This window comes from Antennarius striatus, chromosome 7 (assembly GCF_040054535.1).
Source record: "Antennarius striatus isolate MH-2024 chromosome 7, ASM4005453v1, whole genome shotgun sequence".
In the NCBI taxonomy this organism is placed as follows: Eukaryota; Metazoa; Chordata; class Actinopteri; order Lophiiformes; family Antennariidae; genus Antennarius; species Antennarius striatus.
Genome location: NC_090782.1, coordinates 24,039,127 through 24,090,337, shown reverse-complemented (window position 1 = coordinate 24,090,337; position 51,211 = coordinate 24,039,127). Strand labels below are relative to the sequence as shown.

The window sequence follows — 51,211 nt, the reverse complement described above, 5'->3', positions numbered from 1 at the left end:
ACCACAGGTTACTTATGAAGTTGATGTTTCCTGTATTGCACATATTTTCTGAATAAAACTGAATATATTCTCATTCAATGTGTTAATCCTTGCTTGCTATATCGTAGTCATATATCATGGGAAATTGATTTATGATTATTGATCCTTGCAGGGTTCAATAAAGCAATAAGAGATATATATTACATGTTCATGCATGTCTATGTAATATAAATATATATACAGAGGTTGTGTCTAAAGGAAAAAGCCAGAGGTAATGCAGTATTCCTCAGAACCTTTGCCCATGCCCCAAAAAATCCATTTCAACATCACACCTTTGTTCTGTGTTTATGGATAAGACTATCTACTTCCTATGGGGAATTCTAAAGAGTCTAGTATAGATTTAAAACCAACGCAGAAACTATCATTCAAAATCTCTTAGTACTACAACCTCGTCTTTGGTCACAGCCAAAATTGAATAAAAGTTCAGAAAATTCTATCAGAAAAGAAGAATATGGTCCAGGAGGACAATGTACAATTATAAATTCAATAGAATCAATTTGAGGAACATAGCACATTCATGCTAAGACTCTCAAAAGTGATGTAGCTGGATGCAGGTTTAGGGTTAACTGCTAAATTAGAGCTGGAGATAGCAAACCTGGCTGCTTAAGGATGAGTATGTTGGTCTTAACGAAGCCTCTCCTCCCAGCCATATCAACACTCGTGTAGCATGTGATAGTGGACGAGGTGGTAGTTTGGCAGCTTTGGATGACAAAGACCTAATGTTTACAAAACCACATTTAATTCTCCTGTCTTGACTTTGTCTGAGGACACACTCAATGCGAATTACTGTAATTTACTGTAGTTAATAGAGATAATTTTTCTAGATTTTGATAGTATTTCATCTCTGCAGGTCCGAGGGACAGACACAGTCCTTTATGGGATATGCTTTAGTTAAACTAGAGTTATCTCTGGCCTGGGACAGCATGTAAGACTGACGCTACATTAGTCTTGAGGACCTCAGAATTCCTCAGGCGTACCAGGCAGAGCTAAACATGAGACATTTGGATCAGGTAAAGACAGGGTAGAAGCCATAGTTAGCAGGCTAACAGGTTATTGCTAACAGGTTATTGAGTCTGCCCTGGCTATTACAGATGAACAACTTCACATACCACAACAACTGTTATCGATAAAACATTAACAGGTAATGAAATGTTTTTTCTCTATTTGCACAGAATTCAAAGAAGGTTGTTTTGATAAAGAAAGCTATGGAAGAACATTTCAAAGTGTTAAAGCAAAATTAGTAAGAATGTTGTTTTTTGATCTTCATGTCACCAAATGTTTGTGATGAATTGTCATGGTTCTGTATTTGTGTCTCGCTGTTGCTCTGCAGTAGTGTTTATAGGAGGTGGGGCCGAACCTGTCGACAGAGCCTCATCTCCACACCTGTGCCTCATCTCCACACCTGTGCCTCATCTCCGCACCTGTGCCCCATCAGGTGGATTAGCCTGAGGCTTTTTAAGCCGGGTTATGTGCTGGAATATTCCTTCGGCAATGCACATGTTCCTTTCGAGCGAACTTCTGTTTCTTGTGCCTCTAGTTTCCTGTAGTGATGTTCATTACATTTCTCCAGTTTTGAGTATGTCATTTAATGGGCAGACATTGTCAAAATACATTTTTGATATTATCAGGAATGACATTGGTGGAAATCATGTAACTTTGGGAAAAGTAATACAACAATATTGCCAGATTGAGGAAGTTGTTATTTATGAAGCTTCATCTCCTTCAAGACACTGGTCACCATTTTACGAAGAAAGGCAGAGAAGTTAAATATTGGTTAAGACACCAAACTGCCCAAGCAGAATATAGTGGGATGTCAAGGTGATGCACCTGAACAAGTTTAAACGTGTTGACAACACATAAGAATCAAACATGTCCACCCTTTTAAAACAAAGTTCTCAAAGGTGGAAGATGAAATGTCTCACGTATGTGTCATCACATCACATTCGCCTAGAAACATTCAATAGTGATGTTGTTTTCCAGCAGGGTCCTCATGTCCAGCATCGCGTCCTCCACGGCTCGCAGCAGATTCGCTGCTTTATTGTTTGTGCAGGTCTTGGAACCGTGTAAGTGACTGTGCAGCACTTTGGAAACCTTGTGTTTATTTAAATTGTGCTATAGAAATAAAGTGGATTGGATTGGATCATCCCGGAGCTCCTAGTAGAGAAACTTTTTCATCTGGGTCTCTCCACCCGAATCACCAGCTGCTCCCTGTCCAGTCTGATCACCACCATTTTGACCTGTTGCCCTTCAGCTGGCACTACAGGCCACACAAAACCCAGACCACCAGATTCAGGGATAGCTTCTTCACCAAAACCACAATAAACAGCAAAACAAAAACTTTAAAAAAAACTTCCCACCAGTGCAATCAACTTTCTTTTCTTACATGCAATATCTCTGTATACAATATCGCTCTTTTAATGTGATGTCCATTTATGTGCAAGTTTTATGTGTGCCGACAGACCGCATTTCATCAGGCTAAAGGACACCACATCTGATACTGTGGTCAGCTGCATCGCTGCTCCACAGGGGACTGTCTTGTCCCCAATCCTCTGCTCCCTGTACACGGCGGACTTCTGCTACAACTCAGAACTGTGTCACATCCAGAAGTACGCAGATGACACAGCCATCGTGGGATGTATCAGGGACAATGAGGAGCAGGAGTATAGATGCTTGGTGAGGGACTTTGTTGACTGGTGTCACAGCAACAGTCTGCAGCTCAACACCTCCAAAACTAAAGCGCTAGTCATTGACTTTAGGAGGGACAGACCCCAACCTAGACCAGTTCTGGTAGGAACAGAGGAGGTGGAGGTTGTGCAGACATGTAAATATCTTGGGCTGTGGCTGGACAACAAGCTGGACTGGACCAGCAACATGAGGCAGCTGTACAAGAAAGCACAGAGCAGGAAGTACTTTCTGAGGAGGCTTAGGGGATTCAACGTCTGCAGGAAGCTCCTGTGGATGTTCTATCAGTCTGTGGTCGCCAGCGTCCTGTCGTTCGCTATGGTGTGTTGGGGAGGAAGCGTGACCAAGGCAGATCTCTCCAGGATGGACAAGATGATGCAGGCGGGCCAGCTCAGTGGTCGGGATGAAGCTGGACCCTCTGGCAACGGTGGAAGAGAAGAGAACCTTGGACAAACTGCTGGACATCATGGACAACGTCAGCCACCCTCTGCACACCGTTACCAACAACCAGAGAAGCCTGACAAGCCTGAGCAGCCAGAGGCTGAACCCCCCCAACATGCAGGACAAACAGACTGAAGAACTCCTTCATCCCCCTGAGCCATTAAACTGCTCAACTCCTCTGTGGGGGAGTTGAAGAAGAAGAAAGTCCACACGAGAGCTGAGGGACGACGCAAACAATACAGCAAAAACAATACAAACTCTATAGACATTTCATACTTACCCATACTTAACCAGGCTTGTTTAGTTGTTATTTCTATGCCTATTTATGATTTTATATTTATATATTCTTGATGGGTTATTTATTACTCTTTTTATTTGGTGTTGTACTACTTTCTATGTGCTGGTGCTTTCTGTGTGCTTTTTCTGTGTTTTGTGTACTTACTGTGCGACGGAGAAAGTAATTTCCCTGACGGAACCTCCTTAAGGGATAAATAAAGTTATACTCTACTCTACTCTACAAGACTGCTGACCAGGTGGCACTGAGGAGATCGCATCTCAGGTGGTCAAACCAAACCATGTCTTGCCCCAATGTGATCCGTGGTCCTCAAAATCTTTGTGTCAGGGCTAGAACACGACTGACAAGGGGAACCCAAAAGCATGACAGAGTAGTGGGCAAGTAAAGTAGAACTGGTTTAGTAATACAGGCAGGGGTCAGGTACTGGGTAATCATTCCAACAAACCAAACACCAGACGAACAGGCAGAGTCCAAAAAAACCAGACGAGGTCATACACAGGAAGGCAATCCAAAAACCAGGCAGACAAAGAGGGGTCGACGAAAGGCAGGGTCCGGGAAACGGGCTGGCTCAATAACAGGAATCAGGATAACAGGCAGGAATCAACAGCATTCGATACTGTTGATCATAATAATCTTCTACGGAGATTGGAAGGAGACGTGAGGATTAAAGACTCAGCATTAGACTGGTTTAGATCATATCTATCCGACCAATTTCAGTTTGTCCATATAAATAGTAAATCTTCAGATCGAGGGACTGTCACCTGTGGAGTAGCTCAAGGACCTGTTCTGGGGTCAGTTCTGTTTCATTAATATATTTTACCATTGGGAAATATAAGAATTCATAACATTAAATTTCACTGCTATGCAGAGGATACGAAATTATACTTATCAATTAATACAAATGAATCCGACATACTAATTAAATTAGAGACCTGCCTTACGGATATTAAATCCTGGGTGCTTCAAATTTTCTTAATGTTTAACAGTAACAGAACTGAAGTTATTATTATTGGGCTCAAGCATCTTAGAGATGATTTTTCTAACATTATAATTCACTTAGATAACATTGCTCCTTCCTCTGCTAATGATGTCAGGAACTTGGGAGTGATTCTTGATCAAGATCTGTCCTTTGACTCTCATATTAAGTCTGTGTCTCGGACAGCCTTCTTTCATTTACGAAACTTTGGTTAGGTTTGAAATTCCTTATCCTTTAAAGACAGAAAAAAAATCACAATTTCTTATCCTTATGCCTATGTTACTTCTAGATTGAATTACTGCAATATCTTATTGTCGGGCTGTTTAAGGTCCTCCATTAGGACTCTTCAATTAGCTCAAAATGCACAGATGCCCACATACTGACTCGAACTGGGAGGAGAGAGCACATCTCTCCTGTCCTAGTACTGTATCCTTACAATGGCTTCAGATTAAATCTAGTATAAAATTCAAAATCCTCATGATCACGTATAAAGCTCTTCACTGTAAGCCTCTGTCTTACAGTGAAGATCTCATTGAAGAGTATCACCCTCCCAGGACTTTTGGATTTGAGGATGCGGGATTTTTTTTTTCTGAAATGGATTCCCTGCTCCATTTTGGAAACATTCGTCCCAACAAGAGTAGATGAAGTCCATCTTTGGTTCTGAAACCTGATCTGGTTCACCACCATCTCCCCGTTTCAAACACGACTCCTACTTCCAACCGCTGATGAATCAAAGACCACATCAGGCCAGCAAAGAACCTCATGGAGAAGGCCAAGCTTGTTCGTGTTGGCAGGAGTTGTGTTCACATGTCTCCGTCAAGACGTGTTGACCCGGACTTCAGCCGGTGCTGCTGACAGACTGGTTCTGTTGGTACCAGGAGGCTCAGAGTGTTGGTGATAGCAGCATGTTGACTCATTCCTGGTCGCAGAGGTGACGTCTTCTGAGCAGGACGTCCTCCGGGGGACGCTCACTGTGACCGCCGGCTCATAATTAGCTTCTTGCTGGGTGGCTGGAGCGACGCCCCCCTGAGACTGTTGCTCGGCACAGAGGAGGCAACTCCTGACACGTTATCATTAGACCATTGTTACATCAGCTCTCACTCGGAAAAAACAACGGTCTGTAGGGGAGAGGAAACGAGACGCCGATCAGAATCAAAGCCACTCTTCCTGAAGGAGGCGTGGTCACGTTAGCAGACACGCTTCAGTTCAGCGCTGTTTTGAAAATGGCAACAACATAAAAAACTTGTCAACCTCGTAGTCATGTCCCGTCCCCCCCCCACTGGTTGTGTCAACAATTACTCACAATTCATTCTTTTTGAGATGTTAATTTTTGGTTTTTGTTTATCTAGATTCATTTCAGGAACTGAGATCGACTTCAGGACAAGTTAAAAGTTAATTTAACGAGAAAGCCAACGGCATGCTGGGTAAACTAGCTTGAATTGCTATGTGTGTTGGGCTATAATCAGCTATCATCAAATGTTCATGGAGGTGAGGGAGAATAACTTCATTTCATTGTATCCTTTTCTGGAAAGAAGTGTGTTCATTCTCATGGAGATAGAGACCCTTCAGTCCAATGAATGGGCTGCTGGGAGTGTTAGGTGACTGTGAAGCAGGCTTGGCCTTTCTTTCTTAAATGTGGACCATGAAGCAGTGCAGGAGCCCAGACCGGGGGGTATTTGATCTTGTATGGGGCACAAAGCAGGCTAGTGGTCAATGTGTTTGTGTGTGTTTATCTACAAGATCTGGATGTCAACATGAATAGAAGATAGTTCTGCACCAAGTTGGATTCATCCCAAGAACTTTGGCAAATAAAACAATGTGAACATAGCAGGAAATGTCAGACATTTAAATACAATGTAAGAACAGAAAACCACCAGAAGGGTCGAAGTAACAAATAATATTTACTGAGTAGTGAAAGAAATTGAGGAAGATACTCAAACTGGAGAAATATTAAAATGAACCTCTAGAAACTAGAGACACAAGAAACAGTCGAGCAGCTAGAGAACAAGATACTCGCACGCAGCTCGAGGAACCTTCCAGGACCAGAGAGGAGTCTCAACTTAGTTCTGCTGAGGAGAAGAGGGGAAGAGACAGGATCAGGAGAAGAACCGTGACATGATATTTCTAAATAATAGTTTATCAATATAACACTGTAAGGTACTTGTTAATAATGAATAGTTTATCAGTTATTTTTATTCTTTCATTCAATCATTCATTCATTCATCTTCAATACCTGCTTCTTCCGCTGTCGCGAGTCACGGTCTTGCTGGAGCCGATCTCAGTGTGCTTATTTGTACCTTTCAAATCAAAATAATTGATCTATCGCTCCATCCACCCACTTTTTTCTAAAGCTAGACTTGAACCTTCAAGTCTACGTCGAGGGCACGCTGCTTCTCCGCCAGTTTCTCTATAGACAAAAGGCAAGTGTCGGAGAGGGGTACCCTCTGAGTTGGCAAACCGGCGCACCCGGAGAAAACCAAACCAGAATTTATGGCATCACAGGTTAAACGTTCAGGTTAGGGTTAGTGCATTCTGAACTTGTTGGTAATAGATGCCAAATGCCATCGAAATGAACAACCATTTTTAAATGACAATTGTGATCTCATACCGTCGACAAAATGCATTCTTTATCCAACGTAAAAATCTTTTCGTTTTACTCAACCTTTCTTCATTTTTAGTTTGCATTACTTCAAGAGCTGCTTCCATCAGACTTTCAAAATATTTTCTCTGTTGCTCTTGCATCTCATTTCCACATGAACTTGGTACGCCAACAGCTAGCTCTGTCACCTTCTGTCTTGTGGATTCAGAAAGTGTTCCTTTTAATAAACATTCCCACTCTTCCAGTGTCAAACTGTCAATTAATGAAATGAGATGTTCAATAGGTACACCTGCTAACTCTGTTGGTGGTGACAGTTTTGTCATCCAGCCGTTTGATATTTTTTCAATGCGGTGATAAAGATGGTTTGACCACCAATTTATCAGAGAAAAGAAAGACAAGACCTTTTTATGAATCATGGGACAATAATGTTCATCATCATCAGCATTCTTGCGTGCCTTCAATATGTTCTTTTTTGGTTTGACTTTGATTGAAAAAACTCTTCGGGCATTTTCATCATCAGTGTATTTAACTTTGATGAATAAAGGTTGGTAAAACATTTGATCTTTTGTCCTCAATTTCCATGCTTTGACGATGCAATCAAGTAAGAAGGATTGTGTCCTCAACCTGATTTCTCTCAGGTTTTTTTTAATTAGTGATTCTGCAATTATGTGTGAAACCTGTTTAATCTCATTCATGATTTCAAATTCTAGCAAAAGCAAGCTTTCCTCTGACAAGTCATTGGCAATGAAGGCCAGGATGCCCTGCAGCTCACGGATGAGACGTTTCAGTATGGCATTAGATATTAAATCTGTCTGGTTGTCGCCTTTTACTAATCTGAGGTACATATGTTCCCTTTCCAATAATTTGCAGTGAGGTGTGTGCGTGCGATCTTTGTGGGAGGTGTGTTCCATCATTAGCTCCAACATTTTGATTCCATGATTGACTAATGAGTTAATGTTGCAGCAATTAAAAAATTGTGGTCTATCATGGCAGTTGATATATCGGTCAAGTTCTACAATGATCAAGTCTGACCACTTTCTTATGTGATCATGCCAGCGGGCCTTTTTCCGAACGCATAGAGCTTCACAAAAACTACGAATGTGTGTGACAGCCAGAGTCTCCAGAATACCCTCAATAGACACGGATTTATCATTGTTGTCGAGTGCGTCCCTCAAAACTATGGCTGGAATCACCAGCATATCCAAAAGCAGCTCAGCTAATTTCATTTTTGTGGCATGATCTGGCTTTCCTATTTTAATCATTTCCCACTGTTCGTACGTTACCCAGTCCAAAAATGATGCAATCATGGGGATGAAATTGTCAACTTTGACCTCTAATGGTACTTCTACGGCTTTCTTCATCAGGGCGACCACCACCCTTTCACAGTAACTTTCAAGGTCAATTGTCTCACACCACCAATTTATCAGGGAAGAGAAAACCCAAAATTTCATGTCCTCATCTTCACCAGGCCCTTGATCTGATGGTTTCACTACTTCATATTGTAAAACATGGTTTTGTTTGTTTGGCCACAGTTTCTTACAGTCATTTAATTGAGTGGTTTCAGCGTGAAATTTGAAAAGCACAGGCCAGGTCAGCTGTCCCTTTGCTCGATGGTTCCACGCTTTGGCTATACATTGCATGAATAATGATTTTATCAACCTGTTGAGTTCCTCGACATCTTTTGTACCGACTGCTGCATAAATTTCATCTGAAATATTAGCTAGCTGTTCAAAGACTTCAGCTTCAAAGCGATGTGGAAATTTCAACGTGTACGTCACAATGGAAGCTAAAAGGTCTCTCAGAACCCCAATAAGTTCTTGTTGTGAATGCAGATTTCTGGGATCACCTACCTCAAGAAAGTGACTTTCACGTAAGAACTTCGTTGTTAGTTGTGCATGGCATCTGCGGTTGTTGGGTATGGTCTGGAAAACTTTAATGGCTTCCATAACGAGATTGTTCACTTGCAGGGATGACACAACATTTGTCTTTCTCTTATTCGTATACATACTGACAAACACATCTGTTACATTGGTCACCTTGTCCAGCATGTGTGTGATGACAGCATGTCGGGACAGTCCCAGGGCTCTGCAGACACTCTGTTGGAGTCTGTCGCAGTGAATCTGGTGAATTTGTGTTATAGACAAAGCATTATCTCTGCGGTTGAGGTGTTTGATCATGGCAGTTGCCTGGGTTGACACGATGTTTAGAAGCACCTCTGCCAACTGAGTTTTTGTGGCATTATCAGGTTTTCCTGCTTTTAGCAACATCCACTGTCTAGTTGTCATCCATGCCAAGAAATAGAAGATGCTTTCAATGACAATTTGGTCATACACCTCGTCCAGCTCCTCATCAGAGGTCTTGTCAGAAGTTTCCTCAGAGTTCTCTCTGGAGTCACTGTCAGAATTGTCTTTGGAATCACTGTCAGAGGCCTTGTTGTATACCTCAACTGGCGCCTCGACTGGCACCTCCACTAACGTGGAGGTGCTAGATAGTGCCTCAGCTAGCACCTCCACCGGCACCTCCACTGGCACCTGTTCAGAGGTGTTGCTGTGTTCTTCATTCAGTTCCATCATTTGGTTGGGACAAAATTCTGTTATATTTGGAAACCTGATATATGATTTCAAAAAACATGTGATCAAAGAACATGTGATCAAAGGACACAAAATCAAAAAAACATGTGACAGACATGTACATATATAATATGCATCCCTATAATTCTATGTATCTATATCTATTGATCAATACGTATTGTATGACTGGTCATACTGCACCTACAATCAAAGGACACGAGATCACGGCTTTGATCTAATGTAATTCACACTGGTCCTTCTAGTACTAATAAACTGAATAATCACAACTCCTGACTTGAATCCAAATAAAAACAACTTTTCTGCTTTGATCCTGACTTTTCCCTTGGTGTAAAATAGTATACAGTATTTGCTTATTTGAGCTTCAAGATGAGAGGCTTCGCTACATCGCGGATTTTTAAAATTATGTATTATATATTTTCCTCGATGGGATGTAAGTTTCATCTCATTAGGGACAAGGGAGAAAGTGAGAGGTGAGGAACAAGTGTCTCCTATGAGCTGTAGTCACGTGAGATCGTATGCGCATTCTATTGGCTGACAGCATCCGTCTGCACTGCGTTGCGAGACTCACGGTTCCTCCTGCAAGTTTGCAAACATGTTTTAAACAGTCTCTAAGAGTGTGGGAAAAAGGTAACACAGATAGAAGGTGGTTTAATATCAGTATTGGGAGGGTTCATAAACATTTAAATTATACGTAGATAATGAAATAAAAATGTAGTTGCTATATCACGGATTTTCGTTTTTGTGAGTGGTCCTGGAACTCATTAAACGCGAGTAACGAGGGATTACTGTAAATAACCTTTGGTCAGATCTCCCACTGTAAGTGATAAGTGTTGCACAGTAAGCCCCTGGACGAAAAATCATGATGATGGACAAATTCAATATCCAACATGGCAGTCAGAGACTGTAACATCCCACGACCTACTCTTACGTACTTTCAGGGTAGGTCAGGGTACCCTGAAAGTAGTACCTCACTAGTGCACAGCTTTGACCTTTCAGGGTCAGTCAAAGCTATGCACTAGCTTTGACCATAGATCAAAGCTAGTGCTTTGCGCACTGCTCGCAGTGTCAGCAGTACGCAATTGCGCACTGCTCGCACAGTGTCAGCGGACAAGAAATTCTATGCTGTGCATAAATTAAAAATTCGAGATACAAGAATGTTTTGTATGTATTACTGTTGTGTGTTGGTGCCTTGAGTTGTTCTGTGTGTGTGTGTGTGTGTGTGTGTGTGTGTGTGTGTGTGTGTGTGTGTGTGTGTGTGTGAGTTGTGTGTGTGAATTCTAACTCAGTGAGTGACAGGTGTCCACGTGAAAAAGAAGGTAAAATTTAAGTCAGATTTGTGCATATTGCTGAGACATTTATTTTTTACTTGTGGATATTAATCGTTAAATGCTGTTACTACTAGATAATTTTGGGTAGTAGAAATGCTAATAAGAAAAAGGAGTAATTATATAGTTTACAAAGAGTTACAGACATTTACACTGTATCACAAGCAACAGCACACGTCATTGTGCAAAATTTTAATGTTTTAATGTGAACAAATATTATGTCTGAAAGCTGTATATGTGCAATTTCTTACAGAAAAGGACCCTAAGTCAGGCCACAACTGGACCTCACTGGCCAAGGCAGCACTCTTCCCATGGCCTAAGCGGGACCCTCACATATAGCACACTACACATCTTGTGGATAACAAGATTTCTTTTTCATTTCAAGTGGGCCAAAACACTTATATTAAAAGTAAACAAATGCAAATGCTGCTGTAATTTGATTATTTTAATAAACCATGTATCTTTCTATGATCCAAGGTTTTGAACAAGTGTGATGCTGGTGTGAGGCCACAGCGTGCACATCTGATGTTACTCACAGTGGTCCTCAGTGCGCTCAGGAAGCTTGTGTTTGCCCAGACACATGAATTATTAGAGGGAACATTGAGTGTGTGTTTGTCTATCCTTCATGTGGCTCTGTGGTGCACTGGTGTCCTGCCTGGAGTATACCCTGCCTCAGGCCCCAAGTCTGCTGGAAGAGGCTCCATCACTCATTTCCCACCTTATGAATGTTCCATTGACATATAGTTTGGCACTGAAGGAGATCTTGGGGCAAATGTTCTGAAATTTTGTGAAGGAACATCCGGACCACCCTGGAAATACTGTCTTTCTGCAGTACTTACCTCCAACATGATCTGGAGGGCATCAAGATCCTTTGTGGATACCTGGAGAGGTGTTTGTTGACCATTGATCGGCTGCAGGAGTTGAAGAAACATCTGTGATCTGTAGTCAGGAACATTGTCCTGATCTGGAGCTGAAGGACCATACAGACTTTCAACCATGACAACATTCTCAAGGTATACAAGTTTTAAAAAGTCACATTGGATTTTGGTTTGTTTTTGAAACCAATATTACAATACAATGATCCTTCGTTGCTTGCGGTTCAATTCAGTACATAAAATTTAATTTTTAAAAAATTTAAATAAGTAGATAACTACTTGAACTGTTGTCTCATCAGTTTGTTCTGGACAATTAAAAATCCAAGCCAAAGGTTTGATGTAAAAGTTTATTGGCTTTGTGCTGCAGACAGAGGGAACAAAGAAGCAGGTGGAGTTTGATGTTCAATGATAAAAAGACGTTTTTTTAATAAAGGCTGCAAAAATAAAGAAAAAAAATTAAGAACATAATTCATTATTATTCATCATGGATCTGAAGTGACAAACATCGCAACTCTCTATCCCGGAACTGTGATCCACCACTGTCGCCGAACCAACCAACCAACCAATGTAGTAACCAGAGTTTAATAATAACGCCAGAGTCAAACAGAAAATGAAATCATCCAACTTTTTGTGTTGCATTGTTTGGTGCTGGAAGTGACCTTACTTTTCTTGTTGGATATCATAAGCTAGTGGTCCTTTAATAGCAAAGCCAACATAGAAAGAAACTTTTTCTGTACTATAACCACTTCTTATCCCACCAATGAGAGCTGGGCGTACAGGAATCTTCAGTCCTCCATAGTTGGCAAACACATCTCCTTGCTCAATGGTTCCATTGACTCGTTGGAGGCACTTCATTATTTCTTTCTCTTTAAATATATGACCATTCCTCCAGTTCTGTGCCAAGGTGTTTCGGGGAATATCTGTAAAATTTTCATCTAGCTGTGGTTTAGAAATGAGCCTCTTCAATCCATTTCCTTTCCCCAAATAGAAATGGGCAACAGCATTCCTGTTTGGAAATAAAGCCAAGCGCTGCCGTGATGACTTCTGGATCGAGTTGATGTATGTTCTGATATCTGTGTTCTCCTGAGAAGGACTGGGCCAAAATAACAGCAGAGCCAGGTAGTATGGATCTGGGAAGGGATACCAGCGTCCAACATCGTCAAGGGTTCTCTGGAGCAGTGCGGAGAGTTGGCTGTGACTCTTCACTAACTTGGATTTGGGATTGAAAAGATAAAGAATGATATTTGATAAAATATAATTGGTGGTATCTCTTGTCTTTTGTTTTTTGTCAACAAATTGCTGTTGTTGTTGCAAAAATGCATAGCAGGTAGTGATCCACTCAATGTCTTTGGTGTTGGGTTTATCCAAGTACTGAAGTATCCCTGCAAACCGGTTGGCTTGTTTCTCCTCCAGTAGCAATCTCCTCTCTTCAATATCAATCTGCACATTGAGACGGGGATTATTTTGTCGTTCTCTTTTCATTTCCTCTGACTTGGAGCAAAACAGGACAACATACTCCCGAAAGAGAGTGGAAACGGTGGACCGGTTCTTTGAATCGTACTCTGAACTGTTGCGTTTTATGAATGTGAAGTAAGATTCGAGACGTTCAAACATTTCTGAAGCTTCACTTTTCAGAGTGTGCAGAAAACTTTCTTGCTCTCTGATGATCTCCTCCAGCCTGTTGTTGATCTCATTGTCCTCCTTGAAGACACTAGTGATCGGCAGTGCCTTCTGCAGAAATGTCTGCAAGTACATCTTCTTCACTGGATCACTTTTGTCAAAGAATGGCAGTCTTCCCAACATGTCGAAAACCAGGAAGATTATCTCCAGTACGCCCACATATCCCTTCACATTGTACGACCTTCTGGGTTGGTCATCCAACTCATCCTCAGAACCTTTGACTTCAGGTTCATCCTCGGCATTTGCAAGCTCTTGTGCCGCTTTGAACGTTGTGATAGCATTGGCTGCTAAATGAATGTTTTTGTTGAAGTCCTCTGGATTTTGCGACTTCAGCTGCTTTTCCTTTTGATTGTTGGCTTTTAGGTTGGTTTTGTGAATCTGACCAATGGTGTCAAACGTGTATGGATTCTCAACAATTTTCTTGGCCTTTTCGGCCCATCTCAAGGCCTCTGGGAAGTCCTTTACTTTGATGCACAAATATCTGGCCAGTGCCTGAGGAATGGAGGCACTCTTCACAAACCTAGATGATGCTTTCGCAAAGATATCTTGGACAGTTTGTCTTCCTTGCTGGTTGTGGATTTTGTCAATCAGAGGTGAAAACGGTTCTCTATCATTACCCCCTTGTTTGAGCTGCCTTTCTATCAACATTTGTTGAACTGAGAACATAAAGTTGTCTTTGACTACTCCCTCACTAAAGAAGAGATCACATAGAAGAATCTCCATTGTGATTTCACTTACTTTCAAACTGAAGCTCTGATCTAACTCTTCCAGACAGGCAGATGCAATGGCCTGATGAAGGACTCGTATTATTTTGCAGACTCCCCATTTTTCTCCAATGTCAATGATGAGAAAGTCGGAGAATGGCTTCATTCTGTCCATGACACTCTCATCCTGCCAGCGAATTACTTTTATCCCCAGGAAGTCTTCACAGAGGGAAAGAGAGATTTCAGATTTTGCCTCGTAGGTTTTTAGCAAGGCTAAAAATGCAAACAGCTGATCCTTCTTGCAACTGAAATCAAAGTTCTCCAATGTGTTACGAGCTAGGTCAACCACATATTTCTGGTCAAAATTGCTTTTCAGGAACATGAAGCTGTAAAAGTTTTCTGGTTTTTCATGTGTTTCTTTGAGCTCTTTTAGTTTCTTTTCAAACTCCATCTGCTCCTCTTTTGTCAGGGAGGCAGTGATGTACTGACTCTGCACCGGGCCCTGCTTCTTGTACAGCTCTTTGGGGCTTTGGGAACGGACACAGTTAAGGATGACCACTTTGCAGGTTGGGGCGTCGCTCGTGCTCACATTTAAGCTATCCAGCTCAGATTTGTAAATGCAGTTTACAAGATCGTTAATACTGTCACTTTCCTTGGAATCATCAACTAACAGGAAAACCGGAGATGGCTTCTCACTTTCGAGTTGCATCAGTTTTCTGATCTGAATGGCCACTTCTATTTTGGGCAGTGTGTTATCAATCAGCACGGCACACCTGACCTCCTGACGGAGATCCCACATCACATGCATCGCTAAGGTGGTTCCACCACAACCTGGATTGTGGAACAGATTGATCACATCACACACATTGCTGGGATCCTTCAGCTGAGCCCTGACCATTTTCTTCAAGCTCTCAAACTTGTACCGTTTCACAAATGGCTTTTTCCTGTCTTTTTCACAGAAGTAGAAGTTCCACCACTTGACTTTGCCTCCTTTGTAGAACTCCTCTTCCACTTTGATTCTGAGGTCGTGAAACTCAGAGCTGTTTTCGTCGTAAATATTTTCGCATTGGTTCAGGCACAGGATGTCCAGAGCCATCATGAAGTCCACGTCTTTCTGGGTTAGGACAACCGCACTGGAACCAGAGGATGGTAGCAGCCTCCTAGATGGCTGACCAAACGGATCCAGTGCTGTTATGGTACCACTGATCTCACTCAGGTTTAGCTCATATATGGAAAACTTATCAATATCGTAGAGACACTTATCCTGAATAAGCTCCCTCCACTTCAAATATGTGTCCTGAGACTCACATATGTTGATGACACTCTCCTCTTCAATGTGTTTGATGAAACACTTATAGGTGTCAAAGAAGGGGTCCTTCTCAGTGTCCACAGGGGACAGAAGGAGGAAGATGATGAGAATTCTTCCATGGCGAAACACCTCGGGGTTGCAAATGAACCCCACCAACTGTTCTACATGTCTGCAGGACTTCCTCAACCAGTCCTTGTAGTCCAGCTCCTTGCTGGAGTCATCATCAAAGTTCCGTCTGCCATTGCAGAAGACCCAACTGGTCTGCTTGAAGAGGTTCAGGTTCCCAATTACTGTGTCCGTCTGTCCTTGATATTGTGATGGCGCATGCAAATTAGCCAGCCTGGACTGTGTGTATGAATGACAGAGTCCACCAGGACATTCAGAGTCAGGGTTGAAGTCCAGCACGCAGAACAGTTTCATCTTCATCAAAAACTGGAGGTGCTGAATTTGTTCTGGAGCACTCTTGTTTACCACAACAACAAACCTGTCGTAATTGTCCAGCGAGTTCCCACCACATGTTAGTAAATTTCTCAGCTTGTCTCCTTGGTTAGCTTCTCTCTTCAGAACTGCCTTGGAGAAGTTATGCGCCTGTTGACCTGAGAGAATAACAGAACAAATGCATTCAACGAATCAATTTTTTGAACTTTTCACGTACAACTTTAGAAAACAATTCTCCCACTTTCAGATTTTCACTTCTATTCTCTGTCTGCATGTAGGCCTAGATGTGTCCCTGACATTGCATTGTCCTCCCTATTTTGAATCCTCTCCCTCTCAATCCACTCATTCCTGTCACCTGTGTTTGCTACAGCCACCAGCTTCCCATCTCCAATCAGGCTCCACCTACTAAAGCTCTGCTCAGACCTGAGTTCATGTCCAAATTGTACTCCTCAAGAGTCTTAGATTTCTGTGTGTTTTGTTTGTTTCCTGGATTTTGTCTGTTTGTGTGTTTGTACATACAATACTGTCCAAACACTATCAAAGTCTTTCTTATAAGAGTATGACTTGATTCTCTAAATACTGACATCTTTTCTTGTATCATCATCACAGTGGCGTAACGACTCTTTTCTTTCCTCTCAATAAAAAAAATTGATTCTCAGAAAATTCTGAATTTTTTTTTTGAGTATGCCTCCATGCTATGCAGGACACCGGAGGCGTAGCATGGAGGTAGCATGTCGTGGCATGTCCATTTTGTTGTCCAAAGAACGGACGTTGGCCAAGAAGAGTGAGGGGATCGATGGTTTTTTGGCTTTTAGCTGAGTTAGCCAGCCAGCCCTCTTTCCTCTCTTCTGCCTCCGGGCACATCGCTTCCTCTTGCTGGTCCGTCCTTGGACCAAGCCGTGCTGTTCCTGTGTTCTGAGTAACCCCAGTCTGCCGAGAGTAGCTCTCACCGTAGATGTACCATTTTATAGCCATAATAACAAAATACGTACAAATCACCAATTTTAGCCTCAGTAGGTAAAGGGTTACGACTTCTCTTACCTTGGCTCTTCTCCATCTGAAGAACCAGATCCAGCTGATTGATTTCCTTGAGAATATGTTTGGTGACGTTGAACGCCCCCTCACTGCCATAGCGCTCAGTCATCAGTGCAGCGGTGTCCATTGTGTCCTTGTCCTCCAGGCTGCTCAGAGAAAAGGGTTTGTGCTTGGAGTCTCTGTACAACCTCAGCTGGAAGTGAAATCTCTTTAGGTCTTCTTTTCGAAGGTCTTCCAGGATGTCATGGATTTCTGCTGTGGTCCTGGATTTGTGTGCCTGGTCTACATTCTCCTGTGAACCAGAGGTATATATTAATGGAAACTTTGCACAAAAATTACAAAACCAGTGTTTTCAGAATGTTGAAGCCTCTTTGGAACATTTGTTTTAAACATCCTCACCACAACACTTTCTGTCTTTTTGGCCCCCCAGGTCTTTGGCTGCTGGTTTTCTGTCCCTGCAGTCTTCTGGAATGTCTGCTGAATCTTTTCACACTCCTTTTCCACAGTTTTTCCAGCTTTTCTCTCTAACTGGTCACATGTTTCTTGTTTGGTGGCAGCGGCCTGAGACGGACCCAGGTCTGTTGTGGTAGGGTTTGGAGCTGGTCTTTGGTCTGGGTTTGGTTTCAGTGTCACTTCTGGTTTTGTTTTCAAGTTACGGAGCTCTGCTAGAATCTTTGTGGCTGGACCGCTTTTCACCTCCAGGTCCCTAAAGTCCTGTTTGCTGAAGTGAACCAAACAGTCTCCGGACACATCCTCCCTCTGGAGCCGGTCTGCATACGGACCATATACGTTCACGTGCTGTACCAGCCACTGGAACACCTGCTCCTTGGTCCAGTTTTCCACATACGCTGGGACATCCTGTTTATGTTGAGACTCCTTATTCATGCTCTGCAGATAAGACATGATTTTGACTGCAGGACCGTGTTTTATTCCCAAATCCAATATATCTTCCTTTGTATAATAAACCAAATTGTCTCCAGACACCTCCTCTTCATAAAACACATCAGCACAACTTTTATGAACTTTGACCTTTGTCACAAGCCAGAGGTGCACATCCTTCATGGTCCATTTTTTAAGAGGAGGATCCTGATCCATTGTTGAACGTCTCATTTTAGATCAGCTATGAATGAACGAGATGACCATAGGTTCAAATAGAATATGAGCAAAATAAGGATGTTAAACAGTTTTATCGACCAAAAAAAAATCACTTAAAGTCCAAGCACTAGAACAGTTATAAAGGAATAGTCTGTAGATTAGAAGAGTACAATCTTTTTGCATGAAGAAAGTCATAATCTCAGAGTAATCTTAATCTTGTAAGAATATAATGATAGTATTTAAACAGTAGCTTTATTAGAAAAGGCACCGCATTATGAGACAGACTTGGATTAAAAGGATTTATATTTATATAACAATCCATCACTTTTGCTGGAGGGGGCGGAGGGATATGTCTACGTTACTGCGAGTGGAGGAGGCGGAGGGATATGTAACATGAGCTGGCAGCGGAGCAGAGAGCGGGACAGGAAGCAGCCTTGATTAGCAGCTCGGCTAAGGAAGTCGAGCTAGCGCTGCGTTCCGCAGCGGGATTAACGGTAAAAGTTGCGTTACGTGGCGTGGCGTTACGGGCGGATGACCGACGCTTCATCGGATCCGCTGCGGTGTTGTCCGGAAAGCCGAAACAGACAAATTAAAACGTCGCAACGGCGGCTAATCGTCACTGCTAACACCGGAAGTAGGTACGCGTCCGCAGCTTCCCGTCGGAATGTTTCTGGAGGTATCGCGGCAGGAACTCACCGTCACTCCTGCACCACGTCCCCGCTGTGGCCCGTTATCTACCGGGACCCGTGTCCGGTACCTACGCGGGACCCCGTCGGACCTCCGGTGCACACCGATCGGTGGGCGCGTCAGAGTCGGGTGGGAGTCGGTTGTGGGTGGAATATGAGCCCGACGTCTTTGGACGGAGCTGAGTCAGTGTTACGTTCGGAAAGCGAAACCGAAAGTCGCTCCGTCCGGTTGTTATCTCGGTCTGTTTACATGTCTGTTTATCAGTCTGTTTACATGTGTGTTTACATGTCTGTTTATCAGTCTGTTTACATGTCTGTTCACATGTCTGTTTACATGTCTGTTTACCAGTTCCATGTTGTGATCTGAACCAGCTGGTTGTGCTTCTAGTGATGTTAATCAAAAATATGGAATCACAGGTTCCAAGAATAAACAAATCAATTTTTTGTTGCGTTTCATACCATTTTTTCTTTGATGATTTTAATAATGCGTGTTTAAAATATTCCGTTTTGTCACAGTCCCAATAAAATAGACCAACATATAAAAGGTACAACTGATAGATGTACAATTAATAGATCTACAACTAAAAGATTTACAGCTGATAGATCTAAAATTAATAGATTTAAAACTAATAGATCTGCAGCTGATAGATTGGTCCTAACAGGAAACAGCTTCAGAGGACGTCACCATTCATCCTCTCCAAACAACAAGCAGGAGCAGCCGATCTCCTCGTCTCCTGGTTTCTCCTCACTGGACTCCAGCTGGTGAAGGAGAAGCGACCGTAGGCCCACATCTTCCTGTCAGGTAACCTAAAGGGCCTTGTGGCGTCAGGAGATGAAAACAGACTGCAGTATGGACCTTGGACAGGTGTTATCTCTAGCTAATGTTTAACAGAAGGCTAGGGCTCCATGCGGCTTCTCCTTGATGTTGTCACCTGACCACCTCACCTGATCTCCTGACTAAATGTAACTCACAACTCGCTAGAAGAAGACAGGAAGAAGCTTTATGTGTTGCAAAACAATTGTACAATGAAATAACAAGGTCAATTTGAAGTCCTGTGGTCTCAAACGTAACACAATAATCCATCAATAATCAATAGTTGATTTAACACCTGATGAAAGATTTCTGTGACAATCACACCTGCCAGAGCTGGATTCTACACTCAGAGCAGCAGATCATTAAAATAGGATTTGTTGCCAGTGGCCATCATGATTGGTTGAGGAAATGATCAGTGGGCCGGAGCTGGCGCTGAACAGATGACCCGGTGCTCTGTGTGGGCGGAGCAGTTTGTGGAGATCCACCTTCTGGGGTGTTCAACCAGCACGCAGTCCAAGTCCACCTCAGACGCATCGCCCAGCAGTCCCGACCTCTCTGACTGACGGTCGAACGACGTCCAATGGCCCCAATGTCCAGCCGCACCTGAAGAAGAGTTAGAGACTAGGACACTGGGTGGGAGGTTCTGACAACCAGGAGCCAAGAACAAGGTTCAGGTCTGACCAGTTCAGATCCTGTCTGGTTCAGGTCTGATTGGTTTAGGTCTAACTGGTTCAAGTCTGGTTTAGGCCTAAGTGGTTCAGGGCTGACTGGTTCAGGTCCTGTCTAGTTCAGGTCTGACTGGTTGAGATCTAACTGGTTCAGGTCTGACTGGTTCAGGTCCCATTTAGTTCAGGTCTAACAGGTTGAGGTCCAACTAGCTCAGATCTAACTAGTTCAGGTCTGCTGGTTCAGGTACCGTCTGGTTCAAATCTAACTAGTTGAGGTCTAACTGGTTCAGGTATAACTGGTTCAGGTCTGACTGATTCAGGTTCACTCACCAATCCAAAACGGTTTCCTCCCTGCAAACTTCCAGAGCCAGGCGGTGTCTCTTCTGGAGGGGGCGGTGGTCAGGCTGCTGTTGAACCTGGCACACAGGATTGTAAATGAAACAATTGATTGGACTCCAGCCTGCAGCAAGACCAGTGGGTTCGTTTATGTTCTTCTTGATTTACCTGGACCTGGATGAATGACAACCTCCACAAACAGGCTTCATCATCTCATCATCATGATCATAAAGTTCTCAAGGATCATGAGGCTTGCCAAAGATTCACTACCGGGTGTTACTTACAGCAGTGAGCAGGTTCTGTCAGCGCTGGCCCAGCTGGCCAATGAGGAGCTGATGAGGTAACAGTGTCTCCGGTAGTGGGTCCACCCATCAGGACAGGAGCCACTGACGGACCCCCCGATCTGAGGAAACAAAACACACTTTTTCACCGTGAACCATCCATCAGTGTCTTCACAGTCATGTCAGTTCCTACCTTTTGCTGGTGCAGTTCTGGGAGGAATCCTGGTTCTGGATGATCCATCTGAGGAGGCTCCCCGAGCCGGAGAGGAGTCAGACTGTGGAACTGAAGGAGGGGTCCCATTAATCACCTGTGTTCCTCATTTTAACTAGAATGAAAATTTTAAAGTTCAAAATCAAACAACAAGACCACCACCTGTGCTGTGTTGTTGCTGCTGTGATACAAAACACTTTGTGTACAGCTCGTTTCAGATGCTAAAACTGTTTTAGCTGCTAATTTTTCAAAAGAAGTTCGGACAGAGGTGACTATGTTTAAGCTAAGGCTAGTAAAAATGCTAAGCTAAGATCATGAAGACTGAAGAGGGACTTTTTCAAACAGCTACTCATGTAACAAATGACATGAGGCTCCCTAATGTATTAATATTAGCTAATTTTAGCTGGTGCACTGGCTACAAACTTGCTAACGTTAACTCTAACTCTGTATCGTTGGAGATAATTTGATACATATCCACAGTGCTGGACCAGGTGTGTCCTCAGGTGAGACGTGCACATGTTAGTGACAGTGTTTGACCAGGTGTATCCTCAGGTGATCCAAACTGATGTGGTTGTTGTGTCCGCAGCTGTAAACATGTAGCATGTTAGCAGTGAGTCTCACCGTCCAGACCTGCTCCTCAGACCTCCTCTGATGGACCTGAACCAGCAGAGACACAAACAGTCAAACATCTGTAGAAGAAGTACTGCTAGTAACATGTTTAAATAAAGATTTAGTCCCTTTAATGTTTGTTTTGGGTTAATGTCTCTTTCTGGAAGTCACCTTTCCTTGTCCATGTCTGACTCCCAGTCCGGTGCTCCCAGCGGACACTGCACCTGCTCCCGGTACCTTCCTGAAGTGTATTTGTCTGGAACTGGGGGCTGCCTGGTCCTGCAGGTCCCCATCCCTGTAGTCCTGGTAGGGCCGGCGATTTGGTACGTCACCTCTGGGAGGGTGAGGCTGGTTCTCCCACACAAGCTCTGCCTCGATGTCGATGATGGGGTCCTCCTCCTCCATTGTGGGAGGGTCAGGGAGGTGAGGAGGAGGAGATGGGAGTCCTTTCTCACCTTCCTCAACCCTCAGGTCATCTGGATCGCACCGTCCTGGAGGGCAGCAGAGATAGACGTTAAGTGATGTCATCATGATGACGTCACTTTACTGGGATCAGTCTCATGCTAAATGAAGTACCCACACCTGATTTGTTACCCTGTAAAGCCCCTCCTACATTTGTAATCATCCAGACAGAACTTCTCATCCACGGACTGAACCTGCATTACCTCAGCTTACCTGTAGGGCTAAGTCCTTCTGCACCCCTCTATTGCTGTGACCCAACAAGGACTGACCCCCTACACCCAGAGGTTCATTCTACCGGACCTGAATCAGGAGTTAGACATCAGGTCTCTGCAGGTCAGAAGTCTTTACCTCCTCTGGGGTCGATGATCTCCACACTTGCAGAGGTCCTCTGTCCCAGGACAGCGTTCCTCGGGTTTTTCAGGACAACAGTGAAGGCCTCATGATTCTCCTCCAGACCATCGTCTATCAGGTAGATGTTCCAGGTTTTCAAATCGACCCCTAAACAGAAGCCAGACAAACAGAAAGTAGTATATCATCGGAATACTACTTGCCAAGGGGCAGTACCTTCCAACTTTCATGGGATAGTTCTGAAACCTGGACAACTCACCTGGGTCAAACTGGATCAGAGCAGCTGTGCTGTGGGTGAAATCTTTTCCGGGTTTGGCCGATCCCTCCTCCACCTGCACAAACAAGGACATGAAGGAGACGCCGAGCAGAGATTTGCAAATGTCTGGAGTCCGGGTCACAGCGGTACCTGGATTGCAACATACGCTGGGTCAACACTCCTCCCGATACGTTGAATCTGGATCTGAAGCATTCCTGAAGTCTCACAGGTTCTGTAGCAGGTTGCTGACAACTCGACCCGAGACCAGGACAGCTCCAGTCTGCAGGAGACACTCTGCTAAGACCTTCATGTACCAAACACTAGTGTACCAGCATGTTCCCTGAGTGTGAAAACCCCCCTTTTCCCGGGATCAGCGCCACAGAACTAGGAAGGACTGTGAGTCTGAGGAGAACCTTTTTGCTTCTTCTTCTGTGGTTCTCTCCAGCACCAACAACCTAATAACCCAAAAACCTACCAGTCTGACAAAAGAATAACCAACAATCCAGTAACCCAATAACTCAACAACCCAACAACCCAATAGCTCAACAATCCAATAACGTAATAATATACCCAAGACAGTGTGCCCTTGTTCTTTGCGGTCAGTACATTCCAGGAACCACACACGAATGAGGAATCCGCAACCGAGATCACGATCCATTTGTCTTATTATTTTCAGTAATTGAAACATTTATGAACCCTCCCAATACATATTAAATCTCCTTCTATCTGTATTACCTTTTCCCACACTCTGATAGATTGTTTGAAGCACTTTTGTGTCTCACGAAAGCCTGAACTTAACGGAACAGAGCACACTTCCAGATGCCGTCAGCCAATAGAATGCGCGCACGGAATCACATGACTGCCTACTAAAAATCTGCAATTAGATGGAGTCGCAATCGTTGATGCGCGAGGGCGCACTGTAGTGTAAATTTCCCAGTTTGGGATCACTAAATATCTTAATAACTCAATAACTCAACAAACCAATAACCCAACAACCGTGTAACCTCAAAACCCAATAACCCAACAACCTGATAACCAACAACCCAACTACCCAAATTATTAGTATCATTATTGGACCATTACTGGACAGAGGCCAACATAGTTTTGGTGAAACAGAATGTATGACGTGAATGAAACTAATGTTGGTCGCATTAGAGCTGGTCTGACTGAACCAGGTTCTCTTTAATGGATCCACAATTCTGGTCCCTTTTATAGTTCCATCTACAAACCTACATCTCAGGCTGAGCTGCGTTTCCTGCCAGGTCAAAGAGACGGAACTGGAAGCTGTCACTTGTCACCTCCACATCAGCCGGGAGGACAAACACCACGGCGCGCCGGCCCACATCCTGCTGGGTGAACCGACCCTTGATGTACGCCGCTGGTGGGAGGAAAGCAGTTTCAGGCCATCACAACTGTGGCATTCTGGAGCTTTTGTGCACCTGCCAGGTGACTCACCCGTCAGAGAGTTCTCCAGGTAGCCGAAGTGTGGCGGTCTTGTGATGGAGAACTCCAGCTTGTCTGCAGGACTGTCCCGGTCGGAGGCTTGGAGGTGTGTGGAGGTGATGAAAATGCCATAGCGTCCACCACCCAGATCCACCACGGTGCTTGGACTCCTCTTCGTGGTTAGACTGGGCGGGGTCCGATCAACCCGGTCCACCTGAGCACAGGAGGTTGTTACTTTGTGGTTGTCAAAAGTTCCCGATCTGTGGTGCAACGCCTTGTGAGAGATCCTGTCTCCAAAGTCTCCACAAGTGGAGCAGCAGCTGTTCGTGGGGTTCCGTCAACTACTGACTCAGACAAGGACAGCTTCCTCACCAGATCCCACAGGCGTAGTTCTGGCTTACACCACTAGATGTCCTCCCTGTCATGTGTAAGACTCAGCAAAGGCTGTGAGGAAGAGGTTTCTCCTCATCACTGCTAAAGCAATATACAGTATAATCAATATATCAACAGTGATGTTGAAGCAAACATCACTGAAATGGACATACTTGGTTCTGGACTTATATCATTGTTTCTATGATCAGTTCTCTGAACAACGCTGACCACAAATGGGTTGTCTGTTGATGTAAGAACCTCAGGGTCTGTGAATGGATCAGAACATTTTACACTGGATCTGGAAAGAGAGGATCATCCGGACCTGACATCAGTACCAATCCCAGACCCGATCATCCAGACCCAACATTGGTACCAACCGAAGACCTGAACACCTGGACATGACGGTGGTCACATCTGAGGCTGATGGTCTAGATGCGGGTCTGGATCCTAACGTTTTTGTTGGAAGACAAAATACCCGCTTTGTGTTTGTTCTGATTCTAGTGGGTTTAGAAAGGGAGATGGAACCAGCATGCCTCAAAAGTTCTGTGTATTGGGATCACACACTGGACTCAGTCCAGCAGTGCTAGCGGCCCAGCTACCTGCATGTGCTTCAGTACATCACTGATAAATGGACCCCAGTCCACCGACTCTGGTGCAGCCGGGACTTGACTCACACATTCCTGCCACCCTTCTTCCTCTACGTGTTTCTGACAGCTTGAGCTAATAAAAGCTAATTATACTAACAAGTTCCCGAGGAGCTGAAGTCTCCTGCTAGCACTGCAGGTATTGTTAGCATGTCTTTTTTTTTCACTCTGGACTCCTCCCCAGACCACGTGTCTGGGGGGGAGTCCAGAGAATTTTTACAAGTGTACTCAGCACAAAGCCACCTATCAACCGAGTCTGTCTGAACTTCCTTAGCAGCACACTAATTAGCGGTGATGCTAGATGTTTAGTCAGTGCTTCCACTCTGTCCATCTCAGTCAAAAAAGTGTGGCCCCACCCCAGGCTGGGCAGTGTCTGCTCACCTGTATGTTGAAAAGAGCAGGCTCCTCCCTCAACTGCCCAAACTCCAGGTATCCTCTGTTGCTCCCGTCGGTCGGCAGGAAGTAGAATCCATCGATCTCTGCCGGGCTGCCCGGGTTGTGATGGTAAGCCAGGTTCTGCTGGTCCACATCAGTCTGGGTGAAGGTCAGGGGCGGAGTCAGCGGGGCTCCTCCCAGCAGCAGGTTACCGTAACGCGGCGGCTGTGTGATGATGTAGCTCAGGTTGGAGGCAGCAGTATCGGGATCGGTGAGCTTCAGCTGGTTGGCAGTGATGGTTTCCATGGCGCCGTCCTGCAGACGGAGGCCCGTGTTGTGGAGTGTTGGCGGGATGCGGTCGACGTGCTCGATGATGAAGTGGAGTGTCCCGCTGCGGGACGAGTCGCCATTCGTGACCACAAAACTGTAAGACCAAACGACACGCAAACCGCTAGAGTGTGCTTTCTCAATTTCCCTTTAGGGGTCAAATCAGTATATAAAATTTAAAAATGAATAAATAATTAAAATGTAATAACAAATAATAATAGTGAAAAATAATTTTTTTAAAAATAAGAGCAACAATAATAATAATAATAACAATTTTGTTGATTATAAAATATTGGCATCGTGGTCAGTCATCAAGCACATAGTGTAACAAAAAATCACTGTATGTGTGTGTGTGTGTGTGTGTGTGTGTGTGTGTGTGTGTGTGTGTGTGAGAGGCCCGGGGCAGTTTGTCAGCTCAGAGGCAGATTGTTTTGGCAGAGCGCTGAGAGAATACCACACACACACACACACACACACACACACACACACACACACACACACACACAGGTCCTGGTGTAACATCTGGCTCCCACGTTGGCCATATTTGCCCAGGGACGGTCATCTGTGGTCGGTTCTCTGGCCGCCGCCGTGCCAGTGTGTTGTTATTCTCCTGATCGCAGCCATTCATCATCTGCTGTCACACACACACACACGCACGCACACACACACACACACACACACACACACACACACACACACACACACACCAAACCCTGGGAAATGAAGATCTGACCCTGACTCTGTCCTCATCTGGAGACTTGGTGGCGGTCGATGTGACGTCACCATGACAACCGTGGGATGCTCTGACCGTCTTTTTTTTCTCATTGATTGTTTGTTTTCATTAATTGTTTGATTTCATTGATTGTAGTTTGTTTTTCATTGATTGTTTGTGTAACCCGGGGCGACGCTGTGGTTCTGACCTGAGGGCGTCGACCTCCTCCCGGTGGCTGTTGTCGTGAGTGTAACACACTCGCTGTGCCGTTACGTCCAGCTGCGTGAAGCTGGCCAGAGGGACTCCGGGCCGATGGATGGCGTGGACAAGTCCGTTCCGCGGCGGAGCCGACACGGTGAAGACCAGGTCCTCCGGACGGCCAGCCGAGTCGGACGCCAGCAGGACGTCTGTGTTCAGGACGACCCGCTGGCCTTCTGTCAGACGCACCGCCTGGCTCAGCAGCACCAGGTCCCCTGCAGGGTCAGTGTGTGTGTGTGTGTGTGTGTGTGAGTGTGTGTGTGTGAGTGTGAGTGTGTGTGTGTGTGAGTGTTTGTGTGAGGGTGGTGGTGTGGGGGGATACAGAGAGATGGAGCAGTTTTAGCTGCTGATTTGCACATTTTTTCAGAAGAGATGTTCAAATCTTTGATGGGTCGTGAGTTCAGGTCACCCAAGGTCAAAGCTGATTAGCCTGATGAAAGTAATAAACATGATTGAACCAAAAAACACAAAATAATTAACATAATACGTGATATTAACAAAAACAAAAGTCGTAATACACAAAAATGTAATAAAGCTGATAAGCATAATAAATGTTTTTAAAAAAATCCTAACAAAAGGTAATAAACATGATAAATTTAATAAATGTAATAAATACAACAAATCTAATAATCATAATAAACCCAATAAACATAATTGAACTATTGTGATAAAAATAATGAACATAATAAATGATTAATAAACAAAAAACACGTAATTGTAATAAACATAAAAAATGTAAGAATCCTAATAAATCTAATAAACGTAATAATTGTAAAAAAAATTGAAAATTTAGTGAATCTAATGAACTTAATAAATATAGTAAATGCGAAAAATGTAATATACCCAATTAACATAACGTAAAACTATTTAGTGCGTGACCTGGTGCAGTGTTTGGCGTAGGAATACACTGGTTCCCACACTCCCCAGGTGGTTAGCGTCCCGTTAGCAACACCCGTGACCCCCAGTAATGGTTAGCACCTGAACCTAAAAGCATGTCGAGCTTAAACAAGCGTTTAAGTTCTGACAACTGACACCAAAGGGTCTTTGGGGCCCCGACGGAGCCGCTCCACAGCTGCCCCGCCTCCCCGCTTTAATTATTCATCTGAGGAGGCTCGCGCCTCACCTCCTCCTCCTGGATCAGAGGGCTCAGCGCCAGGAGGGCCGAGGAGCGTGTTCACCCGACTGGCAACGGCAGAGGGGGGGGGGTGGGCGCTCAATAATACATGACCTCGACCGGCCCCCGGAGGAGCAGCAAGGAGGAGGAGCAGTGAGGAGGAAGAGGAGCAAGGAGGAGGAGTGCCAAGGACCTTCTGAACTTCTGTTTGTTTTCTGATGGTTTGGGGTTTTTCTGAGGTGATGAAGATGAGGATGAACCTGGAGATGAAGGGTTAACTGATATATAGCAAATGTTAGCAACATCGTGTTTATAAAAGGCCAGGGTGCTAGCTTATGTTAGCGATCAACTCATTTCAGCAAAATCGGTTCTGCAAATAAGAAACAGCGCCACCGCCTGCCTGCTGTCGTTATAACGACGGGGATCGAGCACTGAGGTACTTCCTGTGACCAGTGCACCTCCTTTAGCATGATGCTAAGGAGGTGCAGAGACATGCTGAGGCTAAGCTAATGCTAAGCTATTATGCAGACAGTGACAAATTCCAGTTTCATGGACCAATGACGTCAGCGTGTCATGATGACATCATCGGCCGATGACACGATGACGTCATCGGCTGATTACATGATGATGTCATCGGCTCATTGACGAGGACGTGGGGACCTGATTGACCTCTGACCTTTGTGAAGACTGTGGATGGAAATGAAGAAGCTCTGAGGCGGGGTCTCGTTGTCGAGGTCGCTCAGGGTGAAACGGAAGCTGTCGTGACCTTTGAACTTGCCGGCGCCCACGCCGGCGGGGGAGTGGGCGTACCAGAGCCGGTTCATCTCCACGTCATCCTGAGTGAAGTTCTGACCGGCCGTTAACCCCGTCCATCCCGAGTCCGTCTGCAGACCGTGTCAGAACAGAAGACGACCGGTGAGACCGATCCCAGCGGGAGGTCAGAGGTTGTGACCTTCCTCGCCCGTCCTCACCTTCATCAGCAGGCGGCCGAAGCGCGGCTCAGCATCCAGGAAGTAGTACACCTGGTCTGGGGGGGAGTCCAGGTCCTCGGCTTCCAGGACCATGCTGGAGATCATCCGGCGCCCCCCAGAATCCACCTCCAGCCCAGCGTTCCTGAAACACCAACGAAGAAGAAACAATGAACCGGAGGCTCCGCCCAACACACGAGTCAGCAGTTTGTTCCTGGACCAGAACTCCTCCTCTGAACCGACGTCTACCTCGAAGTTCTTCTCCTGCAGACGCTTGAACACAGCAGGAAGTTGAAGGTTTGTCTAGAGGGGCGGGGGTTGGGGGGTTTTGGGGGGGTTGGAACATCACAAACCGTCTGGCTGCTTCTTCACTCGTAACTAAAATCCACGCCGCGTCCGTCTTGCAGGACGCCGTCTGCCAGGTGTGTGTTACTTCTGCCTGGGCGGGCTTTACAGCACCGGCCCGGCCCGTGCCAACCCACCCTCACCCTCCCTCGGTGGGTCGTGGGGACACATGGGTGAGGAGTGGAGGGGGGGGGGGATCAGGGGACGGCATGGGAGAGCCAGTCAAACGAAAACGTTAGGGGGGTGGGGGGTAAGGCATATTCCCTCCGTCAACACTCAGTCAAGCAAAGTGATGCGCCACATGTTACACTTTACCCCCCCAGCAGCATCCCAGCCCCCCCACCCCCCCAAGCCCCGCCCTCCTGTCTCATGTCATCGTCCTAATTCGCATCTAAGGAAGAACGCAAAAGTTTAAAACACCTGAAGAAGAGACTAACACCTCCTTCTGTGTGTGTGTGTGTGTGTGTGTGTGTGTGTGTGTGTGTGTGTGTGTGCGTGTGTGCGTGTGTGTGTGTGTGTGTGTGTGTGTGTGTGTGTGTGTGTGCGTGTGTGTGTGTACTTGAGCAGTCGTGGGGCCTCGTCGTTGACCGCCGTCACGGTGACCTGAGCCGTCCCCTGGACTGTGTGGACGCCATCTGTCAGCTGCAGCGCCACGGCGTCCTTCAGGGTTTCCGTGTCATCATGCATGTACATGATCTTCAGACCTGGGGGGGGCGCGGCGGGTTGGGGGGGGGGCGCAGAGGAGCAAGAGGGGATGAAGATGTCCGTCATTTCTTGAGCTGTTATTTACAGTAAACATGAAGATTGTCATGGAAACAGGATGTTTACAAACAAAAATGTCTGCAGACAAATAAACTGTCTGCAAAACCCTAGGTGGAGGGGGCGGAGCTAGAACAGGATCACTGGGGGTCGCCAAGGCAACAAACAGAGGTCGTGGTGAGGTTGTCAATAGTGACATTCTGGTCTTCTTCATCAACGGATCTCCAGACGTCTCACCCTGGTGGAGCTCCTGCAGGGTGAAGGAGGTGACGAGGAGGCTCCTCCCCCCATGGAGGGCCCCGCCCACCTCCCTGTAGCGGCTCACGTCGGTTCCGTAGACGCCGCTGATGAGGCTGCCGTGAGCTGGCGGCATCACCACGGTGAAGGTCAGAACGTCCTCGGGAACATCCAGGTCGAAGCCGTTCAGCATGGAGGGAGTCAGCTCCCTGACCCCGCCCTCCCTCACCTGGAGGAGGAGGAAGAGGAGGCGGTCAGAGTGACGCCAACAACCCGCTGGTAGAGGAGAAAGAGACGCTCTGATGGACTCACGGTGAAGTTGGCGAGCAGTAGCGACGGCTGCTCGTCATTGGTTGGATTGATGATGATGTAGATGGGGACAGGGGCGGACCGATGGACCCCATCACTGACACTGATTAACAGCTGGTCGACAGTTGGCTCCACCCCTTTACTCTCTGATTGGACGTAGTTGACGAAACCAGACATCAGGTGGGGGAGAGTGAAGGATTCTGGGAACAAACAAAAGAAAGCCCAGGTTACACACATATACACACACACATACACACACACACACACATTAAAACGCACACACACACACACACACACACACACACACACACCGACACGGACTCCTGCGTTGCTCTTCTCAGAGCCGGGAGTGGGCAGGGTGTTCTCCAGGAAGCCGTATTGAGGGGGCGTGTCCAGGTGGAAGGTCAGCTGATTGGGGGGGCTGTCAGGGTCTGAGGCTCCTAAGACCCGCCCACACAGGCAGGAGGAGGAGCCTTCATCAACAACCAGCATGGATTCACCTGGACAGGTAAGCAGAGTTCACCTCAGAGACATTAGCCTGGTTAGCCTGGGCAACACACACACAAACAAAACTACCCACAGTGCATTGTGTAACAACAAGAATGAAGTTCACAATGACTTCAGTCCAACAGACCAGCAGGAAAACCCTAAATAACTAAACTAGTCTCTTCTTCAGGTGTTTAAACTAGTCTCTTCTTCAGGTGTTTAAACTAGTCTCTTCTTCAGGTGTTTTAAACTAGTCTCTTCTTCAGGTGTTTAAACTAGTCTCTTCTTCAGGTGTTTTAAACTAGTCTCTTCTTCAGGTGTTTTAAACTAGTCTCTTCTTCAGGTGTTTTAAACTAGTCTCTTCTTCAGGTGTTTAAACTAGTCTCTTCTTCAGGTGTTTTAAACTAGTCTCTTCTTCAGGTGTTTTAAACTAGTCTCTTTAGGAAGAAGACGTCTCACCCAGAGTGACGACAGGCGCTCGATTGTTCACGGGAACAATGGTGATGTTGAGGTCGTACACAGGAAGTGTGCCGTGCAGCGGTACAGGAGGGGGCGGGGCATCACCATGACAACAGTCACTGTTGCCTCCGGCCTCGCCGTCAGAGATGATGAGGGTAATGGTGTCAAACGCCGCCTCAGGTCCGACCTCTCCTCCTACAAACAACAGAAGGCAGAAATGGGATTGATTTGTTTGCTCGACCGGTCACGTGACCTCGTCCCTTCCCATGAGGTCTTGCGACCTGTGTGGACATAGTAGACTTGTCCCTGCAGCAGGTCCTGCTGGGAGAACTTGTCCACCATCTGTCCTGCTCTCTGCAGCTCCCCTAGAACTGGACTCCGGGCCAGCATGTAGGTGAGCCTGGAGTCGTCGCTGTCTCGGTCCGTGGCTGACAGGAAGTCCACCGTCACCTGGACCCGCCCCTCCTCCTGACAGCTTAGCTCCGCCCGAAGACCCCCGCCCAGCTGAGGAGGCTCATCGTTTATTGGCAGAACCTGGACATTGGTAGACCTGCTGTCTCAGATGATGATGATGATGCAGATGAAGAAGGTGATGAAGATGATGATTCTCACCTGTATCAGCAACACGACCCCCACTGAGTTCAGACCGTCCGTCACCTTCAGACGGATGTCGTCCTCATTGGTCTCTGAGTCGTCGTGGATGTACCTGCAGTGCAAAGTCTGTCAGCACTTTAACAGTTCAGCTGAGTTAGTTTGAACCTGGTTCAATTTGAACCTGAGTCGGTTTGAACCTAAGTTGACTTGAACTTGAGTTGGTTTCACTCTGAGCCTACTTGAACTAGAGTAAGCCTGAACCTGAGTCAACTTAAACCAGAGTCACTTTGAACCTGGTTCAGCTTGAGCCCAAGTCAACTCGAATCCAAGTTGATTTGAACCTGAGGCATTTTGAACTCAAGTCTACTTGAACCAAAGTCAGCTTGAACCCATGTCAACTTGAACCTGAGTCTGTTTGAACCTGAGTCAGTTTTAACCTGAGTCAACTTGAACTTGACTCCGTTTGACCCTGAGCCGGTTTGAACCCGGGTTGGTTTTGAAGCGAGTCAACTTCAACCTGAGTCAGCTTGAACTTAAGTTGGTTTGAATCTGAGTCAGTTTGAACCCGAGTCTACCTTAATTAAAGTCAATTTGAACCAGAGTCAACCTGAACCTGACTTGGTTTGAACTTGAGTCTACTTAAACCGGAGTCAGCAGGAACCTGAGCTGATCAGAAACCGAGTTTACTTGAACCAAAGTCAATTTGAACCTGACTCGCAGTCCTCTCAGGTCCTGGAGGCTGAATTGTTCTTCCTGGTCCAGGACTCGGCCCTGCAGCTCCAGTCGGCCATGGCGAGCCCTCCTCTGGATCTCCACCCTCAACACCTCCTCTCGGCTGTCACGGTCTTGAACCAGGAGGTGCTCCTCCGTCACAAAGGCCCCGCCTCCCTCCTCAACCCGCAGCAGGTTGGTGAACGCCTGAAACAGCAGAGGATCATAGATCTGAATGTTCACATCAAAACTTTTAAATCTGAAAAGACAACGTTGACTCCGATCAGGACTGTAATGAATGTCTGTTTGACCTCTGACCTCTGGTGCCTGGTCATCCACTGGGGTGACAGTGATGTTGAAAAGGAGGCCTGAGACGGTGCCACCATGTTGGTCGCTGATGGAGAAGACGAACTGGACCAACAGGGGATCTGGACCTATGTCCTCTACCGGAGGCATGAAGGCCACCTTCATGTGGTTGACCGCGTGCTGGCAGGAGGGAAAAAGGATTTACTCAATTATTTTTAAGGTCAAGGATGGGCTTAAGAAGGTTTTCATGGTGGGTTGAGGGATCATTTGAGGGTCCAAGTAGGAAAGTATTGATTTGTTCATTATCATCTAATTTGGGCATGTGAGTCACCTTTCAAACCGTTTAGTCAAACTGTGAGAGAACCTGAAAAATGGGTGATGTTAGTCAGACCCTCAGACCCCATCAGACAGGAGGATGAGCCCTGAAGGCCTTCAGTTCCTCAAACCTGAGTGAAGGACTTCAGGACTGGAACCATGTGGTCCCTCTTCATGCTGGAGGTGCTTTCGGTGAAGAACAACCGTCCGGCGTCCATCAGTCTGAAAACAATAAAAACTCATTTCAGCATTTCTTCTTGTCAGAGCTCTGTGCTAAGCTAGGCTAATCCTGCCTAGGGTCAGTTCCATCCTTACCCAGGATGCAGTGGGCTGAAGCAGGGCTGTGTGATGACGTAATTCAGGTCCACATCTGGGTGCTCCCTGTCGGTGAAGTGGAGGTGAGCCTGGGTGATGTAAACCACATCCGTCTCCTTCACCGTCAGAGACCGGATGCTGCCGAGAACCTCCACCGGCAGCTGGTCCTTCACCGGGAACACGTGAACCACCACCGTCTAGGTCCACGGGGGGAGACGAGTTACTTCAACAGGACTCTGACCGGTCTATGGCCATGTCTAGGAGGACATCTTTACTCACGTATGTCTGGGAGAGGTTGGGTGGCTGGTGGATGTCGGACAGCCTGACCTCAAATGAGTCTTCAAACAGCTCCTCTCCTGAGTGCTGGTAGTAGATCTGACCCTGGATCAGGTCCTTCTGCAGGAAGCGGTCCACCAGAACTCCTACACCCACAGATCAGAAAGCCATCAAGCCAGCAGCTCGTTTCTACGACCGCACGAGAACCCAGATGTCGAGAAACAAGGAGAAGATGGACCGTCAACAAATCTGATTGGTCGGTTCAGACCGGATTGTAGCCATTCATCCAGCTGGAGACACTGAGGAACTGAACTAATCAGAAAGTGACAAGGGGAGGGGTCCTGTGGCCTCTTTTGGGTCCAAGTCAACCTTATTTCACTTGTCCCATCTCACCTGTCTCATGGGTGGAGGTCCTCTGGACCAGCTGCCCCACTCGGGGACTGGAGACCACCTGGTAGAGGATGTAGTCATCGCTGGAGTCCAGGTCGGAGGCCAACAGCATGAACTCCTCCAGTCTCACGGCGCCACCCTCTTGGACCTCCACCGCCACGTTGTTGATGAGGAACGGCGGAGAGTCGTCTTTTGGCAGGATATTGATGGGGAACTTGTGACGGATGCTGTGGCGCCCGTCACTGATGCGGAACACAATGTGGTCACGGGTGGTGTCGCTGTCAGAGTGATGGTAGACAACCACGCCCTCCCTCAGGTCCCGTACACGAAACATAAATGCCTTCCCACCTGGAGAAAATCCAAAACACACCATTTCTAGTCCAATCAAACCAACAGCAGGCTTCATGTGGAAGTAATAGATTACTGCTGAAGCCCTGAGTAACTGGATACAACATCAATGTGGAAATGTGAAAGGCAGAAACAGGAGGTAGCTTTAAAAACAAAAACTTCATTCACAACACAACTACAAAAGTTGCGTTTTGAATGAAGTTAGTGTTAACCCTAACTCTAACCCTAACCCAATCCACAAAGCCTGGCCCTAACCCTAAATCTTTACACTACCCCTAGTACCTAACCCTAACTCTGACTTGACCCCTAACCGCTAACCCTTGCCCTAACCATAACCCTAACCCCTCATTGTAACTTGAACCTCAATCCCCAAACCTAACCCTAACTCTAACCGTAACCCTAACCCCTGAACCTAACCCTTGCCCTAACCTCATGCCCTAACCCTTACTGTAACTCCAACCTTAACCCCAAACCCCAGCACTAACCATAAGCCCTAAACCTAACCCTAGCCCTAAACTAAACCCTAGCCCTAATCACTCACCCTAACTCTAAACCCTAATCCTGACCCTTGCCCATAAACCTAACCATAACTCTATCCACACCCATACCTCTAACTCTAAACCTTAATCTTAACCCTTGCCTTAAACCTAACCTTAGCCCTAACTCTAAATCCTAACCCTGCCCCTAGCCTTCAACCTAATCTTAATCCTAACCGTAGCCCTAAACCTAACTTCTAACTCTAACCCTAGCCTTAGCCCTAGCCCCATCCCAGAGGACTTGATGGACTTTAACGATGCTGATCTGCTGGGCTTCTAGTCTCCTTCTAGCCCCGCCCACATGGCGTGGATGTTTCTCAGATCTGAACTACTGATGTGAGCGTGAGACTTCACATGTGAAGAATTCGTGTCCTACATTAATGAAATGTAGGCCGGTCCATCTGTCAGCTCTGCTGCTGGCTGGCCCTCCTAACACCGTATATGATGCTAAAGCTAACACCAGAGAGTCACATGACTGGCAGCCTACTGGCAGACATGTGTTGTTGGGCTCGGTTTCCAGCCAACGCTTCGCACTTTGATTTAATTACAGTCTTCAACACATTTTTCTCCCATTGTCGCTTGGAAATAACAAGTTTGTGTTCGCGCCTGAAGGCACCACAAGGCTCTGGCTGGGGTTTGTCTGTGAGCACCGGTGGGGTAAAACATGGCGTCCTTCCCGGTGGTCTCCCGGTTGCCAGGATGAGAGCTTCCTGTCTCCCTGCGTGTGCCAGACAGACAGAAGGTCAGCTGACAGATTGAGAGAGGAACGGTCGCGAGCCCGAACCTCATTAGCAACTTTAGCGAGGGAAACGGTTAGCGGTCCAACGGATGGAAACAACTTGGTAATTGGGCCCAAAGGTGGCGCTGGGCAGCGGGCCCATATAGGGGAAATGAGACCATGTGTGTGTGTGTGTGTGTGTGTGTGTGTGTGTGTGTGTGTGTGTGTGTGTGTGTGTGTGTGTGTGTGTGTGTGTGTTGGACAGGCAGCCATCCATTTGGCTGACGGCGTTGCAGGGACTGTCCCACGCTGCAGCGCCGTCACCCATCGCGGAGGGTCAGAGGCGCTCCTCAGGGACCCCAGCAGGAAGGGGCGGAGCTGAGCCAAACTTTACTTCCTACTTAAGAGTGAAGAGGTCCAGAGTGGTGCTGGACCAGGTGCTTCTGCCCGCTGCCGAGGGGGGTTGGTGGAAACCTGCCCAGTGGGACAAAACTTTCAACTAGCATCCAACCAGCAAGGGCGGAGCCAGCAGAGTCCATGAATGAGCGTATCAGTGGGGCTGTCAGGAGCAGGGTCACATGACCATGAAATAAACGATGAAGATGTCCATATTTGATGACAGGTATGTGTTTGTGTGTGTGTGTGGGGGGGGTCCTGTAGCGGGTGGCACTGGTTCCGGACCCAGGTTTTGTGTTTTCAGTTAGTTTTCAGTTAGTTTGGGCTGATTTCATACTATAAACATCTATTATTTACATTTATTATTGTATTTATTCATCAGGATGAATTGTTTTTTGCTTGTTTTCTAATTTGTGAGTGTGGGCGGGGTAAAAGGTGTGGCCTGACACGCCCACAAACACGACGTGTTGTCAGCTGCTGGGTTGTTTTGTGTCCAAATAAGAGTTGGTAAAAAAGAGCACCTTCTTCCTCCTCCTCTTCCTCTTTCTCTTCCACTTCCTCCTTCTTCTCCTCCTCCTCCTCCTTTCTCCTCTTCCACCTTCTCTTCCTCCTCTTCCTCTTCCTCCTCTTCCTCTCAGTAGTCATGAGAGGTTACCCCCCTCAGGCCCCTGCTGTTCCTGTCACCTCCCCCCTAGCTTCTTGCTAGCTGGTAGCATTAAAACCTGTTTGGGGACAGGGCATCTGCTCCCTGTTCACGGCGGCATGAAATGACATAAGTCCGTCCAATCTGCTCGCCGCCGCTCTTCATCGGAGACAAAGAGGCCGACTCCCAGCGCGCGGGGCTGGAAGGGAGGCGGCGGCGGCCTGCTCGCTGCCGCGGCCCCTGGCAAAGTGGCCCCATTTTACACCTGATTAGAAAACACATGCGGGCCCACTGGACATATGCTTCCCCAGCCACAGCGCCGTCCCCGATGGACGGAGACACATGGAGGAAGGGAGGCAGAAACGGCTCGTCTTCATCACGGCGGCCAGCTTCTCTGCCTGTCTGGTTTACAACAGCGTGTGGAACTGAGGCGTTCTAGTCTGGTCGGTCCAGTCTGAGACCCACATAAAGGGACACCTCAGGAGAGCCTGGACCTCCACCTGCAGCTCTACTCCTGGTCTGAACCTCAAACCCATCAATTGTTTATGCGGCAATTCTACAGATAGTCCTCAACTTACGAACATTCCGACTTTTGTCCTAAGATAAACCTTTATTTGTCCCAGAGTGGGGAGATTTCTTAAAGTTCCTCTTTCTGCCACGACCCAGAGGGGCGTAGCACCACTGCGTTCTCGCAACTCCAACACTCGTCTCCAACTCTTGTTGTTATTTGTAGTTGTGTAGCGGTTCTGATTCTGTGTTATGTAGTTTGTTTGGGGTTTTTTTAGAAATCAGGACATCTTATGGAGACTTCATTTTATCTTGTGTGCATTTTTTCCAGGTTCACTCCACGAGCAGCTTCTTTTCTGCCATTCACAGAGGAAGTGCTGTTTTTGTCCCTTCAAAATACAGGCATGTGCTTCCCCTACCCAAAACTTCAGAATATACACCGTCCTGTTCTACAGCACAGCAACACACCACAGCCACAGTTGTCTGTTAGCATCTCAGAGCGTCAGGCTTCGTAACTGGGATACTTTACTGTTTATCATGATGACCATCTCTCTGATGACAACTCTGTGGCCTGGGAACGCCTTGGGATTCTCCTGGAGGAGCTGGACGAAGTGGCTAGGGAGAGGGAAGTCTGGGCTTCCCTGTTTAAGCTGCTGCCCCCGCGACCCGACCCCGGATAAGCGGAAGAGAATGGATGGATGGATGGATGGATGGATGGATGGATCACTAAATTTTCAGGGTTTGTCTCAAAGCTAGCAGTAGACATGCTAACATTAGCTGAAGCTGCTAGAGGGGACTTGTCTTTCAGGTGAGACGGTTCTCCTCATCTCTGAAATTATTTCAAAGTTTGCAAGCGTAGTCTCCATCACCTCTGACGCTAAGGCGTCCATGAAGAGGTCCATCCACCGCCACCAGGTAGACGCCATCGATGTTGTCACTGTCAACTATTTGCAGCTCCTCCCAGGTGATTGGTCGGGACTGACCCTCCAACAAGTCCAGACCTTTAGAAAGAAATAATCGTTTACAGATCGCATTTCAGGATTTGACAGTAGATGTTCACCTGTGATGTCATCACGTACCCATGTTCCAGGAGACTCTGGGTGCGTTTGTTTCAGTTACCCTGATGGAGAAGTGGACCATGATGGGTGAGCTGGTCATGAAGGACCCGTCGATAGCCTGGAACTCCACCTTGAATATGACAGATCACAGATCTTGTCCATTGTCCAGACCTTTAATCTTTACATTCAACATGACTTTGTGTACCTCATAGTTCCTGCGCTGTGATTGGCTGCTGTTGGGAGGTTGGTAGGCCACCTTCATCTCTTGAAGGTCCAGCCAGGTGAAGGACGTGATGACCTTTGTGTGGTCATCCAAGTGGGTGATGTAGCCGCCAGTGGGAGGGATGGTCACATTGAAGACCAGCCTCTCCTGTGGCGTCTCGTGGTCGCTGGCATCGAGGGCAGCGGTGGTCAGAGGTGTTAGGATGAACTGATCCACCTCCAGGATGAAGGAGGCCATGAAGGCGGCTTGGGGTGGCTGGTTCTGCATCGCACCGTGGATCAGAACCGGAAGCCATACCGACTCCGCCTGGAAGCAACGAGACCAAAGAAGCTAAGGTTCTGGGTCTGGAGATGAAGATCTGATTGTCTGTGACTTCTAGCTTCACACACATATTAGCACATAGCGTCATTACACTGGTGTCAAAGAGTCCAGAGTCTGTCCTCCCCCAACCAGGACCCCAACATAGAGGGCAGCACAAAATTAGCAAATTAACTGACTACCAACTGCTTCTGCTTGCAGTACCAAGCTCAGGAGCTAGTGATACAAGGCTAAGGTGCTAGTGGTACCACGCTCAGGTGCTAGTGGTACCAGTGCTAGTGGTGTCAGGCTCAGGTACCAGCGGTACCGGGCTCAAGTCCGTTAACACCAATTTGACAGCAGGTATCCAAACACTCGGTGGTCTATGGAGGCTCCTTGTGGGCGTACCTCCAGCAGGACCCTGGTGGTCTCCTCCCTCAGCTCCACCCTGATGGGGATGTAGTCTATCTCTGGTGAAGGTGGGCTCAGGTGCTGGTACTTCAGACCAGAACTCAGGAAGTCCTGGCAGCTGGTTTTGAGGAAATGAACCTGGCTGTTGTCATGGAGACAGGGCTTGTTCCCAGGACAGAGTGCCACCGTCTCTCTGCCTGAAAGGGAGACAGACAGACAGCCACACTAAGCATCACATATGCACATCACCAACAGTAAGCTAATTGGTACCGCCGTCTGCCTGGGGGTGACCTACCCTTCCTCTGAGTGGAGTCTTCCTCCCTCACCAGCTGACCCAGAGCTGGGACGCTGGTGTCGCTGGTCAGCAGTCTGACGGTGCAGACCAGGTGATCTGCAGTCTGGATCTTCAGGACAGAGCCGTCGATTGCGTTGGACAACCCATAGAACTGAGGAACAACCAACGGGGTACTGCCCAGCTCCACCAGACCAGCGTCTGAGTCCATCACCCTCACCGGCAGAACCACTGTCTCCACCAGAGAGTTGGAGGACGTGAACCTGCTCACAGACGGGAAGAGGTCAAAACATACAGGAAGAATTACAGTCAAGAAGTCATGTTTCTGTCAGGGGTTGTAGTTTGGTCCATCTTACAAAGGGCATGGCTCAAAGAGTGTGGCTGTTTGTCTGCCAATCATGTATCATAAAGTAAAACTAGAAATACTGCTACTTCTAATACTACTAGTGTAGTTGTAGCACTGATGCTAATGCAGCTGCTAACTGACCTGTAGATTCGGAGCATCACTGTGTCTCTATCCAGTTGAGGACTGCCGTTGTGAACATATCTGACCTCGTCCTCCAGGAAGCTGCAGTCAAACACCTGCAGAGACACCAGAAAGACCAGAGAGACCAGTAAGACCCATAAGACTAGTAACACCAGTAAGACAAGTGACACCAGTAACAATAATGTAACCGGTAAGACTAGTAACCAGTAACACCAGTAACCGTCCCTCTCGGCCCACCCGCACCAGCCCCAGTAGCTCCAGTGGGCGTGTCCTACCTGTGGCACGACCCGCCCCACCCTCTGCGTGACGGGTTCATTGGCCACCACCTCCACCTTGCAGTCGGCGTTGGGCTCCACGCTGATCTGCAGCTCATTGGTCGTGATGAACGCCGCCTGCCCCCTGACGACCTCCACGGCCGACCTCACCGCCGCCAGACCCCCGCTGCAGATGGGCGTCGCCGCCAGCAGCAACAGCACCACAACGGACGCCATTTTGGACCAGAGGGCGTCCTGTCGGTCAGGAAGAACCTTCTGAGGAGAACCGCTGATGATGAAGGAGGATGAAGGCCTCACTGTTTCACGCGCTTTCCCTTCTGTCTGGCTCCACCCACATCCTCTGGAACTGATTAATACGGACAAATCAATTCCGGAGCAACGATCACACATTCAGACGTGTTCTATGTGTTCCACATATTCTACATGTTCCACATGTTCTACTGGTCAAACAAGGGTTAATCTGGAAGCTTCACATTTGAACCGAAGAAGAAACGACCTTTGACCCTGAATCTGAACCACAATGAGAGCCTGAACCAGTCTGGAATTGTAGTGTGGGTCTAAATCCCAACAGCCCCCACAAAAAAAACCCTCCCAGCATGCAACTGGCTGCCCCCCCCCCACTGCTCCACACGCCTGGCCGGACGATGCTGTCACCCTCCATCAGACTTCAGCCCGAAGCCCACGGCAGGAAACAAGGGGTTAATTTGTGTGACCCTAATGAGGTGCTGGAATTGTCATGGGGGGTGGGGGGTCTTTTCAGGATCAAAGCAGGGAAACAACTGGGGCCGGCGTGTCACCCCCCCATCTGTCCAGACTTCACAAACTTTATCAACAGGCAGCCCTGCCCACTGCTCCGCCCACTGCCACGCCCCCTGACAGTTTTGTAAACAAACCCAGGTCTCTGGAGTCGGTCCAATCAGGTTAGTTCATCTGTAGGCTAGTTCATCTGTAGGCTAGTTCATCTGTCTGTAGGCTAGTTCATCTGTAGGTTAGTTCATCTGTAGGTTAGTTCATCTGTAGGTTAGTTCATCTGTAGGCTAGTTCATCTGTAGGCTAGTTCATCTGTAGGTTAGTTCATCTGTAGGTTAGTTCATCTGTAGGTTAGTTCATCTGTAGGTTAGTTCATCTGTAGGCTAGTTCATCTGTAGGCTAGTTCATCTGTAGGTTAGTTCATCTGTAGGTTAGTTCATCTGTAGGTTAGTTCATCTGTAGGCTAGTTCATCTGTCTGTAGGTTAGTTCATCTGTAGGTTAGTTCATCTGTAGGTTAGTTCATCTGTCTGTAGGTTAGTTCATCTGTAGGCTAGTTCATCTGTAGGCTAGTTCATCTGTCTGTAGGTTAGTTCATCTGTAGGTTAGTTCATCTGTAGGTTAGTTCATCTGTAGGTTAGTTCATCTGTAGGCTAGTTCATCTGTAGGTTAGTTCATCTGTCTGTAGGTTAGTTCATCTGTAGGTTAGTTCATCTGTAGGCTAGTTCATCTGTAGGTTAGTTCATCTGTAGGTTAGTTCATCTGTAGGTTAGTTCATCTGTAGGTTAGTTCATCTGTAGGCTAGTTCATCTGTCTGTAGGTTAGTTCATCTGTAGGTTAGTTCATCTGTAGGTTAGTTCATCTGTAGGCTAGTTCATCTGTAGGTTAGTTCATCTGTAGGTTAGTTCATCTGTAGGCTAGTTCATCTGTCTGTAGGTTAGTTCATCTGTAGGTTAGTTCATCTGTAGTTTAGTTCATCTGTAGGTTAGTTGTAGGCTTTCATCAAACAGTTGAGCTGCTGGGTTAGGGTTAGGGTTAAAAACAGGCCGTCTGGACAGGAAGTGAGGGAGCGCTGCTGTCCTCTCACGTCAGCTGTTCTGACGGTGTGTGAAGGTGTGTGTGAAGGTGTGTGAAGGTGTGTGTGAAGGTGTGTGAAGGTGTGTGAAGGTGTGTGAAGGTGTGTGAAGGTGCGTGAAGGTGTGTGAAGGTGTGTGTGAAGGTGTGTGAAGGTGTGTGAAGGTGTGTGAAGGTGTTTGAAGGTGTGTGTGTGTCGACCGTGTGTATCGATCAGCTCCTACCTCCAGTCGCTGCTGCTCCTCTGCTCGTCTTCTTCACCCTCTGCACTCAGAGGAAGAGGAATGCTGTCAGCCACCAACCCCCTCTTCCTCACCGTCACTCCCCAGCACTGAGGGAGAGGGGGCGAGTCGGGTGATGGGGGAGCAGTGGGGCGGGCTCTGGCCCAAAAGCAGACAGGAAATGTTGTGAGAGCGTTCCAGGACTTCTAATTTTATGGCTTCCATTCCTCTGATGTGATGATTCACCATAACACACACACACACACACACACACACACACACACACACACACACACACACACACACACGCGGGTAGGTTTGAGGTGGTGCGGTTCCACGGTGTTCCCCCCTGCAGTGTGGAATGAGTGGGTTCCTCCCTGAGCGATTAAACATCTGCTGTCAGGAAGCAGGAAGGAGGTGGTCTGACGGGAGGTTCTCCTGTTGGGGGGGGGTGGAGAGGTCGGGGGGGTGTTCACATGGGGACCTCAGGTCCTGATGGTCTGAGCAGCTGACTTCAAGAAACGTCACACGTTTCACTTGTATGGCGTCGTATAGCATGTACATTAGCATGTATTATGCACATATTAGTGTGTATTACGAGCGTATTGGTATGTATTATTTGTATATTAGCATGTTTGTCGCGACGTGTTGCGTCCAAATAGCATGTCTGAGTAAATGTGTTTTTGTTTTTTTTGGTAGCATTAGCTGCAGTTCAGTCATACTGGACACAAATGAAGTTCTCAAAGGTCAAAGGTCACACGGGTGTAAGTAAAAGCAGGTAAAGGAGCGTTAGCATAGTGGTTGTTGTTAGCTGCTAACTGCTATCATTGTCTGCTTATGGTGTCACGTGACTTCCGAAAGTCTCACCCATTTGTGCAGATATGGTTTGGTGGTGCTGCCCCCTAATGGTCAGAGGAGGAACTACAACCACTGTTAGGCCTGGATAGCGTTTACACGCAACGGAGAGCGGCTGAGGAGGCGTGGCCACCTTCACCAGGCTGCAGGTGGGCGCTGAACTTTATGCCTGCATTGTTATTTGTTATACATGTGTTTGTTTACTCTGGGTTTCAAATCTCACACACACACACACACACACACACACACACACACACGCGGTGACGTTTTCGGAGAGGCCTCGCCGTGGCCGTGACCTCGACAGCAGAGGTCGGATGAAGTCGAGTGAAGTTGCGGCACGTCTGTCGTTCTGGATTTCCATCCGTCAGAGGCCTCGGTGCCAGAAACGTCGCTGCGTTTCCGTCCGACTTCCAGCCGCCCGTCCGCCGCGCTGATCTCTTCTGACTGCTACCCTTTGCACGGCGACTTTGGACTTCGCCGCGGCGTTTGGCGCCGCGCCCACCTTCCCCGGCCCCGGGGCCTCTGTCAGCCCGCCTCCATGACTTCTCCACCGCCTGAAATTAATTTCCCTTCCTCACTGACCCATAATTAAACCCTGGAACGGCGGCGATGACGAGTTGGGGCAGGAGACGAGCAGGAAGAAGAAGCTCCAACTTTGTTGGCCCTGAACTCGGAGGACGTTTTGTCCTCGCGTTCCTGGAGCTGAGGATTCTGGGTGTTGAATCCGCAGCGGCGAGTGGCGTCTGCGGCCGACCCTCGTCCAACAGATCTGTTGGCTGAGGAAGTGAGGCGTCGCTTTGAACGGCGGTTTAGTGGAGCTGGGTAATTATCAGGTACGCCGCCGACACCTTCCAGTCCAAACCGAGGGTTTTTTAACCCTCTTTACAGCGAGACATCAAAGCCGACGCCTTCACAGCCGCCACTTTGGCGGGAGCATCAGAGCGGCGTGCTGCTGCCAGCCTCATGGCGTCCGTTCAGCTCGATGGCGAGCGCCCCCCCCCCCCCAATGGAACAAACCCTCAGATCTCCATCGAGGTCCACATCCGACCATCTCCTCCATCTGTTTCCAGAGGTACCACACCTGGTAGTCCCCGCCCCCTTCCCTTCAGCGGTGGCGCTCTGGAGTCGTTTAAATAAAGTTTTGTGTCTGAGGGGAGGGGGAGGGACCATTAAAAGGTCGAACATGTGACCAGTGGCGGCTCACCGCGACGCTGTCAGGGCGTATCAGTCAGAGCGGCTGAATGAGCAACACCCCCCCACCTCCCACCCGCGCCCCCGAGGGGAGGCGGAGCCATGTGGGGCAGTGGGCGGGGCCAAAGAACACCACAGCTGCCTACAGCATCAGGTGAGGCCGAATGGGCATCGCCTCCTGAGGAAGACGAGGAGGGCTGGAGGGGGCAGGGCTGGGGGAATCTGACCCCCATCCCCACCCCCCCGCCCCCAGCAGGAATGAGGAAGGAGGGGCTCAACCACAGATTATGCAAATGATGTGTTTTGATGTAAAACTAGCCGGACTCGCCGCTAATGTTTCTCCAGTCGTGAAAGGGCGAGACTCCCTGGGAGAAATACCAGCAGAGAGAGAGGGAGCAAAGGAGTCTGGGTAATGAGCGGCGAGGGGCGGCCCCCCCCCCGGTGTTATACATTATCATATTTACACGTAATTAGTTGGTTTTTCCACATGAAATGAGGAAGAGGATCGACGGTGCGTTCACTGCTGCGAGGGCGTCCGGCCTCCTCTGTTCAGTGATGACCTTTGACCTTTCCTCTCACATCATCTCACACACACACACACACACACACACACACACACACACACACACACACACACAAAACAGCTCCACCAGAGGATGAAGGGTTCTGTGTGGTTCTAATTAATGGCCCCATTAATGAGAATCATTGAGGCCCCCCCGGGGCCCCCAGGGGCCCCCAGGTAACCTGGTGATTGTGAGGCGTGGTCGGTTGGGGTCAGGTTGGTGTCACATCTGTTCACTTTGTTTAGTTAAAAGTTAAACACCTTTGAATGAATCCTGCTGAATCCGTGCCAGGAGCTCAGGTCAACTTGGCATGGATGGATGGATGGATGGATGGATGGATGGATGGATGGATGGATGGATGGATGGATGGATGGATGGATGGATGGGCTGGCGGCTCCAGGCGGGGTGTAGCCCGAGTGGCGTGTCGGTCTGAGCGCGCTCAGTGAAGCAGCAGCGAGCGGTAGCTTCAGATTAGCTCATGGAGGCTGGAGAGGAGCTGGCTGCAGTCCCTGTGTGTGTGTGTGTGTGTGTGTGTGTGTGTGTGTGTGTGTGTGTGTGTGTGTGTGTGTGTGTGTGTGTGTGTGTGTGTGCTTGAGTAATGATCTGGTTTGATCCGTGGTCCCTCCAGAGCCTGGTCTGTCTGGAGGTGGTGGGGGTGGATGGATGGTCAGAGACTGTTTCCTGTGGTTCTGATGTGTGTCTGTTTATGGAAGTGATGGGCGGAGCTTAAACCAGTGGGATGACGATCACGTTTATCATTGGAGGATCAGAGGCATTGATTTAGAGAGGAATGATCTGATGATGACGATGATGAAGGTGATGATGATGGTCAACGTTTCTACCCCACAGCAGCCGATCAATCAGTGTTGACGTGGACTAAATCTTCTGTCGGTGGGTGTGAGGAAGAGGAGGAGGAAGAGGAGATGAAGGAGGGGGGCGGGGCAGCATGGCGGCGCTCCAGTCTGCTGGCCGGAGCCCAGTTGGTGCTTAATCACAGCAGGCCGTCGTCGTCCGCCATTCACAGCCAGCTGACATCGGGAGAGTGTGAATGAGTGTGTGAGGGAGGCTTTGGGGGGGGGTAGCCCCTACCCCCCTTCATGTAGGTGTGTAATCTGCAGCCAGAAGAGCTGGTGGAGGGGTGGGGGGGTCAGCTTGACCTGCCAACGCCACCATGCAGCAGGAGAGCCGAGCCAAAGCCGGAGCCGAGCTGCCAGCAGGGCCGGTGACCCCGCCCCCCTTCACCCCTCCACCCCCCCCCCTAGACGGGGGGCTAACAGGCGGGAGCCAGCGGGGGCGTGAACAGGATCTTTAAGGTGTGAAAACATCGCATGATGACAGTTTGGCTGTAAAACACACCAGCCGCACACATTTACCCCCACCCACCCCCCAACAAGGGTGGCTTGGCTGTGCTAACGTTAGCATCAGTCTGAGGAGATGTAAACATGTTTACAAAAATAAATAAACAAGGAAACAAACAGGTGTGAAACACGGCAGGAAATCAAGAGGAGCAGCTACTTTCTGTTTACCAATCAGCTCGGACCTGGGCTCAGTGACATCATTAGCGTGTTTGTCTGTTGTTGTTGTTGTTTTGGGAGGGGGCGGGGGGGGGGATACGGACTTAAGGTCCAGGACTTAGGTCCGAGGTCCTTCGTTGATTGGTGGTCGTGCCTGAGGAGGAGAAGGAGGAGAATCGTTGCTGTGGAGGATTTTCTCCCACAAACTACACAATTGGTTCCTGGAGGTTGTTCGTAAGTTGAATTGTTTGTAAGTTGAATTGTTCGTAAGTTGAATTGTTCATAAGTTGTTATTTATTCAATTTCAATCTATTTGAGGTCATTTAAATGTCACTAATACTCTAAATACTAAAGTACTACTCTCTGAGATTGACCAGGAACTCGACCGATAGTTAGCATCAACTAGGAAAACATTCAGAGTTCAGCGTTGGCATTCAGTTAATGCTTCCAGACAGAAACCTGACCGGGCCAACATTGGTTCCTACATCATTTGTTCCTACAGGAGGACGACATAGTCAATAATGACTAAATGTGAACTAACAGCAGGTGGTTTTCCGACAGGTATACCCTAGCCTACCTGTCAACAAGACTATAGCCTTGCTGCTCCAACTCTCAACCTGACCTGAATTGTCTTCAGTCTCCATGCTGGTGAACGTCTCCCTGAACAGAAATGCATTGTGGGTTCGTTTCCTGCTCAGAAGTTCACAGAGATGTGGAGAAAAGAAGGAGGAATCGCCGCAGACGACGCCAACAAGAAAGACCAAAAGACCACAGAAAGTCTGTTGGTTTGTACGAGTGTTGGTCGTCTCCAGGCTTTGCTGACTGCTATTCCGTTAGAACCCGTCACTACAGAACTTACAGTCTTATGAGGCATTTTCTTCAAACGGCAGCAGGAGGACGATTAAAAAAAACAAAAACTTTGATGTGTACGAATGCAAATGAGTTTGGAAATGTCATATTAGCATAGATTTGGTGACCCGAGCGGCGGCCTCCCTCGCAGCTACAGGCAGCCGCGACGCCTGACAGCTCGGCCCGCGTCCAGACGGCCTGCTTTACATATTAGAGTGGCCTCCCGTCACCGCGGGTTACCACCACCATCCCGCCGCCGCGGAGACTGATGTAGACTGACAGGGCGGACTGACGGAGGGACGGAGGGATGGATGGATGGATGGATGGATGGATGGATGGATGGACGGCAGACACAGAGGGGATTAGCTGAGGGCTGCAGCAGGACATTAAAACACTGGATTATGTTAATTTAATGGATTACTGGTGGACGGCGTCACCAGCAGCCTCGGCGCCTCCAGACGATGGAAAGTCTGTGACATCATGAGCCGTCCATCCGTCTGAGGCCTGAACAATGAAAACATTTATTTATTTATTTTAAGTAGAACGCTTTACTTTTAAGGCAGGAAGTAGAAATCTGTGTACAGGAACTGGAACTCGCCAAGCAGGAAGCAGAACAGTTCAAGCAGGACATAGAACGCTTCAAGGAGGAAGTAAAACTTGTCGTGGAGGAAGTGGGACTCATCAAGCAGGAAGCAGAACTCCAAGGACGAAAGAAGAAATGTCTCTCTCACCTCCCCACAGTCTCATGAGCAGACCTCCCCCTGCTGGTGAGGTCTCACTACTGCAACGTCTCCTCTGAGTTAAATCAGTTCAGCTGGTTTCTTGGTGTTCGGGTCAGGGGTCAGCCTGGATTCAGACCCAGATCAAATCCTGATCCAGATTCAGATCCAGACTAAATCAATCTCCATTCATTCACGTCATCACCATGACAACCAGAGTTTGGGATGGACAAGATTTATTCTTCAAGACAAACATATTTACATCTGTTTACTTCCTATCTGCTGGATAAACACGTAAACATGACATCACTGAGATTGGCTGTCACACATGCAGGGGCCTGACGACACAACATGGAGCAGGTGTGGACCAATCAGAGAGGGTTTGACTCATCATTGACACACACACACACCTGCTGCTGGTGGTGACGTCACACGTCTGTCGTCACGTTTACCTCCAAACCTCAGGTGAGGAGGAGGAGGCGGACCTGAACGATGAAGAAGGAAATGACCTCAATGCGTGTTGTTGTTTTTATTGACGTTCCGGGGGTGTTTGGGGGTGTTTGGGGGTGTTCACGTCGTTCATGCACAGTTTGACGACATCGCAGGGCTCCTCGAAGCATCAGAGGTAAGACATCACTCCATCCTTTCCTGGGGGGGGCACACGTCAAAACCAAATACGACATGGAGACCTCGCATCATGTGGCTGTGGTAGCATGTGGATGTGGTTGCATGTAGCTGTGGTAGCATGTAGCTGTAGCAGGATGTAGCTGTGGTAGCATGTAGCTGTAGCAGGATGTGGCTGTGGTAGCATGTGGCTGTGGTAGCATGTAGCTGTGGTAGCATGTAGCTATAGCATCAGGTAGCTGTGGTAGCATGTAGCTGTAGCATCATGTAGCTGTAGCATCACGTAACTGTAGCAGTGTGCCGATGTAGCATCACACCCACTGAACAGGTAGAAGCTGAGCTAATAGCCTGTAAAAGCTACTGCTGCTAGCTAACAGCGCTGTAGCACAGCAGGGGTCTGTGGGTGTGGTTTTATCTGCTGGTGCTCCACCTGAAGAGGGCGGAGCTCTCTACTTGTTAAACACCTGGAAGGTGATGATGAAGGTGTGTCCCTCCTCATCAGAACTGGTATCCAGGAGGAGACAAACCCTGTGTCGCAGCGCTGGGGGCGGAGCCAACTGCCCTCACCTGAGGCCTCCCAACACGCCCACCGAACCAACACATCTATTATACATACGGGGGGGTTATGGCGGGTGGGGGTGTCCAGATGTTGTCAGGGGGCCTGTTTGCTGCTGTCAGCTTAAACGCCCCAAACGCCTTTCATTTATTCATCGAGCGTTTTCAATGATTCTGCTGAGGAGGAGGTGCAGCGGACGGAAACAAACATCTGCTCACATCGGCGCTCAGGCGGTGCGTTCAGGTCCGCTCCGACAAAATCACTCCAGTTCAACCCCTGACGCAAAGCAGCTCCAACAAAACCAACATTATCCTCTGGGTCACAGAGTTCTGCCATCCGGCCCCGGAACCTGAATGATGCCAGCAGGAGTGTCTTAACGGCTAGTTAGTGTTAGTGTGTTAGTAATGCTAATTCACTAGCTAGTTAGCTAACTAACTAGCTAACTAAGTACTGTTATAGTTGTTCTTAGTATAATAATAATAATAATGATAATAATAATAATAATAATAATAATAAACAGCATTAATATTGTCATTGTTGTTCTTGTTCTTGGTATTATTGTTAGTGATGGTGTAACAATAATAATAATAATAATAAGATTATTATTGTTGTTGTTGTTATTGTCATTATTATTGTTGATATTGTTGTTGTTGTTATCATTATTATTATTACTACTATCATATTTGTTGTTGTGGGTATAATTAGTAGTATTAATATTATTGTTGTTATTGTTGTAATTATTGTTTGTAATAGGAGTAGTAGTAGTAGTAGTAATACCATTCTTATTGTTGTTGTTGTTGTTGTTATTGTTGTTCTTACTACTATCATGTTTTTTGTTTTAGGGATAATTATAAGTAATATTAATATTATTATTGTTGTTACCATTATTGTTTGTAATAGGAGTAGTAGTAGTAATATCAATTCTTATTGTTGTTGTTATTATTATTGTTACTTTGTTGTTATTACTGTCATTATTATTGTTGTAGGTCTAATTATTTTTAGTAGTATTAATATTATTGTTGTTTTTATCAATAGTATTGTTGTGGTTGTGGGTATAATTATTATTAGTGGTATTATTGTTGTTGTTTTTGTCATTATTGTTGTTGTTGTCGCGGTGATGACCCTCTACCATCTGATCTCAGCAGCCAACCAGACGTGTCTCGGATGATAAACTCCAGAACGGACTCCCGGCTGCCGACCAGCTGAATCCATTGTTGGTCCGTCCGTCATCCGCTGACGGACGAGTGAGGGGAGGACGTCCGTCCCACCGGGGTCGGAGTCGAAGGTCAGCCCCCACCCCCCACCACCCCCAGTGTCCCCCATTCAGACAAACCTGCTGGAGAACACCAGCAGTGACAGGCTGTCTGCTGTCAGCTTCACGTCACCGCCATCCCATAATAGACACATCAGTCACCGTCATTGTTTTTGTTTGGACCGGGGCGGGCGGCAACGGGCCCCGCTGTCTGGGACCAAACGCTGGAAACACAGAGGCCCCCGGGGGCCACAGCGGTCAGAAGACTGGATCCAGAACTACAGGAAGAGTTCAGCCGACAAACCAGCAGGTAGAGACACGCCCACTCACTTCATCGACCAATCAAAATGCCCCAACACTGGTGCCTCATCGACCAAATGCTCC

At 47.3% G+C, this 51,211-nt stretch overlaps 2 protein-coding genes across 3 annotated transcripts; both read right to left on the bottom strand.

Annotated features, from left to right (window-relative positions):
• Positions 1–12,163: 12,163 nt before the first annotated feature.
• LOC137598492 (sterile alpha motif domain-containing protein 9-like) lies at positions 12,164–19,605 on the bottom strand. The gene is made up of 4 exons (XM_068318702.1): positions 18,781–19,605; positions 17,389–18,109; positions 16,996–17,281; positions 12,164–16,112 (listed from the first exon to the last, which is right to left on the bottom strand). Exons 2-4 carry the CDS (start codon positions 18,097–18,099, stop codon positions 12,484–12,486), a joined length of 4,626 nt encoding a protein of 1,541 aa, XP_068174803.1. The 5' UTR covers positions 18,100–18,109; positions 18,781–19,605; the 3' UTR covers positions 12,164–12,483.
• Positions 19,606–19,749: 144 nt separating this feature from the next.
• frem1b (Fras1 related extracellular matrix 1b) lies at positions 19,750–42,899 on the bottom strand. Of its 2 annotated transcripts, XM_068318701.1 has the most exons (36): positions 42,708–42,849; positions 40,662–41,007; positions 40,387–40,481; positions 39,903–40,162; positions 39,605–39,804; positions 38,882–39,205; positions 38,698–38,806; positions 38,488–38,619; positions 34,474–34,818; positions 34,084–34,226; positions 33,805–34,001; positions 33,621–33,711; positions 33,187–33,354; positions 32,867–33,075; positions 32,176–32,269; positions 31,845–32,097; positions 31,564–31,758; positions 30,930–31,118; positions 30,622–30,818; positions 30,310–30,538; positions 29,873–30,017; positions 28,972–29,113; positions 28,677–28,884; positions 26,837–27,101; positions 25,596–26,013; positions 24,211–24,412; positions 23,989–24,133; positions 22,906–23,035; positions 22,759–22,831; positions 22,500–22,649; positions 21,861–22,180; positions 21,702–21,737; positions 21,063–21,152; positions 20,873–20,991; positions 20,583–20,668; positions 19,750–20,187 (listed from the first exon to the last, which is right to left on the bottom strand). In XM_068318701.1, exons 2-36 carry the CDS (start codon positions 40,875–40,877, stop codon positions 19,997–19,999), a joined length of 6,366 nt encoding a protein of 2,121 aa, XP_068174802.1. In that variant the 5' UTR covers positions 40,878–41,007; positions 42,708–42,849; the 3' UTR covers positions 19,750–19,996. The 2 variants fall into 2 exon arrangements, 1 of the variants encoding a protein (XP_068174802.1); XR_011036685.1 differs by lacking the exons at positions 19,750–20,187; positions 20,583–20,668 and having other exon boundaries at positions 20,976–20,991; positions 21,063–21,195; positions 42,708–42,899.
• Between the last annotated feature and the right edge of the window lie 8,312 nt (positions 42,900–51,211).

Coding starts and splice junctions, on each gene's coding strand:
- LOC137598492 (XM_068318702.1), bottom strand. CDS start 18,099: ATGAGACGTTCAACAATGGATCAGGATCCTCCTCTTAAAAAATGGACC. Junction 17,282..17,388: donor AAAAGACAGAAAGTGTTGTG/GTGAGGATGTTT, acceptor TCTGGTTCACAG/GAGAATGTAGACCAGGCACA. Junction 16,113..16,995: donor TCAGATGGAGAAGAGCCAAG/GTAAGAGAAGTC, acceptor TTATTCTCTCAG/GTCAACAGGCGCATAACTTC.
- frem1b (XM_068318701.1), bottom strand. CDS start 40,877: ATGGCGTCCGTTGTGGTGCTGTTGCTGCTGGCGGCGACGCCCATCTGC. Junction 34,227..34,473: donor GACCTCCACCCATGAGACAG/GTGAGATGGGAC, acceptor CTGTGGGTGTAG/GAGTTCTGGTGGACCGCTTC. Junction 20,992..21,062: donor CAGAACTGCACCAGCAAAAG/GTAGGAACTGAC, acceptor TTGTTTCCTCAG/ATCGGGGGGTCCGTCAGTGG.